A 69,943-nucleotide genomic window follows, 5' to 3' on the forward strand; every position below is an offset into this window, starting at 1 on the left:
TCCCCCACTCACTCTCTTGGCCCCCTTGCCTCTCCCCTACTCCCACTCTCTCGACCCCCTTGCCTCTCCTCCACTCACTCTCTCGGCCCCCTTGCCTCTCCCCCTCTCTCTGCCCCCTTCCCTCTCCCCCACTCTCACTCTCTTGACCCCCTTGCGTGTCCCCCACTCTCTCTCTCGATCCCCTTGCCTCTCCCCCACTCTCTCTCTCGACCCCCTTGCCTCTCCCCCACTCTCTCTCTCGACCCCCTTGCCTCTCCCCCACTCTCTCTCGACCCCCTTGCCTCTCCCCACACACTCTCTCTCGGCCCCCTTGCCTCTCCCCCACACTCTCTCGGCCGCCCCTTGCCTCCCCCTACTCTCTCTCTCTTGGTCCCCCCCTTGCCTCCCCCCACTCTCTCTCGGCCGCCCCTTGCCTCGCCCTACTCTCTCTCTTCCTTGCCCCCCCTTGCCTCTCCCCCCCTCCCTCTCTCTCGGCCCCCTTGCCTCTCCCCCTCTCTCTCTCTGTCTCTCGGCACACCCCTTGCCTCCCACCCACTCTCTCTTTCGGCCCCCCCTTGCCACTCCCCCACTCTCTCTCTCTCTCTCTCGACCCCCTTGCCTCTCCCCCACTCTCTCTCTCTCGACCCCATTGCCTCTCCTCCACTCTCTCTTGGCCCCCGTGCCTCTCTCTCTCTTCTCCCCCCCCCCACCCTGTGTCCCTCTTTCTCTCCACCTTCACTTATTGCATAGCTGTATGACCTCATCACTGCCAGCACTAGTGCAGTGAGGGACGTGCTGGGTGAGACACAACTGCAGATTCCTGCTGACAGTTGACTTTGCTCCTGTAACGTTCGGAGGAATCGGGTTTGCTGATGCTGCAGGAATTAAGCACCACATTAACCCTTCCAGCACCTTCGACAAATATCGCTCTATCAGTGTTTCCGATTGCAGCACCGACCCTCTGACAGCGTGGCACTCCCTCGGGGGTGAGAATGGCAGAGGAGGCTCATAGCAGCTGAATGGCCTCCTCCTGTTCCTGTGTAAATCTCGAGAGGGGCTGAATGGGCCTCCTCCTGTTCCTAACAGGTTCAAGAGGGGCTGAATGGCCTCCTCCTGTTCCTGAGTAACAGGCTCGAGAAGGGGCTTAATGGCCTCCTTCTGTTCCTGTGTAACAGGCTCAAGAGGGGCTGAATGGCCTCTTCCTGTTCCTGTGTAACAGGCTCGAGAGGGGCTGAATAACAATGACAACCAGACAGCTGACAAGGTGGGTGTTGCTTTCACATTAAGTTCCCACACCTCACCCACCCCCCTCACAATTCTCTTGCCAGGCCTGTGAGGTCAAGAAGCTGCGATCCCTCAAGTGTTCCTTAGCAACGGTCAGGATCCAGCGAAAAGCGCTAGGCCCCGTTGGCCAACAAAGCCCTGGATTTCGTAAAGCAAGGGCCGTTGCCGGGGAGAGACCCAGTCACCTTGCCAGGCATCCGGTCCGCTCTGAATAGGGGTCTTTCATTGTTTTCTCTGCCAATCTTTGGGTCCCTCGCTAGTCGGAGACAGCTGGTGAGCTCAGTTTGCGTTGTCCTGAATTATAACCATTTAACCGATTGTATTTTCAGAGAAAGGGCCTGTTTGCGTGGGGCCTGTACACTCAGGCCTCTATGGACTTGCCATTTCCTCCTCTCTCGCTCCCTCCCTGCCATTGAACCTGGCTGAGGTTATAGTGCCGTGCCAGCGCTCTCTTCCCAAGAGCAGACTTGATTCGTGACTTGCCGGCAGCGCGGTCCAGGCGGTTACCTCTCTCTGCGTGAAAACATCATCTTCCTCACAGGACTAGCCCCCATGCCCACAACCTTAAATCTCTGCCCTCATCCCTGCTTCTAGCACCACCAGCCAATGGGAGAAGCTTTTCTCGGTCTACCTCTCAGCCAAACCTATCCTAATCTTGTAACCCCTCGAGGGAATCTCCCCTTGCTCCAAGAGGGAACAACCCCAGCTTCTCCAACCCAACCTTGTAGCTAAAAACCCCATCGTCCAATTCAACAACTCACTGGAGGCGGCGGCTCCACAAATACCTCACCCTCGATGTTGAGGGAGCCCAGCACATCAGTGGCTCAAGATAAGGCTGAAGCGTTTGCTGCAATCTTCAGCCAGAAGGGCCAAGCGGATGATCCATCTTGGCCTCCTCTGGAGGTCCCCTGCATCACAGATGCCAGTCTTCAGCTGATTCGATTCACTCCACGCGATGTCAAGAAACGGCTGAAGGTAATGGATATTGCAAAGGCTGTGGGCCCTGACAATATTCCGGCAATAGTACTGGAGGCTTGTGCTCCAGAACTTGCCGTGCCCCTAGCCAAGCTGTTCCAGTACAGCTACAACACTGGCATCTACCCGGCAATGTGGAAAATTGCCCAGGTATGTTCTGTACACAAAAAGAACAAATCCAACCCGGCCAAATACCGCCCCATCAGTCTACTCTCCATCATCGGTAAAGCGATGGAAGGGGTCATCAACAGTGCTATCCAGCGGCAATTGCTTAGCAATAACCTGCTCACTGATGCCCAGTTTGGGTTCCGCCAGGGTCACTCAGCTCCTGACTTCATTACCGCCTTGGTTCAAACATGGAGGTGGTGAGAGTGACTGCCCTTGACATCAAGGCAGCATTTGACCGAGTGTGGCCATTGAGGAGTCCTAGCAATACTGGAGTCAATGGGAATCAGTGGGAAAACTCTCCACTGGTTGGAGTCATACCAAGCACAAAGTAAATGGTTGTGGTTGTTGGAGGTCAATCATCTCAGCTCCAGGATATCACTGCAGGAGCTCCTGAGGGTAACACCCTAAACCAACCATCTTCAGCTGCTTCATGAATGACCTTGCTCCCATCATAAGGTCAGAAGTGGGGATGTTCGCTGATGGTTGCACAATGTTCAGCACCATTTGCAACTCCTCAGATACTGAAGCAGCCCATGTCCAAATGCAGCAAGACCTGGACAATATCCAGGCTTGGGTTGACAAGTGGCAAGTAACATTCGTGCCACACAAGTGCCAGGGAAAGACCACTTCCAACAAGAGAGAATCTAACCATTGTCCCTTATGTTAAATGGCATTACCATCACTGAATCCCCCACAATCAACATCCTGGGGGGGTGGGGTTACCATTGACCAGAAACTGAACTGGGCCAGACATATAATTACTGTGGCTACAATAGTATGGGGAGAAATTTCTTCACCCAGAGAGTGGTGAGCCTGTGGAATTCGCTACCACAGGAAGTAGTTGAGGCTAAAACATATGTACGTTTTCAAGGAGTTAGATTATAGCTCTTGGGGTGAAAGGGATCAAAGGATGTGGGGAGAAAGCAGGAGGACGCTATTGAGTTGGACGATCAGCCATGATCATATTGAATGGCAGAGCAGACTCAAAGGGCTGAATGGCCTCCTCCTGCTCCTATTTTCTACGTAAGAGCAGGTCAAAGGGTGGGAATCCTGCAGCGTGTAACTCACCTCCTGACTCCCCCAAATCCTGTCCACCACCTACAAGGCACAAGTCAGGAGTGTGGTGGAATACTCTCCACTTGCCTGGATGAGTGCAGCTCCAACAGCTCAACACCATCCAGGACAAAGCAGCCCCGCTTGATGGGCACCCCATCCACAAACATTCACTCCCTCCACTGCTGACGCACAGGGGCAGCAGTGTGTGTACCATCTACAAGATGCACTGCAGCAACTCGCCAAGGCTCCTTCGACAACGCCACCCAAACCCACCACCTCTACCACATAGAAGGACAAGGGCAGCAGACACATGAGGAACACCACCGCCTGCAAGTTCCCCTCCGAGCCCCTCACCATCCCGACTTGGAAATATATTGGCCGTTCCTTCACTGTGGCTGGGTCACAATCCTGGGGACTCCCAAACAGCGCGGTGGGTGTACCTAACCTACACCACATGGGACTGCAGTGGCTCAAGGAGGCGGCTCAGCACCACCTTCTCAAGGGGGCAATTAGGGAAGGGGCCTAAGCCAGCAACGCCCACATCCTATGAACAAATAAATAAAAAATCCTTGGAACCGTTCTGGCAAATCTCCCTCCGCACCCTCACATCCTTCTTATAAAAAGGTGTGGTGGTCACAACAGGGCTCATGACTCCAGCTGGGGCCTAAGCAGAACTTTGCTGCTTTTTCACTCGAAGTCGATTAAGGGCTGAGGCAGAAACCAAGGCACATCGACAGGCGCAATCTCAGCACTCCTGCAACGTGGGCATCGACCGAAAGGTGGAACAGACTGGATTGTGGCCAAGGTCAGGAGATGTTGGAGTTGGAGACATGTTGCCCTGACGGAGAGAGTTCATCGTTGTAAGCATTCTATGTGTGGCCCCCCACCCCCACTCACACCAACCCCCACTTTAATCTTTACAGCATCGTAAACCACTTGGATGAGTCAACCCATAATCCAATTGAGGGCACCCATCATATCGTAAATCGCAACAAGGGTCGAGCCTCGATAGGCTTTCCAAGAAGTTATTATCGTAATCTCGCAGCAAAGTCCGTCAACATACCACTGCATCACAAGGACAGGTCTGAAAATGTGCCAAATTTTCAAATCCCTTTGTCTCTATCTAATCTCATCGCAATCTTGGCACTCCTCCAATTATAACCTCATGCGCACCTCCTGATTTCCAATTCTCTGCAACTTCCTCCAGCCCCCACCACCCTCCCTATCTGTAACCTCCTCCAGCCCCCTACAACCCTTCCTATCTCTGTAACTTCCTCCAGCCCCTACAAACCTCCCTATCTCTGTAACCTCCTACAACCCCTACAACCCTCCCTATCTCTGTAACCTCCTCCAGCCCCTACACCCCTCCCTATCTCTGTAACCTCCTCCAGCCCCTACACCCCTCCCTATCTCTGTAACCTCCTACAACCCCTACAACCCTCCCTATCTCTGTAACCTCCTACAACCCCTACACCCCTCCCTATCTCTGTAACCTCCTACAACCCCTACACCCCTCCCTATCTCTGTAACCTCCTACAACCCTCCGAGGTCTTTGCGCTCCTCCAATTCTGGCCTCTCGAGCATCCCCCGATTCCCATCGCTCCACCATTGGTGGCCGTGCCTTCAGCTGCCTGGGGGGGGGGGGGGAGCCCTGAGCTCTGGAATTCCCTCCCTAAACCTCTCCACCCCTTCCTCCCTCCCTCTCCTCCTTTAAGACCCTCCTTAAAAACCAACCCCTTGGACCGAGCTTTTTAGGCTGCCTGTCCCTTGATAATATCTCCGTGTGTGGCCTTTTTGTGGGCGGGGGGTGTCCAGAGTCAAACTTCTGTGGAGCCCCTTGGCCGCATCGGCAACGATACGAAATGGCAAGCGGCGGGCGGCTTTCGGTTAAGCGGCACGAAGGGGCTACGGACGAAAGGTCTGGGGCCACCATATCGGCAGAAAGGCCGGGTGGGCCCATATTCCCCAACCACCACCCCCCACCCCGACACCATCAACACCACAAACGACCGGTGACCCGAGTCATTGGCAGGTGGGCTGTCTGTGGGATCTTGCTGTGCGTACACCGCCAGATTGCCGTGGCTCCCCACCCCCCCCCCCCCCCCACCTACAGCAGTGAGCACGGGTCCAAAGCAGAGAAAGCCCTTTGTTGGCTGTGAGGCGTTTTGGGATGTCCTGGGGCGGTGAAAACGGCCACTGGCTTTGAGCAGATTCACGGAAACCCCCACATGAAAACTAGGGAGGAATCAGCAGCAGTGGCTGCGAGGGTCAGGATCTATTACTTTCCTTAAAAAAAAAAACATTCTGCAATTCAAACTGATTTTTTTTTTCCAATTGCACTTTTTTTGACTTTTAATTACAAATTGTAAATAAAGCTCCAAGCGCTCTCGGTCTCCACTGAGAGAGAGGGAATTAATCGAGAACCACTTTAATCTAAACCACAGGTCAGTCGCTAAATTGGCTGCGACGCCTGTTTTTTAGCACAACTGTACAAACGAGAACACGCGAGGACACCCACCTGCTCCACCCCGAGCCCCACCGAACGGGCGAGTTAGCCCTCTGCCCACCTCTCACTCACCGAGGCATCCCTGGGAGGGGTTAGCTGGGGGACGCAATGCAGCGGTTTGGCATGACAGCCAGACAGAGGCGGCGGAGAGAGGGGGCAGGCTGGGGGGGGGGTGGGGGGTGGTGGAGAGAGGTGGGGGGGAGAGGGCGAGCGAGAGGCGGGCAGAGGGGGAGAAAGAGGGAGAGCGAGAGGCAGAGGGGAAGAGAGAGGTTGAGCGAGAGGGGGGCAGAGGGGGACAGAGAGGTCGAGCGAGAGGGGGGGCAGAGGGGAAGAGAGAGGGCGAGCGAGAGGCAGAGGGGAAGAGAGAGGGCGAGCGAGAGGCAGAGGGGAAGAGAGAGGGCGAGCGAGAGGCAGAGGGGAAGAGAGAGGGCGAGCGAGAGGCAGAGGGGAAGAGAGAGGGCGAGCGAGAGGCAGAGGGGAAGAGAGAGGGCGAGCGAGAGGCAGAGGGGAAGAGAGAGGGCGAGCGAGAGGCAGAGGGGAAGAGAGAGGGCGAGCGAGAGGCAGAGGGGAAGAGAGAGGGCGAGCGAGAGGCAGGGGGGAAGAGATAGGGCGAGCGAGAGGCAGAGGGGAAGAGAGAGGGCGAGCGAGAGGCAGGGGGAAGAGAGAGGGCGAGCGAGAGGCAGAGGGGAAGGGAGAGGGCGAGCGAGAGGCAGAGAAGAGAGAGGGTGAGCGAGAGGCAGAGGAGAAGAGAGAGGGTGAGCGAGAGGCAGAGGAGAAGAGAGAGGGTGAGCGAGAGGCAGAGGGGAAGAGAGAGGGCGAGCGAGAGGCAGAGGGGAAGAGAGAGGGCGAGCGAGAGGCAGAGGGGAAGAGAGAGGGCGAGCGAGAGGCAGAGGGGAAGAGAGAGGGCAAGAGGTGGGCAGGGGGAAGGGGGCGGGGGGGAGAGAGAGGGCAAGCGAGAGGGGGGCAGACGGGGAGAGAGAGGGCAAACGAGAGCGAGACAGAGGGAAAGCACACAAGATGGAGAGAGAGCAAACCGGGAGAGATTAGACTGCTTACTGATAAACCAGCAGTTACAGGACAACGTCTGCACCTTTCCCCCCCCCCCCCACCGTCACAAATCAGTAACAGTGGCTGCTGGACGGCAGGTTACGCACCACCTCCCTCCCCCCCTGCAATCTGCGAAACACCCCACTCAGCAGTCTGCCCCAGGCGACAAGCGGCCCCGCCATTAACCCCAGTCCGAAGAGCGGAGGCTGCAACGACCGGGCGCGGGGAGGCAACTCGCTGGTCAAACAGGCGCATGGCCCCGATCTCCGAGGGACTAAAATAATACTAGATGTTGGGAATGGTGGGGGGCAGGGGGGGGGAATCGAACTGGGGCTGTGCGTTGATTGGGGAGGGGGTGATAGGCAGTGTAATGACCCCAGAAAGGGGGGGGGGGGTCACCCACTGCGCCCTCACCTACCACTGACCCCGCTCGAGAGGAGGCTGGCGGTGAACCTCCACCGAGCAGAAGAGCGTCAGTGTCGCTGAAGGTTGTGTGTGGGGCAGGGTGGGGTGGAAGGGGGTCTGTTACAGGCGGAAGGGAGCTGGAGGAAGGGAAGGGCAGAGACAGCACCCCAAGCGGTTCAGGAGGTCCCACCGACTCAACTCAAAGTCAGGCCTCGTCTCTCCTGTGACTGAACAGAGGAGCAAAGGAAAGTAATTCAACGAAAAAAACAACACACATACACAACACAAAACTGGTCGGTCCAATCGAACTTGATTCCTGGTTAAAGCTATGGTTGGGACGGAACGTAAAGGTGCGACACAGACACACACACCCGCCCACGTCCCCAAGGCTCAACAATCACCACCCCACCGCACCGGCCTTCCCGCCAAAATCCACCGTGTCGGCCGGGTGGTCTATTCCTCCTTCTTCAACTTCGGCCTGTCCACTTCAGACTGCGATGGGAGTGGGGCGGGGGTGGCAGGGGGGAAGAAGAGAACAACAGTTAAACTTCACGCACCCCGAGGTACACAGCCACCCCCCACCCACGCAGACAGCCAGAATATCACGACCATTGTAAACGTGCTTCAACTTGAGTGAACGAGGACTTTGAACTTTTGCAGGTGCCATACACACACAGAGACACACACACACACACAGAGACACACACACACAGAGACACACACACACAGAGACACACACACACAGAGACACACACACACAGACACACACACAGACAGACACACACACACAGACAGACACACACACACAGACAGACACACACACACAGACAGACACACACACACAGACAGACACACAGACACAGACAGACACACAGACAGACACACAGACACAGACAGACACACACACAGACAGACACACAGACAGACACACAGACAGACACACAGACACACAGACAGACACACAGACAGACACACAGACAGACACACAGACAGACACACAGACGCTACATCCGCTGCCGTCCAGCAAAGCTCAAGTATACCTACAGCCTTGCAATCAATCAACCCACACCACCCCACCCCCACCCCTACTCACAACTCTCGCACCCCCTCTCTCCCCCCTCACTGCCACCCCCAGGCTGCAGTCAAGCCTCAGCGCACTCTCCATTGGTGTCTGTCCGGACCCTCGGGTCCCCTCGCCAGCCCATAGACACAATGTGCACAATGTGCACGTCCTGGGTTCATGACCATTTGACCAGATGTATTTGTATGGGAAAAGGGTGTGGCCTTGTGGTGGGGCAGGGTGGGATCCTGCTGATTCAGGCCTTCCTGGAAGGATGAAGATGTCTCCCTCAGGATCCCTGGTTCCTGATTCACCCGCCCGTCAGGAATGCATTACGGCACAAAATGAGGCCATCTGGCCACTCCTGTCTGTGCTGGCTCCCAACAACAGCAACTCACCCAGTCCCCCACTCCTTCTCTTTCTCTTCAGATAATGATCCAATTCCCCCCCCCCCTTTGGAAAGCCTCGATTGACCCTGCCTCCCACCCCCCCCACACTCTCAGGCAGCACGTTCGAGATCCTAACCACTCGCTGCGTGAAAAAGTTTCTCCTCGCGTCTCCGCCGCTTTTACCGATCGTCTTAAATCCGCCTCCCTCTGGTTCTCGATCCTCCCGCCAATGGGAACCGTTTCTCCCCGTCCGCTCTGTCCCAGACCCCACCTCGTGATTTTGAACACCCTCCATCAAATCTCCTCTCGACACTCTCTTCTCCAAGGAGAAAAGTCCCAACTTCTCCAATCCATCCACAGAACCGAAGTTCCGATTCCTGCCACCATTTTAGAGGCGTTGGCAACCCCTCAGCATTGACCCTCCGACAGTGCGGCGCTCCCTCAGCACTGACCCTCCGACAGTGCGGCGCTCCCGCAGCACTGACCCTCCGACAGCGCGGCGCTCCCGCAGCACTGACCCTCCGACAGCGCGGCGCTCCCGCAGCACTGACCCTCCGACAGCGCGGCGCTCCCTCAGCACTGACCCTCCGACAGTGCGGCGCTCCCTCAGCACTGACCCTCCGACAGTGCGACGCTCCCTCAGCACTGACCCTCCCACAGTGCGGCGCTCCCTCAGCACCGACCCTCCCACAGTGCGGCGCTCCCTCAGCACTGACCCTCCCACAGTGCGGCGCTCCCTCAGCACTGAACCTCCGACAGTGCGGCGCCCCCTCAGCGCTGACCCTCCCACAGTGCGGCGCCCCCTCAGCGCTGACTCTCCGACAGTGCGGAGCTCCCTCAGCACTGACCCTCCGATATGGGGGTTGCACTGTTACATAGCTGGGGGGGAGGGCGTCACACAAACCTGCAGCCTGGCATGTTCTTCCAGCAGTCGGTCATACTCCTTGGTCAGGCCCTCCGCCTGTTTCTTTATGGCCAGCACCTCGTGCTCTGACTTCTGAAGGGCTGAGAGGAAGAGTGGGAAAAATGGAGAATCAGGCAGCAGATAAAAACAGTCAGTAAGTGAGGAGCAGAGCACATCCCAGGTAACCTACACACTGATCCAGAGAGAGAAAAGGAAGTAGCAGGGTGCAGGGGGAGGAGAGGTCACAAGAAATAGCACAGGCCATTCGGGCCCTCTAACCTGCTCCCCCATTCAATACGATCGCGTCTGATCGGATTGTGGCCTCAACTCCACATTCCTGTCCCCCACCTCCATAACCTTCATCGATCAGAAATCTGTCTCACTCGGCCTTGAATATATTCAGTGACCCGGCCCCCACTGCTCTCAGGGGGAGGGGGGGTGAGAATTCCACAGACTGACCACCCTCTGAGACAAGAAATTCCTCCTCATCTCCGTCTTCAATGGGAGAGCCCTTATTCTGAAACTGTGCCCCCTTCCCTCATTCTAGATTCCCCCCCTTGAGGGGGGGAAACATCCCCTCAGCATCCACCCTGTCAAACCCCCTCCCCTCAGAATCTGACATGTTTCAATAAGATCACCTCTCATTCTTCTAAACTCCAATGGGTAGAGGCCCCAACCTGCTCAACCTTTCCCCATCAGACAAACCCCCTTCGTCCCAGGAATCAGCCGAGTGAACCTTCTCGGAACGGCTTCCAATGCGAGTCTGTCCCTCCTTAAGTAAGGAGACCAGAACTGTCCGCAGAGCCCCAGGAGCGGCCTGACCAACACCCTGTCCGGTTGTAGCAAGACTTCCCCACTGTTATTCTCCATTCCCCCCCGCCTCGCAATAAAGGACAACTTTCCATGAACCTTCCTAATCACTCGCTGCATCTGCACACAAACGTTTGCCATTCATGTACCAGGACACCCAGATCCCTCTGCACCGCAGCGTCCTGCAGCCTCTCTTCATTTAAGAAACAGCCTGCTTCTCCATTCTTCACGCCAAAGGGCACAAGCTCACATTTTCCACATTACACTGCCTTTATTTATTTAAGATAAAAGCACAACCACCCCACCCCCACCCCGTCTCTCTGTACCTTGCTCGTCCTGCTCTCTACCCTTCATGAGCACACTCCTTTCGATAATATCACCACCTTCAACACCTCTTTGTCCTTTTCTCTGTGACGTCTTCTGGTTATCTCCACCCATCACTGGCCCTCCATCCAGCTCTACTTGTCCCACCCCCGCCCCCCCCCACCTCTTAAACCACCTTATATTTCACCCCTTTTCTATTTTTCCTTAGTTCTGTTGAAGAGTCATACGGGCTCGAAACGTCAACTGTGCTCCTCTCCGCAGATGCTGCCAGACCTGCTGAGTTTTTCCAGGTATTTTTATTTATTTATTTAACTTACACACACACACACACACACACACACACACACACACACACACACACACACACACACACACACACACACACACACACACACACACACACACACACACACACACACACACACACACATCGCCCAATTCCTTTTACAGGCTCTGTGTCCTGCTCACAACTTACTTTCCGACCTATCTTTGTGTCATTGGCAAATTTGGCTACAATGCAAGTCTGTCCCTTTGCCCCAAGTCATTCATGCAGATTGTGAATAGTCGAGGCCCCAGTCCCGATCCCTGCGGCACTCCGCTAGGCGCAGTTGGCCAAACCGAACGTGACCCACTTATCCCTACTCTGTTTCCTGTTCGCCAACCCTCTGTCTGCGCTAAAAGATAAGCCCCGACACCATCAGCTCTTATCGTCTGCAGCAAACTTTTATGTGGCACCTTATCGAATTCCTGGGGCCCTTCCAAAACCTAAGGGAGGTTTGCAAGCCGGCAACCAATGCACCTGCTCTCTCCGCAGCCACTTCTCTTAAGACACTAAAAGTGCATGTCATCGGGTCCAGGTGACTTGTCAGCTGTAAGGGAGGCTGAGGAGGGGGAAGCGGGTTTTCCAGGGAGAGGGTAGAGGAAGCGGAGCAGGGGAATGGTGGCTGTCCCAAGCACCCAGCCCGCTAACCCCCCTCAGTGCCCAGCCCGCCCCTCCCATAGCGCCCGCCCCTCCCCCTCCCTCACCCCCAGCATCCAGCCCGCCCCTCCCACTTCCCGCCCCTCCCCCTCCCCCAGCACCCAGCCCAACTCCCCTCTGCCAGCACCCAGCCCAGCCCACCCCGCCCACAGCGCCCGCCCCTCCCCCTCCCTCAGTGCCTGGCCCGCACCCCTCCACCACTCTCCAGCAACCGTCGCGCACCACCCCTCCCCCACCCCCCCCACTCTCCAGCACCCAGCCCGCCCCTCCCACCTCCCGCCCCTCCCCCTCCCCCAGCACCCAGCCCGCCCCTCCCACCTCCCGCCCCTCCCCCTCCCCCAGCACCCAGCCCGCCCCTCCCACTTCCCGCCCCTCCCCCAGCACCCAGCCCGCCCCTCCCACTTCCCGCCCCTCCCCCAGCACCCAGCCCGCACCCTCCCCGCTCCTCCAGCACCCAGCCCGCACCCTCCCCCCTCCTCCAGCACCCAGCCCGCACCCTCCCCCATCCCCCAGCACCCAGCCCGCACCCTCCCCCATCCCCCAGCACCCAGCCCGCACCCTCCCCCCTCCCCCAGCACCCAGCCCGCACCCTCCCCCATCCCCCATCCCCCATCCCCCAGCCCGCACCCTCCCCCATCCCCCATCCCCCAGCACCCAGCCCGCACCCTCCCCATCCCCCAGCACCCAGCCCGCACCCTCCCCCATCCCCCAGCACCCAGCCCGCACCCTCCCCCCTCCCCCAGCACCCAGCCCGCACCCTCCCCCATCCCCCAGCACCCAGCCCGCACCCTCCCCCCTCCCCCAGCACCCAGCCCGCACCCTCCCCCATCCCCCCTCCCCCAGCACCCAGCCCGCACCCTCCCCCATCCCCCATCCCCCAGCACCCAGCCCGCACCCTCCCCCATCCCCCAGCACCCAGCCCGCACCCTCCCCCATCCCCCATCCCCCAGCACCCAGCCCGCACCCTCCCCCATCCCCCAGCACCCAGCCCGCACTCTCCCCCCCCTCCCCCAGCACCCAGCCCGCACCCTCCCCCACCTCCTCCAGCACCCAGCCCGCACCCTCCCCCATCCCCCAGCACCCAGCCCGCACCCTCCCCCATCCCCCAGCACCCAGCCCGCACCCTCCCCCATCCCCCAGCACCCAGCCCGCACCCTCCCCCATCCCCCAGCACCCAGCCCGCACCCTCCCCCATCCCCCAGCACCCAGCCCGCACCCTCCCCCATCCCCCAGCACCCAGCCCGCACCCTCCCCCATCCCCCAGCACCCAGCCCGCACCCTCCCCCATCCCCCAGCACCCAGCCCGCACCCTCCCCCATCCCCCAACACCCAGCCCGCACCCTCCCCCATCCCCCAACACCCAGCCCGCACCCTCCCCCATCCCCCAGCACCCAGCCCGCACCCTCCCCCCTCCCCCAACACCCAGCCCGCACCCTCCCCCATCCCCCAGCACCCAGCCCGCACCCTCCCCCCACTCCCCCAGCACCCAGCCCGCACCCTCCCCCATCCCCCAGCACCCAGCCCGCACCCTCCCCCATCCCCCAGCACCCAGCCCGCACCCTCCCCCATCCCCCAGCACCCAGCCCGCACCCTCCCCATCCCCCAACACCCAGCCCGCACCCTCCCCCATCCCCCATCCCCCAGCACCCAGCCCGCACCCTCCCCCATCCCCCAGCACCCAGCCCGCACCCTCCCCCATCCCCCAGCACCCAGCCCGCACCCTCCCCCATCCCCAGCCCGCACCCTCCCCCATCCCCCAGCACCCAGCCCGCACCCTCCCCCATCCCCCAGCACCCAGCCCGCGCCCTCCCCCATCCCCCAGCCCGCACCCTCCCCCATCCCCCAGCACCCAGCCCGCACCCTCCCCCCTCCCCCAGCACCCAGCCCGCACCCTCCCCCATCCCCCAGCACCCAGCCCGCACCCTCCCCCATCCCCCAGCACCCAGCCCGCACCCTCCCCCCTCCTCCAGCACCCAGCCCGCACCCTCCCCCATCCCCCATCACCCAGCCCGCACCCTCCCCCATCCCCCAGCACCCAGCCCGCACCCTCCTCCATCACCCAGCACCCAGCCCGCACCCTCCCCCACCTCCTCCAGCACCCAGCCCGCACCCTCCCCCACCTCCTCCAGCACCCAGCCCGCACCCTCCCCCATCCCCCAGCACCCAGCCCGCACCCTCCCCCCTCCCCCAGCACCCAGCCCGCGCCCTCCCCCATCCCCCAGCACCCAGCCCGCACCCTCTCCCATCCCCCAGCACCCAGCCCGCACCCTCCCCCATCCCCCAGCACCCAGCCCGCACCCTCCCCCATCCCCAGCACCCAGCCCGCACCCTCCCCCATCCCCCAGCACCCAGCCCGCACCCTCCCCCATCCCCCAGCACCCAGCCCGCACCCTCCCCCATCCCCCAGCACCCAGCCCGCACCCTCCCCCATCCCCCAGCACCCAGCCCGCACCCTCCCCCATCCCCCAACACCCAGCCCGCACCCTCCCCCATCCCCCAACACCCAGCCCGCACCCTCCCCCATCCCCCAGCACCCAGCCCGCACCCTCCCCCCTCCCCCAACACCCAGCCCGCACCCTCCCCCATCCCCCAGCACCCAGCCCGCACCCTCCCCCCACTCCCCCAGCACCCAGCCCGCACCCTCCCCCATCCCCCAGCACCCAGCCCGCACCCTCCCCCATCCCCCAGCACCCAGCCCGCACCCTCCCCCATCCCCCAGCACCCAGCCCGCACCCTCCCCCATCCCCCAACACCCAGCCCGCACCCTCCCCCATCCCCCATCCCCCAGCACCCAGCCCGCACCCTCCCCCATCCCCCAGCACCCAGCCCGCACCCTCCCCCATCCCCCAGCACCCAGCCCGCACCCTCCCCCATCCCCCAGCCCGCACCCTCCCCCATCCCCCAGCACCCAGCCCGCACCCTCCCCCATCCCCCAGCACCCAGCCCGCGCCCTCCCCCATCCCCCAGCCCGCACCCTCCCCCATCCCCCAGCACCCAGCCCGCACCCTCCCCCCTCCCCCAGCACCCAGCCCGCACCCTCCCCCATCCCCCAGCACCCAGCCCGCACCCTCCCCCATCCCCCAGCACCCAGCCCGCACCCTCCCCCCTCCCCCAGCACCCAGCCCGCACCCTCCCCCATCCCCCAGCACCCAGCCCGCACCCTCCCCCCTCCTCCAGCACCCAGCCCGCACCCTCCCCCATCCCCCAGCACCCAGCCCGCACCCTCCCCCATCCCCCAGCACCCAGCCCGCACCCTCCCCCACCTCCTCCAGCACCCAGCCCGCACCCTCCCCCACCTCCTCCAGCACCCAGCCCGCACCCTCCCCCATCCCCCAGCACCCAGCCCGCACCCTCCCCCCTCCCCCAGCACCCAGCCCGCGCCCTCCCCCCTCCCCCAGCACCCAGCCCGCACCCTCCCCCCTCCCCAGCACCCAGCCCGCACCCTCCCCCATCCCCCAGCACCCAGCCTGCACCCTCCCCCATCCCCCAGCACCCAGCCCGCACCCTCCCCCATCCCCCAGCACCCAGCCCGCACCCTCCCCCATCCCCCAGCCCGCACCCTCCCCCATCCCCAGCACCCAGCCCGCACCCTCCCCCATCCCCCAGCACCCAGCCCGCACCCTCCCCCATCCCCCAGCACCCAGCCCGCACCCTCCCCCCCCCTCCCCCAGCACCCAGCCCGCACCCTCCTCCATCCCCCAGCACCCAGCCCGCACCCTCCCCCATCCCCCAGCACCCAGCCCGCACCCTCCCCCCTCCTCCAACACCCAGCCCGCACCCTCCCCCCCCTCCCCCAGCACCCAGCCCGCACCCTCCCCCATCCCCCAGCACTCAGCCCGCACCCTCCCCCCCCTCCCCCAGCACCCAGCCCGCACCCTCCTCCATCCCCCAGCACCCAGCCCGCACCCTCCCCCATCCCCCAGCACCCAGCCCGCACCCTCCCCCATCCCCCAGCACCCAGCCCGCACCCTCCCCCCTCCCCCAGCACCCAGCCCGCACCCTCCCCCGTCCTCCAGCACACAGCCCGCACCCTCCCCCCCCTCCCCCAGCACCCAGCCCGCACCCTCCCCCCTCCCCCAGCACCCAGCCCGCGCCCTCCCCCCTCCCCCAGCACCCAGCCTGCACCCTCCCCCATCCCCCAGCACCCAGCCCGCACCCTCCCCCATCCCCCAGCACCCAGCCCGCACCCTCCCCCATCCCCCAGCCCGCACCCTCCCCCATCCCCCAGCACCCAGCCCGCACCCTCCCCCATCCCCCAGCACCCAGCCCGCACCCTCCCCCGTCCTCCAGCACCCAGCCCGCACCCTCCCCCCTCCTCCAGCACTCAGCCCGCACCCTCCCCCATCCCCCAGCACCCAGCCCGCACCCTCCCCCATCCCCCAGCACCCAGCACCCAGCCTGCACCCTCCCCCATCCCCCAGCACCCAGCCCGCACCCTCCCCCATCCCCCAGCACCCAGCCCGCACCCTCCCCCCACTCCCCCAGCACCCAGCCCGCACCCTCCCCCATCCCCCATCCCCCAGCCCGCACCCTCCCCCCTCCCCCAGCACCCAGCCCGCACCCTCCCCCATCCCCCATCGCCCAGCACCCAGCCCGCACCCTCCCCCATCCCCCAGCACCCAGCCCGCACCCTCCCCCATCCCCCAGCACCCAGCCCGCACCCTCCCCCATCCCCCAGCACCCAGCCCGCACCCTCCCCCACCTCCTCCAGCACCCAGCCCGCACCCTCCCCCATCCCCCAGCCCGCACCCTCCCCCATCCCCCAGCACCCAGCCCGCACCCTCCCCCATCCCCCAGCACCCAGCCCGCACCCTCCCCCATCCCCCAGCACCCAGCCCGCACCCTCCCCCATCCCCCATCCCCCAGCACCCAGCCCGCACCCTCCCCCATCCCCCAGCACCCAGCCCGCACCCTCCCCCATCCCCCAGCACCCAGCCCGCACCCTCCCCCATCCCCCAGCACCCAGCCCGCACCCTCCCCCCCCATCCCCCAGCACCCAGCCCGCACCCTCCCCCATCCCCCAGCACCCAGCCCGCACCCTCCCCCATCCCCCAGCACCCAGCCCGCACCCTCCCCCTTCCCCCATACCCCAGCACCCAGCCCGCACCCTCCCCCATCACCCAGCCCGCACCCTCCCCCATCCCCCAGCCCGCACCCTCCCCCATCCCCCAGCACCCAGCCCGCACCCTCCCCCCCCATCCCCCATCCCCCAGCCCGCACCCTCCCCCATCCCCCAGCACCCAGCCCGCACCCTCCCCCATCCCCCAGCACCCAGCCCGCACCCTCCCCCCCCATCCCCCAGCACCCAGCCCGCACCCTCCCCCATCCCCCAGCACCCAGCCCGCACCCTCCCCCATCCCCCAGCACCCAGCCCGCACCCTCCCCCATCCCCCAACACCCAGCCCGCACCCTCCCCCATCCCCCAGCACCCAGCCCGCACCCTCCCCCATCCCCCAGCACCCAGCCCGCACCCTCCCCCATCCCCCAGCACCCAGCCCGCACCCTCCCCCACCTCCTCCAGCACCCAGCCCGCACCCTCCCCCATCCCCCAGCACCCAGCCCGCACCCTCCCCCATCCCCCAGCACCCAGCCCGCACCCTCCCCCCTCCCCCAGCACCCAGCCCGCGCCCTCCCCCCTCCCCCAGCACCCAGCCCGCGCCCTCCCCCCTCCCCCAGCACCCAGCCCGCACCCTCCCCCATCCCCCAGCACCCAGCCTGCACCCTCCCCCATCCCCCAGCACTCAGCCCGCACCCTCCCCCCCCATCCCCCATCCCCCAGCACCCAGCCCGCACCCTCCCCCATCCCCCAGCACTCAGCCCGCACCCTCCCCCCCCATCCCCCATCCCCCATCCCCCAGCCTGCACCCTCCCCCATCCCCCAGCACCCAGCCCGCACCCTCACCCCCCATCCCCCATCCCCCATCCCCCAGCCTGCACCCTCCCCCATCCCCCAGCACCCAGCCCGCACCCTCCCCCATCCCCCAGCACTCAGCCTGCACCCTCCCCCCCCATCCCCCATCCCCCAGCACCCAGCCCGCACCCTCCCCCATCCCCCATCCCCCAGCACCCAGCCCGCACCCTCCCCCATCCCCCATCCCCCAGCACCCAGCCTGCACCCCTCCCACCCCTCAGGGGAGAGCCCACTCACATTTCTTCGCTTCCTCCACTTCAGTCTTCAGCTCCTGCACGTCCGTTTTCAGTTTCTGGTTCTCTTTCTCCACGTCCACCTGCTCTCCCTTTTCCTTTAGCTCGATTCCAGCCTCCTTCAGGCTCTGGAGGGGTTCGGGACGGGGGCAGGGGCGGGATTTTGTTGGGGGGGGTGGGGGGGTTTGGGGGGAAAGGAAACAGAAAACCCTCAAGTCAAACGTGGAAGCAGATTCAACAACATTCAAACGATCAACTCCGACAAATACAGAGCAGGGGGCAGGGGGTGGGTGGGGTGCAGAGGGAGCACACGCGAAGAGCAGAGGGTGAAGGTGGGGGGGGGGGGGGGGAGAGCAGAGAGGAGGCTCGAGGGGGGGCCGAATGGCATCCCACCACCCCTCCACCGCCCCTGCGATTAAATACCAGAGTGTAACTCGGGGGGTGGGGGCCTAATCGACAGGAGGTCAGTAATCGGAGTGCTAACCTTCTGCAGAACCTCGTTCTCCTCCATGTATTTCTTCGCGGCATCTGTGGCACTTTCCGCCTGCTTCCGGAAGGCCTCGTTGGTGGCCAAGAGCGTGGCCTGCTGGGATAGCAGCGTCACCAAACGGCGCAGCACACTATTGGAGGAGGGGGAGCAATTCAGAAAACAGGATACGTTGCTTTTCCCTTCTCTCTCTCCCTCGCCCTCCCCACCTCTCCACATCCCCACCCCCCACCATCCCACCCCACAACTTGACCTCCGTCCCACCCCGTAAGCCCCCGGTCATGGTGGCTGGAATGCAAGCGGTCGTTTTCGCCGGCCACGATGGGGGCAGAGATATGCGACTGCAGAAGGCATCATCACCACCCCCACAGGCTGTTCGGTCCTTGCACACGAGTGGAAAGGGAGTGGTAGGAAGGGGGTGCGGGGGATGGGACAGAGGTTGGGGGCTGGTGGTGGTGGCGTTGGTGGGGGGGGGGGTGGTTTCAACTGCATAAGCTTCCCTAACCTCATGCCACTCTTTTCAGTCACGGAACCAGGCAACAGGTCCAGGAAGTGGTGGGGTGGGGTGGGGCACGCGCCCAAGAGAGGGTGAGCGCGAGTGAGAGAGAGCGAGATAGAAAGGGGGCACGCGCGCCAGAGACAGATGGAACGCGCGAGCGAGAGAGAGAGAGACAGACAGAGGGGGCGTGCGCACGAGAGAGAGAGCGCGAGAGAGCGCGCGCGCGAGAGCGCGAGAGAGCGCGCGCGCGAGAGCGCGAGAGAGCGCGCGCGCGAGAGCGCGAGAGAGCGCGCGCGCGAGAGCGCGAGAGAGCGCGCGCGCGAGAGCGCGAGAGAGCGCGCGCGCGAGAGCGCGAGAGAGCGCGAGAGAACGCGCGCGCGAGAGCGCGAGAGAGAGCGCGAGAGAGAGCGCGAGAGAGAGCGCGAGAGAGAGCGCGAGAGAGAGCGCGAGAGAGAGCGCGAGAGAGAGCGCGAGAGAGAGCGCGAGAGAGAGCGCGAGAGAGAGCGCGAGAGAGAGCGCGAAAGAGAGAGCGAGAGCGCGAGAGAGAGAGCGAGAGAGAGCGCGAGAGAGAGAGCGAGAGAGAGAGCGAGACAGCGAGAGAGAGAGCGAGACAGCGAGAGAGAGAGCGAGACAGCGAGAGAGAGAGCGAGACAGCGAGAGAGAGAGCGAGACAGCGAGAGAGAGAGCGAGACAGCGAGAGAGAGAGCGAGACAGCGAGAGAGAGAGCGAGACAGCGAGAGAGAGAGCGAGACAGAGAGAGAGAGAGAGCGAGACAGAGAGAGAGAGAGCGAGACAGAGAGAGAGAGCGAGACAAAGAGAGAGAGAGCGAGACAGCGAGAGAGAGAGAGCGAGAGAGAGAGAGAGCGAGAGAGAGAGCGAGAGAGAGAGAGCGAGAGAGAGAGAGCGAGAGAGAGAGAGCGAGAGAGAGAGCGCGCGAGAGAGAGCGCGCGAGAGAGAGCGAGAGAGAGAGAGCGAGAGAGAGAGAGCGAGAGAGAGAGAGCGAGAGAGAGCGAGAGAGAGAGCGCGCGCGAGAGAGAGCGCACGCGAGAGAGAGCGAGAGAGAAAGCGCGCGCGAGAGAGAGCGAGAGAGAAAGCGCGCGCGAGAGAGAGCGAGAGAGAGAGCGCGCGCGAGAGAGAGCGAGAGAGAGAGCGCGCGCGAGAGAGCGAGAGAGAGAGCGCGCGCGAGAGAGAGCGAGAGAGAGCGCGCGCGAGAGAGAGCGAGAGAGAGAGCGCGCGCGAGAGAGAGCGAGAGAGAGAGCGCGCGCGAGAGAGAGCGAGAGAGAGAGCGCGCGCGAGAGAGAGCGCGCGCGAGAGAGAGCGAGAGAGAGAGCGCGCGCGAGAGAGAGCGAGAGAGAGCGCGCGCGAGAGAGAGCGAGAGAGAGCGCGCGCGAGAGAGAGCGCGCGCGAGAGAGAGCGAGAGAGAGCGCGCGCGAGAGAGAGCGAGAGATAGAGCGCGCGCGAGAGAGAGCGAGAGAGAGAGCGCGCGCGAGAGAGAGCGAGAGAGAGAGCGCGCGCGAGAGAGAGCGAGAGAGAGAGCGCGCGCGAGAGAGAGCGAGAGAGAGAGCGCGCGCGAGAGAGAGCGAGAGAGAGAGCGCGCGCGAGAGAGAGCGAGAGAGAGAGCGCGCGCGAGAGAGAGCGAGAGAGAGAGCGCGCGCGAGAGAGAGCGAGAGAGAGAGCGCGCGCGAGAGAGAGCGAGAGAGAGAGCGCGCGAGAGAGAGCGAGAGAGAGAGCGCGCGCGCGAGAGAGAGCGCGCGCGAGAGAGAGCGAGAGAGAGAGCGCGCGCGAGAGAGAGCGAGAGAGAGAGCGCGCGCGAGAGAGAGCGAGAGAGAGAGCGCGCGCGAGAGAGAGCGAGAGAGAGAGCGCGCGCGAGAGAGAGCGAGAGAGAGAGCGCGCGCGAGAGAGAGCGAGAGAGAGAGCGCGCGCGAGAGCGAGAGCGCGCGCGAGAGCGAGAGATCGCACGCGAGAGCGAGAGAGAGAGCGCGCGCGAGAGCGCGAGAGAGAGCGCGCGCGAGAGCGCGAGAGCGAGAGAGCGGGAGAGCGGGAGCCCGAGAGAACGCGAGAGCGGGCGCCCGAGAGAACGCGAGAGCGGGCGCCCGAGAGAACGCGAGAGCGGGCGCCCGAGAGAACGCGAGAGCGGGCGCCCGAGAGAACGCGAGAGCGGGCGCCCGAGAGAACGCGAGAGCGGGCGCCCGAGAGAACGCGAGAGCGGGCGCCCGAGAGAACGCGAGAGCGGGCGCCCGAGAGAACGCGAGAGCGGGAGAGCGGGCGCGCCCGCGCGAGAGGGAGAGCGGGCGCGACCGCGCGAGAGGGAGAGGGCGCGCGCCCGCGCGAGAGGGAGAGGGCGCGCGCCCGCGCGAGAGGGAGAGGGCGCGCGCCCGCGCGAGAGGGAGAGGGCGCGCGCCCGCGCGAGAGAGAGAGGGCGCGCGCCCGCGCGAGAGGGAGAGGGCGCGCGCCCGCGCGAGAGAGAGAGGGCGCGCGCCCGCGCGAGAGGGAGAGGGCGCGCGCCCGCGCGAGAGGGAGAGGGCGCGCGCCCGCGCGAGAGGGAGAGGGCGCGCGACCGCGCGAGAGGGAGAGGGCGCGCGACCGCGCGAGAGGGAGAGGGCGCGCGCCCGCGCGAGAGGACGAGAGGGCGCGCGCCCGCGCGAGAGGACGAGAGGGCGCGCGCCCGCGCGAGAGGACGAGAGGGCGCGCGCCCGCGCGAGAGAGCGAGAGAGCGAGAACGAGAGAGCGAGAGAACGAGCGAGCGCGCGAGAGAACGAGCGAGCGCGCGAGAGAACGAGCGAGAGAACGAGCGAGCGCGCGAGAGAACGAGCGAGCGCGCGAGAGAACGAGCGAGCGCGCGAGAGAACGAGCGAGCGCGCGAGAGAACGAGCGAGCGCGCGAGAGCGGAGAGAGCGCGCGCGCGGGCGAGAGGGGAGAGAGCGCGCGCGCGGGCGAGAGGGGAGAGAGCGCGCGCGCGGGCGAGAGGGGAGAGAGCGCGCGCGCGGGCGAGAGGGGAGAGAGCGCGCGCGCGGGCGAGAGGGGAGAGAGCGCGCGCGCGGGGCGAGAGGGGAGAGAGCGCGCGCGCGGGCGAGAGGGGAGAGAGCGCGCGCGCGGGCGAGAGGGGAGAGAGCGCGCGCGCGGGCGAGAGGGGAGAGAGCGCGCGCGCGGGCGAGAGGGGAGAGAGCGCGCGCGCGGGCGAGAGGGGAGAGAGCGCGCGCGCGGGCGAGAGGAGAGAGAGCGCGCGCGTGGAGGGAGAGGGAGAGAGAGCGCGCGCGTGGAGGGAGAGGGAGAGAGAGCGCGCGCGCGGAGGGAGAGGGAGAGAGAGCGCGCGCGCGGAGGGAGAGGGAGAGAGAGCGCGCGCGCGGGCGAGAGGAGAGAGAGCGCGCGCGCGGGCGAGAGGGAGAGCGGGCGCGCCCGCGCGAGAGGGAGAGGGCGCGCGCCCGCGCGAGAGGGAGAGGGCGCGCGCCCGCGCGAGAGGGAGAGGGCGCGCGCCCGCGCGAGAGGGAGAGGGCGCGCGCGCGCGAGAACGAGCGCGCGAGAACGAGCGCGCGAGAACGAGAGCGCGAGAACGAGAGCGCGAGAACGAGAGCGCGAGAACGAGAGCGCGAGAACGAGCGCGCGAGAACGAGAGCGCGAGAACGAGCGCGCGAGCGCGCGAGAACGAGCGCGCGAGAACGAGAGCGCGAGCGCGCGAGAACGAGAGCGCGAGCGCGCGAGAACGAGAGCGCGAGCGCGCGAGAACGAGAGCGCGAGCGAGAACGAGAGCGCGAGCGAGAACGAGAGCGCGAGCGAGAACGAGAGCGCGAGCGAGAACGAGAGCGCGAGCGAGAACGAGAGAGCGAGCGAGAACGAGAGAGCGAGAACCAGCGAGCGAGAACCAGCGAGCGAGAACCAGCGAGCGAGAGAACGAGAGAGCGAGAGAACGAGCGAGCGCGCGCGAGAGGGGAGAGAGCGCGCGCGAGCGAGGGGAGAGAGCGCGCGCGAGCGAGGGGAGAGAGCGCGCGCGAGCGAGGGGAGAGAGCGCGCGCGAGCGAGGGGAGAGAGCGCGCGCGAGCGAGGGGAGAGAGCGCGCGCGAGCGAGGGGAGAGAGCGCGCGCGAGCGAGGGGAGAGAGCGCGCGCGAGCGAGGGGAGAGAGCGCGCGCGAGCGAGGGGAGAGAGCGCGCGCGAGCGAGGGGAGAGAGCGCGCGCGAGCGAGGGGAGACAGCGCGCGGGCGAGGGGAGAGAGCGCGCGGGCGAGGGGAGGGCGCGCGCGCGCGCGGGCGAGGGGAGGGCGCGCGCGCGCGCGGGCGAGGGGAGGGCGCGCGCGCGCGCGGGCGAGGGGAGGGCGCGCGCGCGCGCGGGCGAGGGGAGGGCGCGCGCGCGCGCGGGCGAGGGGAGGGCGCGCGCGCGCGCGGGCGAGGGGAGGGCGCGCGCAGCAGCGCGGGCGAGGGGAGAGCGCGCGCAGCGCGCGGGCGAGGGGAGAGCGCGCGCGCGCGCGGGCGAGGGGGAGAGCGCGCGCGGGCGAGGGGAGAGCGCGCGCGGGCGAGGGGAGAGCGCGCGCGGGCGAGGGGAGAGCGCGCGCGGGCGAGGGGAGAGCGCGCGCGGGCGAGGGAGAGCGCGCGCGGGCGAGGGGAGAGCGCGCGCGGGCGAGGGGAGAGCGCGCGCGGGCGAGGGGAGAGCGCGCGCGGGCGAGGGGAGAGCGCGCGCGGGGCGAGGGGAGAGCGCGCGCGGGCGAGGGGAGAGCGCGCGCGGGCGAGGGGAGAGCGCGCGCGGGCGAGGGGAGAGCGCGCGCGGGCGAGGGGAGAGCGCGCGCGGGCGAGGGAGAGCGCGCGCGGGCGAGGGGAGAGCGCGCGCGGGCGAGGGGAGAGCGCGCGCGGCGAGGGGGAGAGCGCGCGCGGGCGAGGGGAGAGCGCGCGCGGGCGAGGGGAGAGCGCGCGCGGGCGAGGGGAGAGCGCGCGCGCGGGCGAGGGGAGAGCGCGCGCTTGCGCGGGCGAGGGGAGAGCGCGCGCGCGCGCGGGCGAGGGGAGAGCGCGCGCGCGCGCGGGGGGCGAGGGGAGAGCGCGCGCGGGCGCGGGCGAGGGGAGAGAGCGCGAGCGGGCGCGGGCGAGGGGAGAGCGCGCGCGCGCGGGCGAGGGGAGAGCGCGCGCGCGCGGGCGAGGGGAGAGCGCGCGCGCGCGCGGGGCGAGGGGAGAGCGCGCGCGCGCGGGCGAGGGGAGAGCGCGCGCGCGCGGGCGAGGGGAGAGCGCGCGCGCGCGGGCGAGGGGAGAGCGCGCGCGCGGGCGCGGGCGAGGGGAGAGAGCGCGAGCGGGCGCGGGCGAGGGGAGAGAGCGCGAGAGGGCGCGGGGAGAGAGCGCGAGCGGGCGCGGGGAGAGAGCGCGAGCGGGCGCGGGGAGAGAGCGCGAGCGGGCGCGGGGAGAGAGCGCGAGCGGGCGCGGGGAGAGAGCGCGAGCGGGCGCGGGCGAGGGGAGAGAGCGAGCGGGCGCGGGCGAGGGGAGAGAGCGAGCGCGCGCGGGCGAGGGGAGAGAGCGAGCGCGCGCGGGCGAGGGGAGAGAGCGAGCGCGCGCGGGCGAGGGGAGAGAGCGCGCGCGCGCGGGCGAGGGGAGAGAGCGCGCGCGCGGGCGAGGGGAGAGAGCGCGCGCGCGGGCGAGGGGAGAGAGCGCGCGCGCGGGCGAGGGGAGAGAGCGCGCGCGCGGGCGAGGGGAGAGAGCGCGCGCGCGGGCGAGGGGAGAGAGCGCGCGCGCGGGCGAGGGGAGAGAGCGCGCGCGGGCGAGGAGAGAGAGCGCGCGCGAGAGGAGAGACAGAGCGCGCGAGAGGAGAGAGAGAGCGCGCGAGAGGAGAGAGAGAGCGCGCGCGCGAGAGGAGAGAGAGGGAGCACGCGCGGGCGAGCGAAAGAGAGAGCAACTTAAGACAATCACTAGAGAAAAAGAAAATCAGGTGCTTGAAATCAGAAATCAACTCAAAAAGCTGGAAAAGCTCAGCAGGTCTGGCAGCATCTGTGGTGAGGGAAACAGAGTTAACGTTCTGAGTTTGTATGTCTCTACTCGAGTCTACTGGCCCCTTCTTCAGAGCCTCGATGCCACTATTAGCACCTTCTTCAATCTTTAACACTACCCTTAACACTCAGTTTGTCTCGCGTCCATGACATTTTCGTCCATCTGTCCCGGGCTCCCACCCCTCCTCCGGACCTTCTATTCTGCTCCACCCGCTCTTCAACAGTATAAAATCCCATCGCATTTCTACCTCTCTTCAGCTCTGAAGAGGAGTTGGACGGACTCAAAATGTTAACTCTGTTTCTCTCTCTCCGCAGAGGCTGCCAGGCCTGAGATATTCCAGCATTCTCTGTCTGTCTTTCTTTACACGTGGGGGAAGGTACCAGGAAAACTAATGGAGCCAAGAGGGCTGGCGAGTAGCCCCCAGATCTGATGACTGGCAGCCTGGGGCCTGAACAGAAGCAGATGCAATTTTCCAAACATTCCCCAAAAAATTCCCTAGCTCCTGCGTAAGGCCCTGGCAGATCAGCGGCATCACATGTGTGATTTTTCATTCAAGATAGTGGGGGAACGACGCAGAAAGCTACAGGTCAGTTAGACTAATGCCTGCTGCTGGGAAAATGATGGAATGGATTATTAATGGTGAACCTGGGGCGGGGGAAGAGACTCAAAACCAGGAGGGAGGGGAGGGGAGTGGGGGAGGGCGGGGGAAGGAGGCACAGCAGCAATACACAGGGGTATGGGCGAGTGAGATATTCACAGCAACAAGAAGGTTAAGGGGTTGGAAAGGTTACGACGTAAATTAGAAACATTTCGAGGAAGGGAGTCTTTTCTTAGTGAGTCACAAGGGCTGGACTCATCTCTCATGAAGTGTTCGCAATCTGATCCAAACAAGCAAGAACCACGAGTGTGTGTGTGTATCTGTGTGTGTGTGTGTGTGTGTGTGTGTGTGTGTTTGGCTGGGGCATGACTCCAAGTTCCAGCCAATCTCACAGCCCAGGCACACGGGGCATTCGGCCCCTCTGCTGCGGGCTGGTATTTCTGCTGCAGGGGTCTATCCTCCCACGTGCACCCTCCCCACGTCCCGTGCTGGGCCAACAGCTCGGGGTTTTTTTTTATTTAAATAAAAATATTTAATCGACAAAGGACGTCGGTTTTGACATCCGACCCCACCCCCCCCCCCACCCCACCCCCGCAAAAAACTCCAGAGACCTTAGGCCCCGGTAATCTGTGTCACCCGGCCAGAGGGCCCGCGCCCAGGGAGTGCCACACTGTTGGGGGGGGGGGGGGCAGCTGTCTTTTCTGGACGAGTCGGCGAAGGCGATCCCGTGGCCACTGCTGGGGGAGCCGGGTCAGGGGGAAGCGGGGGCTTCGGTCCCACGTCCCTCGGTGGGGTGGGGGGGGTCCATGTTTATCCCCCACGCCCGACATCGATCATCTGAGAAAAAAAAAAATGACGATCTGGGCTCACTTCGCAGTTCGCAGGTTGTGGGATCTTGCTGTGCGCCAAATCGGCTACAGTCAGAACGGACCGTGTTCTCTCCTCCCTGACCTCCTCTGACCACCCACCCGCCACCCCCCCCCCACAACTCTCTCCTCTCCTGACACAGACTGCCTCCTCCGCCGAGCATTGGGACAACTGCACCCACTGCTCACTGTCCACGCCTCTGTCTGACTCAAGTGAACACTTCATGTTTGCACCTCAGCCACGCTCGGTGCAGCTTTCCAACGCGTGGCTTGACCCTTGAGCACCATTTGTGACAAGTGCTGGGAAAATTGCCAAAGAGCTTGGAGGGGTGGGCGGGGGAGAGAGCAGGCAAACTCATGTCATGCGTTGCAGTCCACACGTGTACACACTGACTGTCATCCCCCGCTGGGCCTGCTGTAACCCAAGAATGGGGCTTTGCTGCCCACTGGCGGGGAGATCCAGTATTGCAGGTGCTCAACAGAAGTGAAACTCTCGTCCAAAACACTCCCAGGACAGGTACAGCACAGGGTTAGATACAGAGTAAAGCTCCCTCTACGCCGTACCCATCAAACGCTCCCAGGACAGGTACAGCATGGGGTTAGATACAGTGTAAAGCTCCCTCTACACTGTCCCCATCAAACACTCCCAGGACAGGTACAGCACACGGTTAGATACAGAGTAATGCTCCCTCTACACTGTGCTCATCAAACACTCCCAGGACAGGTACAGCACAGGGTTAGATACAGAGTAAAGTTCCCTCTGCACCGTCCCCGTCAAACACTTCCAGGACAGGTACAGCACACGGTTAGATACAGAGTAAAGCTCCCTCTACACTGTGCCCATCAAACACTCCCAGGACAGGTACAGCACGGGGTTAGATACAGAGTAAAGCTCCTTCTACACCGTCCCTGTCAAACACTCCCAGGACAGGTAGAGCACGGGGTTAGATATAGAGTAAAGCTCCCTTTACACCGTCCCAATCAAACACTCACAACCAGAGCAGGAGCGCAAAGCCTGCGATGTAGAGGTTCCTCTGGGCACGGAAGAGCTTCATGTGCACATGATCCTCCGCAATGGGATTGTTCTTCAGGTCCACCTTGTCTGGAACACCGTACTTCTGTATCTCACGGACCGCATCTGGAAGAGGAAAGAGACCTAGTGTTTCTCGGGCACCAGCACAGGACACCCTGCAGCTTCTCACTGCCTGGGCACTGACCCCTGTATTGGGAGAAGCGGGGGGTTGTACCCCTGGGACGGACTTCACCTGAAGTGCGCCGGGGTCAAAGGGGGTCAAGGGTTTGTAGGGGACAGGGGACAGCCGAGGTCACAATCAGCTCAACCGTTATCGTACTGAAACGGCGGAGCAGGGTAGAGGGGCCGAATGGCCTCCGCCTGCCCCTAAACTTTACCTCTGCTTCGCTCTGCACAGAGGCTGCCAAGAACCAAGCAGTATTTCCAGCCTTTTCTGGTTTAATTTCATCTCTTTTAGTGAGGTTGGTTGAGATAAATATTAGATCCAAGATGCCACAAAAAGCCCCACCCAATGCTCAACCCGCTATGAATCAATAGTGGCCGTGGGATCTTCTACGTCCTCTCAGTACCGAGCTCCATCACCCAGCCGCGCCGCGCTGGCCCTCCGACAGCGCCGCGCTGGCCCTCCGACAGCGCCGCGCTGGCCCTCCGACAGCGCCGCGCTGGCCCTCCGACAGCGCCGCGCTGGCCCTCCGACAGCGCCGCGCTGGCCCTCCGACAGCGCCGCGCTGGCCCTCCGACAGCGCCGCGCTGGCCCTCCGACAGCGCCGCGCTGGCCCTCCGACAGCGCCGCGCTGGCCCTCCGACAGCGCCGCGCTGGCCCTCCGACAGCGCCGCGCTGGCCCTCCGACAGCGCCGCGCTGGCCCTCCGACAGCGCCGCGCTGGCCCTCCGACAGCGCCGCGCTGGCCCTCCGACAGCGCCGCGCTGGCCCTCCGACAGCGCCGCGCTGGCCCTCCGACAGCGCCGCGCTGGCCCTCCGACAGCGCCGCGCTGGCCCTCCGACAGCGCCGCGCTGGCCCTCCGACAGCGCCGCGCTGGCCCTCCGACAGCGCCGCGCTGGCCCTCCGACAGCGCCGCGCTGGCCCTCCGACAGCGCCGCGCTGGCCCTCCGACAGCGCCGCGCTGGCCCTCCGACAGCGCCGCGCTCCCTCAGCGCTGGCCCTCCGACAGCGCCGCGCTCCCTCAGCGCTGGCCCTCCGACAGCGCGGCGCTCCCTCAGCGCTGGCCCTCCGACAGCGCGGCGCTCCCTCAGCGCTGGCCCTCCGACAGCGCGGCGCTCCCTCAGCGCTGACCCTCCGACAGCGCGGCGCTCCCTCAGCGCTGACCCTCCGACAGCGCGGCGCTCCCTCAGCGCTGACCCTCCGACAGCGCGGCGCTCCCTCAGCGCTGACCCTCCGACAGCGCGGCGCTCCCTCAGCGCTGACCCTCCGACAGCGCGGCGCTCCCTCAGCGCTGACCCTCCGACAGCGCGGCGCTCCCTCAGCGCTGACCCTCCGACAGCGCGGCGCTCCCTCAGCGCTTACCCTCCGACAGCGCGGCGCTCCCTCAGCGCTGACCCTCCGACAGCGCGGCGCTCCCTCAGCGCTGACCCTCCGACAGCGCGGCGCTCCCTCAGCGCTGACCCTCCGACTGCGCGGCGCTCCCTCAGCGCTGACCCTCCGACAGCGCGGCGCTCCCTCAGCGCTGACCCTCCGACAGCGCGGCGCTCCCTCAGCGCTGACCCTCCGACAGCGCGGCGCTCCCTCAGCGCTGACCCTCCGACAGCGCGGCGCTCCCTCAGCGCTGACCCTCCGACAGCGCGGCGCTCCCTCAGCGCTGACCCTCCGACAGCGCGGCGCTCCCTTAGCGCTGGCCCTCCAAGAGTGCGGCGCTGCCTCAGCACTGACCCTCCGACAGGGGGGCACCCCCCTCAGCACTAACCCTTGGGCAGGGTGGGAGTGCTGGGTTGGCGTTACGAGAGTCGAATCCCTGACGTTGTAATCTTGTGGCCTGAGCCTCAGTGAACAGCGGCTGCTGCCTTAGTGAGGGACGCTAACCAGCTTCCCTCACTGCTCACGGCCAGACTGGTGTAACCAACCAACCCCGTCAGCCAGGAGGTCTGAACCCGGCCTCCTGGGCCCGACACCTACCGAACATCAGGAAGATGAGGAGGGCGATGAGGAAGAAAAAGAATTTATTGCCATACGTCACCACCAGATTGAACAGGCCCGATCTGAACAGCCTCTGCCACCTGCAAGCAGAGAGTAACACGACCGTTAGAAACCTGGCAGCTCCCAGTGCGCTCCCTGACCCCGTCAGCTAGCGAAGGTGACCAACTTTCTCAGGGTGATGCCGGGGTGGTGCTTGGCCCGCTTGTCTGGCTCTTGGCTGGTCGAGGGCTCCAACTCCGCAGCGGCCGGAGATCCCTAGCTCGGACGCCTGCTCCCCACCCCCGGTTAACCCACCGCAGCGGCTGTGGCAATGATTTCCAGCGTCCACGCGCTTGAGCTCCGCCGCATGACAGGTGACGGAAGTACGAAGCTGCCGTTCAGGGAGGGAATTCCAGAGCTCAGGCCCGCCCTCCCCAGGCAGCTGAAGGCACGGCCACCAATGGTGGAGCGATGGGAATCGGGGATGCTCAAGAGGCCGGAATTGGAGGAGCGCAGAGATCTCGGAGGGTTGTAGGAGGTTACAGAGATAGGGAGGGTTGTAGGGGCTGGAGGAGGTTACAGAGATAGGGAGGGGTGTAGGGGCTGGAGGAGGTTACAGAGATGGGGAGGGTTGTAGGGGGTTACAGAGATAGGGAGGGTTGTAGAGGTTGGAGGGGGTTACAGGAATAGGGAGGGTTGTAGGGGCTGGAGGAGGTTACAGATAGGGAGGGTTGTAGGGGCTGGAGGAGGTTACAGAGATAAGGAGGGTTGTAGGGGCTGGAGGAGGTTACAGAGATAGGGAGGGTTGTAGGGGCTGGAGGAGGTGACAGAGATAGGGAGGGTTGTAGGGGCTGGAGGAGGTTACAGAGATGGGGAGGGTTGTAGGGGCTGGAGACAGTTACAGAGATAGGGAGGGGTGTAAGGGGCTGGAGGAGATTTACTGAGATAGGGAGGGTGGTAGGGGCTGGAGGAGGTGACAGAGATAGGGAGGCTTGTAGGGGCTGGAGGAGGTTTCAGAAATAAGGAGGGTTGTAGGGGGCTGGAGGAGGTGACAGAGATAGGGAGGGGTGTGTGGGCTGGAGAAGGTGACAGATAGGGAGGTTTGTAGCTTTTGGAGGAGGTTACAGAGATAGGGAGGGTTGTAGGGGGCTGCAGGAGGTTACAGAGATAGGGAGAGTTGTAGCTTTTGGAGGAGGTTACAGAGATAGGGAGGGTTGTAGCTTCTGGAGGAGGTTACAGAGATAGGGAGGGTTGTAGCTTTTGGGGGAGGTTACAGAGATAGGGAGGGTTGTAGCTTTTGGGGGAGGTTACAGAGATATGGAGGGTTGTAGGGGCTGGAGGAGGTTACAGAGATAGGGAGGGTTGTAGCATTTCGAGGAGATTACAGAGATAGGGAGGGATGTAGGGGGCTGCAGGAGGTTACAGAGATAGGGATGGTTGTAGCTTTTGGAGGAGGTTACAGAGATAGGGAGGGTTGTAGCTTTTGGGGGAGGTGACAGAGATAGGAGGGGTGTAGGGGCTGGAGGAGGTGACAGAGATAGGAAGGGTTGTAGGGGCTGGAGAAGTTCACAGAGATAGGGAGGGTTGTAGGGGCTGGAGGAGATTTACAGAGATAGGGAGGGTGGTCAGGGCTAGAGGAGTTTACTGAGATAGGGGGGGTTGCAGGGGCTGGAGGAGATTACAGAGACAGGGAGGGTTGTAGGGGCTGGAGGAGGTTACAGACTTAGGGAGGGTTGTAGCTTCTGGATTAGGTTACAGAGATAGGGAGGGGTGTACGGGGCTGGAGGAGATTACAGAGATAGGGAGGGTTGTAGGGGGCTGGAGGAGGTGTCAGAGATAGGGAGGGTTGTAGGGGGCTGGAGGAGGTGAATGAGATAGGGAGGGTTGTAGGGTTTGGAGGAGATTTACAGAGATAGGGCGGGTGGTCAGGGCTGGAGGAGGTTACAGAGATAGGGAGGGTGGTAGGGGCTGGAGGAGGTGACAGAGATATGGAGGGTTGTAGGGGCTGGAGGAGGTTTCAGAAATAGGGAGGGCTGTCGGGGCTGGAGGAGGTGACAGAGATAGGGAGGGTTGTAGGGGCTGGAGGGGGTTACAGAGATAGGGAGGGTTGTAGGGGCCGGAGGAGGTTACAGAGATAGGGAGGGTTGAAGGGGCTGGAGGAGCTTACAGAGATAGGGAGGGTTGCAGGGGCTGGAGGAGATTACAGAGACAGGGAGGGTTGTAGGGGCTGGAGGAGGTTACAGACTTAGGGAGGGTTGTAGCTTCTGGAGGAGGTTACAGAGATAGGGAGGGGTGTACGGGGCTGGAGGAGATTACAGAGATAGGGAGGGTTGTAGGGGCTGGAGGAGCTTACATAGATAGGGAGGGTTGCAGGGGCTGGAGGAGATTACAGAGACAGGAAGGGTTGTAGGGGCTGGAGGAGGTTACAGAGATAGGGAGGGTTGCAGGGGCAGGAGGAGATTACAGAGACAGGGAGGGTTGTAGGGGCTGGAGGAGGTTACAGACTTAGGGAGGGTTGTAGCTTCTGGAGGAGGTTAGAGATAGGGAGGGGTGTACGGGGCTGGAGGAGATTACAGAGATAGGGAGGGTTGTAGGGGGCTGGAGGAGGTGTCAGAGATAGGGAGGGTTGTAGGGGGCTGGAGGAGGTGAATGAGATAGGGAGGGTTGTAGGGGTTGGAGGAGATTTACAGAGATAGGGCGGGTGGTCAGGGCTGGAGGAGGTTACAGAGATAGGGAGGGTGGTAGGGGCTGGAGGGGGTTTCAGAGATAGGGAGGGTTGCAGCGGCTGGAGGAGGTGACAGAGATATGGAGGGTTGCAGGGGCTGGAGGAGGTTTCAGAAATAGGGAGGGCTGTCGGGGCTGGAGGAGGTGACAGAGATAGGGAGGGTTGTAGGGGCTGGAGGGAGTTACAGAGATAGGGAGGGTTGTAGGGGCTGGAGGAGGTGACAGAGATAGGGAGGGTTGTAGGGGCTGGAGGAGGTTACAGAGATAGGGAGGGTTGTAGGGGCTGGAGGAGGTTACAGAGATAAGGAGGGTTGTAGGGGCTGGAGGAGGTTACAGAGATAGGGAGGGTTGTAGGGGCTGGAGGAGGTGACAGAGATAGGGAGGGTTGTAGGGGCTGGAGGAGGTTACAGAGATGGGGAGGGTTGTAGGGGCTGGAGACGGTTACAAGGATAGGGAGGGGTGTAAGGGGCTGGAGGAGATTTACTGAGATAGGGAGGGTGGTAGGGGCTGGAGGAGGTGACAGAGATAGGGAGGCTTGTAGGGGCTGGAGGAGGTTTCAGAAATAAGGAGGGTTGTAGGGGGCTGGAGGAGGTGACAGAGATAGGGAGGGGTGTGGGGGCTGGAGGAGGTGACAGATAGGGAGGGTTGTAGCTTTTGGAGGAGGTTACAGAGATAGGGAGGGTTGTAGGGGGCTGCAGGAGGTTACAGAGATAGGGGGAGTTGTAGCTTTTGGAGGAGGTTACAGAGATAGGGAGGGTTGTAGCTTCTGGAGGAGGTTAAAGAGATAGGGAGGGTTGTAGCTTTTGGGGGAGGTTACAGAGATAGGGAGGGTTGTAGCGTTTCGAGGAGATTACAGAGATAGGGAGGGATGTAGGGGGCTGCAGGAGGTTACAGAGATAGGGATGGTTGTAGCTTTTGGAGGAGGTTACAGAGATAGGGAGGGTTGTAGCTTTTGGGGGAGGTGACAGAGATAGGAGGGGTGTAGGGGCTGGAGGAGGTGACAGAGATAGGGAGGGTTGCAGGGGCTGGAGGAGATTACAGAGACAGGGAGGGTTGTAGGGGCTGGAGGAGGTTTCAGACTTAGGGAGGGTTGTAGGTTCTGGAGGAGGTTACAGAGATAGGGAGGGTTGTAGGGGGCTGGAGGAGGTGTCAGAGATAGGGAGGGTTGTAGGGGGCTGGAGGAGGTGAATGAGATAGGGAGGGTTGTAGGGGTTGGAGGAGATTTACAGAGATAGGGCGGGTGGTCAGGGCTGGAGGAGGTTACAGAGATAGGGAGGGTTGTAGGGGCTGGAGGAGGTGACAGAGATAGGGAGGCTTGTAGGGGCTGGAGGAGGTTTCAGAAATAAGGAGGGTTGTAGGGGGCTGGAGGAGGTGACAGAGATAGGGAGGGGTGTGGGGGCTGGAGGAGGTGACAGATAGGGAGGGTTGTAGCTTTTGGAGGAGGTTACAGAGATAGGGAGGGTTGTAGGGGGCTGCAGGAGGTTACAGAGATAGGGGGAGTTGTAGCTTTTGGAGGAGGTTACAGAGATAGGGAGGGTTGTAGCTTCTGGAGGAGGTTAAAGAGATAGGAGGGGTGTAGGGGCTGGAGGAGGTGACAGAGATAGGGAGGGTTGCAGGGGCTGGAGGAGATTACAGAGACAGGGAGGGTTGTAGGGGCTGGAGGAGGTTACAGACTTAGGGAGGGTTGTAGCTTCTGGAGGAGGTTACAGAGATAGGGAGGGTTGTAGGGGGCTGGAGGAGGTGTCAGAGATAGGGAGGGTTGTAGGGGGCTGGAGGAGGTGAATGAGATAGGGAGGGTTGTAGGGGTTGGAGGAGATTTACAGAGATAGGGCGGGTGGTCAGGGCTGGAGGAGGTTACAGAGATAGGGAGGGTTGTAGGGGCTGGAGGAGGTGACAGAGATAGGGAGGCTTGTAGGGGCTGGAGGAGGTTTCAGAAATAAGGAGGGTTGTAGGGGGCTGGAGGAGGTGACAGAGATAGGGAGGGGTGTGGGGGCTGGAGGAGGTGACAGATAGGGAGGGTTGTAGCTTTTGGAGGAGGTTACAGAGATAGGGAGGGTTGTAGGGGGCTGCAGGAGGTTACAGAGATAGGGGGAGTTGTAGCTTTTGGAGGAGGTTACAGAGATAGGGAGGGTTGTAGCTTTTGGGGGAGGTGACAGAGATAGGAAGGGTGTAGGGGCTGGAGGAGGTGACAGAGATAGGGAGGGTTGCAGGGGCTGGAGGAGATTACAGAGACAGGGAGGGTTGTAGGGGCTGGAGGAGGTTACAGACTTAGGGAGGGTTGTAGCTTCTGGAGGAGGTTACAGAGATAGGGAGGGTTGTGGGGGCTGGAGGAGGTGTCAGAGATAGGGAGGGTTGTAGGGGGCTGGAGGAGGTGAATGAGATAGGGAGGGTTGTAGGGGTTGGAGGAGATTTACAGAGATAGGGCGGGTGGTCAGGGCTGGAGGAGGTTACAGAGATAGGGAGGGTGGTAGGGGCTGGAGGGGGTTTCAGAGATAGGGAGGGTTGCAGCGGCTGGAGGAGTTTTCAGAAATAGGGAGGGCTGTCGGGGCTGGAGGGGGTTTCAAAGATAGGGAGGGTCGCAGGGGCTGAAGCAGGTGACAGAGATAGGGAGGGTTGTAGGAGCTGGAGGAGGTGACAGAGATAGGGAGGGTTGTAGCTTTTGGAGGAGATTACAGAGACAGGGAGAGTTGTAGGGGCTGGAGGAAGTTACAGAGATAGGGAGGGTTGTAGGGGGCTGGAGGAGGTGTCAGAGATAGGGAGGGTTGTAGCTTCTGGAGGAGGTAACAGAGATAGGGAGGGGTGTACGGGGCTGGAGGAGATTTACAGAGATAGGGCGGGTGGTCAGGGCTGGAGGAGGTTACAGAGATAGGGAGGGGTGTAGGGGCTGGAGGAGGTTTCAGAAATAGGGAGGGCTGTCGGGGCTGGAGGAGGTGACAGAGATAGGGAGGGCTGTAGGGGCTGGAGGGGGTGACAGAGATAGGGAGGGTGGTAGGGGCCGGAGGAGGTTTCAGAAATAGGGAGGGCTGTTGGGGCTGGAGGAGGTGACAGAGATAGGGAGGGTTGTAGGGGCTGGAGGAGGTTTCAGAAATAGGGAGGGCTGTTGGGGCTGGAGGAGGTGACAGAGATAGGGAGGGTTGTAGGGGTTGGAGGAGATTTACAGAGATAGGGCGGGTGGTCAGGGCTGGAGGAGGTTACAGAGATAGGGAGGGGTGTAGGGGCTGGAGGAGGTTACAGAGATAGGGAGGGTTGTAGGGGCTGGAGGAGGTGACAGAGATAGGGAGGGTTGTAGGGGCTGGAGGAGGTTACAGAGATGGGGAGGGTTGTAGGGGCTGGAGACGGTTACAAGGATAGGGAGGGTTGTAGGGGCTGGAGGAGGTTACAGAGATAGGGAGGGTTGTAGGGGCTGGAGGAGGTTACAGAGATAAGGAGGGTTGTAGGGGCTGGAGTAGGTTACAGAGATAGGGAGGGTTGTAGGGGCTGGAGGAGGTGACAGAGATAGGGAGGGTTGTAGGGGCTGGAGGAGGTTACAGAGATGGGGAGGGTTGTAGGGGCTGGAGACGGTTACAAGGATAGGGAGGGGTGTAAGGGGCTGGAGGAGATTTACTGAGATAGGGAGGGTGGTAGGGGCTGGAGGAGGTGACAGAGATAGGGAGGCTTGTAGGGGCTGGAGGAGGTTTCAGAAATAAGGAGGGTTGTAGGGGGCTGGAGGAGGTGACAGAGATAGGGAGGGGTGTGGGGGCTGGAGGAGGTGACAGATAGGGAGGGTTGTAGCTTTTGGAGGAGGTTACAGAGATAGGGAGGGTTGTAGGGGGCTGCAGGAGGTTACAGAGATAGGGGGAGTTGTAGCTTTTGGAGGAGGTTACAGAGATAGGGAGGGTTGTAGCTTCTGGAGGAGGTTAAAGAGATAGGGAGGGTTGTAGCTTTTGGGGGAGGTTACAGAGATAGGGAGGGTTGTAGCGTTTCGAGGAGATTACAGAGATAGGGAGGGATGTAGGGGGCTGCAGGAGGTTACAGAGATAGGGATGGTTGTAGCTTTTGGAGGAGGTTACAGAGATAGGGAGGGTTGTAGCTTTTGGGGGAGGTGACAGAGATAGGAGGGGTGTAGGGGCTGGAGGAGGTGACAGAGATAGGGAGGGTTGCAGGGGCTGGAGGAGATTACAGAGACAGGGAGGGTTGTAGGGGCTGGAGGAGGTTACAGACTTAGGGAGGGTTGTAGCTTCTGGAGGAGGTTACAGAGATAGGGAGGGTTGTAGGGGGCTGGAGGAGGTGTCAGAGATAGGGAGGGTTGTAGGGGCTGGAGGAGGTGACAGAGATAGGGAGGCTTGTAGGGGCTGGAGGAGGTTTCAGAAATAAGGAGGGTTGTAGGGGGCTGGAGGAGGTGACAGAGATAGGGAGGGGTGTGGGGGCTGGAGGAGGTGACAGATAGGGAGGGTTGTAGCTTTTGGAGGAGGTTACAGAGATAGGGAGGGTTGTAGGGGGCTGCAGGAGGTTACAGAGATAGGGGGAGTTGTAGCTTTTGGAGGAGGTTACAGAGATAGGGAGGGTTGTAGCTTCTGGAGGAGGTTAAAGAGATAGGGAGGGTTGTAGCTTTTGGGGGAGGTTACAGAGATAGGGAGGGTTGTAGCGTTTCGAGGAGATTACAGAGATAGGGAGGGATGTAGGGGGCTGCAGGAGGTTACAGAGATAGGGATGGTTGTAGCTTTTGGAGGAGGTTACAGAGATAGGGAGGGTTGTAGCTTTTGGGGGAGGTGACAGAGATAGGAGGGGTGTAGGGGCTGGAGGAGGTGACAGAGATAGGGAGGGTTGCAGGGGCTGGAGGAGATTACAGAGACAGGGAGGGTTGTAGGGGCTGGAGGAGGTTACAGACTTAGGGAGGGTTGTAGCTTCTGGAGGAGGTTACAGAGATAGGGAGGGTTGTGGGGGCTGGAGGAGGTGTCAGAGATAGGGAGGGTTGTAGGGGGCTGGAGGAGGTGAATGAGATAGGGAGGGTTGTAGGGGTTGGAGGAGATTTACAGAGATAGGGCGGGTGGTCAGGGCTGGAGGAGGTTACAGAGATAGGGAGGGTGGTAGGGGCTGAAGGGGGTTTCAGAGATAGGGAGGGTTGCAGCGGCTGGGGGAGGTTTCAGAAATAGGGAGGGCTGTCGGGGCTGGAGGGGGTTTCAAAGATAGGGAGGGTCGCAGGGGCTGAAGGAGGTGACAGAGATAGGGAGGGTTGTAGGAGCTGGAGGAGGTGACAGAGATAGGGAGGGTTGTAGCTTTTGGAGGAGATTACAGAGACAGGGAGAGTTGTAGGGGCTGGAGGAAGTTACAGAGATAGGGAGGGTTGTAGGGGGCTGGAGGAGGTGTCAGAGATAGGGAGGGTTGTAGCTTCTGGAGGAGGTAACAGAGATAGGGAGGGGTGTACGGGGCTGGAGGAGATTACAGAGATAGGGAGGGTTGTAGGTGGCTGGAGGAGGTGTCAGAGATAGGGAGGGTTGTAGGGGGCTGGAGGAGGTGTCAGAGATAGGGAGGGTTGTAGGGGGCTGGAGGAGGTGTCAGAGATAGGGAGGGTTGTAGGGGGCTGGAGGAGGTGTCAGAGATAGGGAGGGTTGTAGGGGGCTGGAGGAGGTGACAGAGATAGGGAGGGTTGTAGGGGGCTGGAGGAGGTGAATGAGATAGGGAGGGTTGTAGGAGATTTACAGAGATAGGGCGGGTGGTCAGGGCTGGAGGAGGTTACAGAGATAGGGAGGGTGGTAGGGGCTGGAGGGTGTTTCAGAGATAGGGAGGGTTGCAGCAGCTGGAGGAGGTGACAGAGATAGGGAGGGTTGTAGGGGCTGGAGGAGGTTTCAGAAATAGGGAGGGCTGTCGGGGCTGGAGGAGGTGACAGAGATAGGGAGGGTTGTAGGGGTTGGAGGAGATTTACAGAGATAGGGCGGGTGGTCAGGGCTGGAGGAGGTTACAGAGATAGGGAGGGGTGTAGGGGCTGGAGGAGGTTTCAGAAATAGGGAGGGCTGTCGGGGCTGGAGGAGGTGACAGAGATAGGGAGGGCTGTAGGGGCTGGAGGGGGTGACAGAGATAGGGAGGGTGGTAGGGGCCGGAGGAGGTTTCAGAAATAGGGAGGGCTGTTGGGGCTGGAGGAGGTGACAGAGATAGGGAGGGTTGTAGGGGCTGGAGGAGGTTTCAGAAATAGGGAGGGCTGTCGGGGCTGGAGGAGGTGACAGAGATAGGGAGGGTTGTAGGGGTTGGAGGAGATTTACAGAGATAGGGCGGGTGGTCAGGGCTGGAGGAGGTTACAGAGATAGGGAGGGGTGTAGGGGCTGGAGGAGGTTTCAGAAATAGGGAGGGCTGTCGGGGCTGGAGGAGGTGACAGAGATAGGGAGGGCGGTAGGGGCTGGAGGGGGTGACAGAGATAGGGAGGGTGGTAGGGGCCGGAGGAGGTTTCAGAAATAGGGAGGGCTGTTGGGGCTGGAGGAGGTGACAGAGATAGGGAGGGTTGTAGGGGCTGGAGGAGGTTTCAGAAATAGGGAGGGCTGTTGGGGCTGGAGGAGGTGACAGAGATAGGGAGGGTTGTAGGGGGCTGGAGGAGGTGAATGAGATAGGGAGGGTTGTAGGAGATTTACAGAGATAGGGCGGGTGGTCAGGGCTGGAGGAGGTTACAGAGATAGGGAGGGTGGTAGGGGCTGGAGGGGGTTTCAGAGATAGGGAGGGTTGCAGCAGCTGGAGGAGGTGACAGAGATAGGGAGGGTTGTAGGGGCTGGAGGAGGTTTCAGAAATAGGGAGGGCTGTCGGGGCTGGAGGAGGTGACAGAGATAGGGAGGGTTGTAGGGGTTGGAGGAGATTTACAGAGATAGGGCGGGTGGTCAGGGCTGGAGGAGGTTACAGAGATAGGGAGGGGTGTAGGGGCTGGAGGAGGTTTCAGAAATAGGGAGGGCTGTCGGGGCTGGAGGAGGTGACAGAGATAGGGAGGGCTGTAGGGGCTGGAGGGGGTGACAGAGATAGGGAGGGTGGTAGGGGCCGGAGGAGGTTTCAGAAATAGGGAGGGCTGTTGGGGCTGGAGGAGGTGACAGAGATAGGGAGGGTTGTAGGGGCTGGAGGAGGTTTCAGAAATAGGGAGGGCTGTCGGGGCTGGAGGAGGTGACAGAGATAGGGAGGGTTGTAGGGGTTGGAGGAGATTTACAGAGATAGGGCGGGTGGTCAGGGCTGGAGGAGGTTACAGAGATAGGGAGGGGTGTAGGGGCTGGAGGAGGTTTCAGAAATAGGGAGGGCTGTCGGGGCTGGAGGAGGTGACAGAGATAGGGAGGGCTGTAGGGGCTGGAGGGGGTGACAGAGATAGGGAGGGTGGTAGGGGCCGGAGGAGGTTTCAGAAATAGGGAGGGCTGTTGGGGCTGGAGGAGGTGACAGAGATAGGGAGGGTTGTAGGGGCTGGAGGAGGTTTCAGAAATAGGGAGGGCTGTTGGGGCTGGAGGAGGTGACAGAGATAGGGAGGGTTGTAGGGGTTGGAGGAGATTTACAGAGATAGGGCGGGTGGTCAGGGCTGGAGGAGGTTACAGAGATAGGGAGGGGTGTAGGGGCTGGAGGAGGTTACAGAGATAGGGAGGGTTGCAGGGGCTGGAGGAGGTGACAGAGATAGGGAGGGTTGTAGGGGCTGGAGGAGGTTACAGAGATAAGGAGGGTTGTAGGGGCTGGAGGAGGTTACAGAGATAGGGAGGGTTGTAGGGGCTGGAGGAGGTGACAGAGATAGGGAGGGTTGTAGGGGCTGGAGGAGGTTACAGAGATGGGGAGGGTTGTAGGGGCTGGAGACGGTTACAAGGATAGGGAGGGTTGTAGGGGCTGGAGGAGGTTACAGAGATAGGGAGGGTTGTAGGGGCTGGAGGAGGTTACAGAGATAAGGAGGGTTGTAGGGGCTGGAGGAGGTTACAGAGATAGGGAGGGTTGTAGGGGCTGGAGGAGGTGACAGAGATAGGGAGGGTTGTAGGGGCTGGAGGAGGTTACAGAGATGGGGAGGGTTGTAGGGGCTGGAGACGGTTACAAGGATAGGGAGGGGTGTAAGGGGCTGGAGGAGATTTACTGAGATAGGGAGGGTTGTAGGGGCTGGAGGAGGTGACAGAGATAGGGAGGCTTGTAGGGGCTGGAGGAGGTTTCAGAAATAAGGAGGGTTGTAGGGGGCTGGAGGAGGTGACAGAGATAGGGAGGGGTGTGGGGGCTGGAGGAGGTGACAGATAGGGAGGGTTGTAGCTTTTGGAGGAGGTTACAGAGATAGGGAGGGTTGTAGGGGGCTGCAGGAGGTTACAGAGATAGGGGGAGTTGTAGCTTTTGGAGGAGGTTACAGAGATAGGGAGGGTTGTAGCTTCTGGAGGAGGTTAAAGAGATAGGGAGGGTTGTAGCTTTTGGGGGAGGTTACAGAGATAGGGAGGGTTGTAGCGTTTCGAGGAGATTACAGAGATAGGGAGGGATGTAGGGGGCTGCAGGAGGTTACAGAGATAGGGATGGTTGTAGCTTTTGGAGGAGGTTACAGAGATAGGGAGGGTTGTAGCTTTTGGGGGAGGTGACAGAGATAGGAGGGGTGTAGGGGCTGGAGGAGGTGACAGAGATAGGGAGGGTTGCAGGGGCTGGAGGAGATTACAGAGACAGGGAGGGTTGTAGGGGCTGGAGGAGGTTACAGACTTAGGGAGGGTTGTAGCTTCTGGAGGAGGTTACAGAGATAGGGAGGGTTGTAGGGGGCTGGAGGAGGTGTCAGAGATAGGGAGGGTTGTAGGGGCTGGAGGAGGTGACAGAGATAGGGAGGCTTGTAGGGGCTGGAGGAGGTTTCAGAAATAAGGAGGGTTGTAGGGGGCTGGAGGAGGTGACAGAGATAGGGAGGGGTGTGGGGGCTGGAGGAGGTGACAGATAGGGAGGGTTGTAGCTTTTGGAGGAGGTTACAGAGATAGGGAGGGTTGTAGGGGGCTGCAGGAGGTTACAGAGATAGGGGGAGTTGTAGCTTTTGGAGGAGGTTACAGAGATAGGGAGGGTTGTAGCTTCTGGAGGAGGTTAAAGAGATAGGGAGGGTTGTAGCTTTTGGGGGAGGTTACAGAGATAGGGAGGGTTGTAGCGTTTCGAGGAGATTACAGAGATAGGGAGGGATGTAGGGGGCTGCAGGAGGTTACAGAGATAGGGATGGTTGTAGCTTTTGGAGGAGGTTACAGAGATAGGGAGGGTTGTAGCTTTTGGGGGAGGTGACAGAGATAGGAGGGGTGTAGGGGCTGGAGGAGGTGACAGAGATAGGGAGGGTTGCAGGGGCTGGAGGAGATTACAGAGACAGGGAGGGTTGTAGGGGCTGGAGGAGGTTACAGACTTAGGGAGGGTTGTAGCTTCTGGAGGAGGTTACAGAGATAGGGAGGGTTGTGGGGGCTGGAGGAGGTGTCAGAGATAGGGAGGGTTGTAGGGGGCTGGAGGAGGTGAATGAGATAGGGAGGGTTGTAGGGGTTGGAGGAGATTTACAGAGATAGGGCGGGTGGTCAGGGCTGGAGGAGGTTACAGAGATAGGGAGGGTGGTAGGGGCTGAAGGGGGTTTCAGAGATAGGGAGGGTTGCAGCGGCTGGAGGAGGTTTCAGAAATAGGGAGGGCTGTCGGGGCTGGAGGGGGTTTCAAAGATAGGGAGGGTCGCAGGGGCTGAAGGAGGTGACAGAGATAGGGAGGGTTGTAGGAGCTGGAGGAGGTGACAGAGATAGGGAGGGTTGTAGCTTTTGGAGGAGATTACAGAGACAGGGAGAGTTGTAGGGGCTGGAGGAAGTTACAGAGATAGGGAGGGTTGTAGGGGGCTGGAGGAGGTGTCAGAGATAGGGAGGGTTGTAGCTTCTGGAGGAGGTAACAGAGATAGGGAGGGGTGTACGGGGCTGGAGGAGATTACAGAGATAGGGAGGGTTGTAGGTGGCTGGAGGAGGTGTCAGAGATAGGGAGGGTTGTAGGGGGCTGGAGGAGGTGTCAGAGATAGGGAGGGTTGTAGGGGGCTGGAGGAGGTGTCAGAGATAGGGAGGGTTGTAGGGGGCTGGAGGAGGTGTCAGAGATAGGGAGGGTTGTAGGGGGCTGGAGGAGGTGACAGAGATAGGGAGGGTTGTAGGGGGCTGGAGGAGGTGAATGAGATAGGGAGGGTTGTAGGAGATTTACAGAGATAGGGCGGGTGGTCAGGGCTGGAGGAGGTTACAGAGATAGGGAGGGTGGTAGGGGCTGGAGGGGGTTTCAGAGATAGGGAGGGTTGCAGCAGCTGGAGGAGGTGACAGAGATAGGGAGGGTTGTAGGGGCTGGAGGAGGTTTCAGAAATAGGGAGGGCTGTCGGGGCTGGAGGAGGTGACAGAGATAGGGAGGGTTGTAGGGGTTGGAGGAGATTTACAGAGATAGGGCGGGTGGTCAGGGCTGGAGGAGGTTACAGAGATAGGGAGGGGTGTAGGGGCTGGAGGAGGTTTCAGAAATAGGGAGGGCTGTCGGGGCTGGAGGAGGTGACAGAGATAGGGAGGGCTGTAGGGGCTGGAGGGGGTGACAGAGATAGGGAGGGTGGTAGGGGCCGGAGGAGGTTTCAGAAATAGGGAGGGCTGTTGGGGCTGGAGGAGGTGACAGAGATAGGGAGGGTTGTAGGGGCTGGAGGAGGTTTCAGAAATAGGGAGGGCTGTCGGGGCTGGAGGAGGTGACAGAGATAGGGAGGGTTGTAGGGGTTGGAGGAGATTTACAGAGATAGGGCGGGTGGTCAGGGCTGGAGGAGGTTACAGAGATAGGGAGGGGTGTAGGGGCTGGAGGAGGTTTCAGAAATAGGGAGGGCTGTCGGGGCTGGAGGAGGTGACAGAGATAGGGAGGGCTGTAGGGGCTGGAGGGGGTGACAGAGATAGGGAGGGTGGTAGGGGCCGGAGGAGGTTTCAGAAATAGGGAGGGCTGTTGGGGCTGGAGGAGGTGACAGAGATAGGGAGGGTTGTAGGGGCTGGAGGAGGTTTCAGAAATAGGGAGGGCTGTTGGGGCTGGAGGAGGTGACAGAGATAGGGAGGGTTGTAGGGGTTGGAGGAGATTTACAGAGATAGGGCGGGTGGTCAGGGCTGGAGGAGGTTACAGAGATAGGGAGGGGTGTAGGGGCTGGAGGAGGTTACAGAGATAGGGAGGGTTGCAGGGGCTGGAGGAGGTGACAGAGATAGGGAGGGTTGTAGGGGCTGGAGGAGGTTTCAGAAATAGGGAGGGCTGTCGGGGCTGGAGGAAGTGACAGAGATAGGGAGGGCTGTAGGGGCTGGAGGGGGTGACAGAGATAGGGAGGGTGGTAGGGGCCGGAGGAGGTTTCAGAAATAGGGAGGGCTGTTGGGGCTGGAGGAGGTGACAGAGATAGGGAGGGTTGTAGGGGCTGGAGGAGGTTTCAGAAATAGGGAGGGCTGTCAGGGCTGGAGGAGGTGACAGAGATAGGGAGGGTTGTAGGGGTTGGAGGAGGTGACAGAGACAGGGAGGGGTGTAGGGGCTGGAGGAGGTTACAGAGATAGGGTGGGTTGTAGGGGCTGGAGGGTGTGACAGAGATAGGGAGGATTGTAGGGGCCGGAGGAGGTTTCAGAAATAGGGAGGGCTGTCGGGGCTGGAGGAGGTGACAGAGATAGGGAAGGTTGTAGAGGCTGGAGGGGGTTTCAGAGATAGGGAGGGTTGCAGGGGCTGGAGGAGGTGACAGAGATAGGGAGGGTTGTAGGGGCTGGAGGAGGTGACAGAGATAGGGAGGGTTGTAGGGGCTGGAGGAGGTGACAGAGATAGGGAGGGTTGTAGGGGGCTGGAGGAGGTGACAGAGACAGGGAGGGGTGTAGGGGCTGGAGGAGGTAAAGAGATAGGGTGGGTTGTAGGGGCTGGAGGAGGTTACAGAGATAGGGAGGGGTGTAGGGGGCTGGAGGAGGTTACAGAGATAGGGAGGGGTGTAGGGGGCTGGAGGAAGTTACAGAGATAGAGAGGGTTGTAGGGGGCTGGAGGAGGTTACAGAGATAGGGAGGGGTGTAGGGGGCTGGAGGAGGTTACAGAGATAGGGAGGGTTGTAGGGGGCTGGAAGAGGTTACAGAGATAGGGAGGGTTGTCGGGGGCTGGAGGAGGTGACAGAGATAGGGTGTTTAGGGTTACCGCAGGAAGGTGCTAGCATAATTGCCAGCAGAGATTGGATGGGCTGAATAGCCTGTCTGTGCGCTGCCGTCGGTGGAAAGAGGAGGAATCTTACACGAGCAAACCTTCCCTGGATGTGGAGAGTGTCCCATGAGGAGAGATTGAGTGGAGCGGGCCGATATTCCCTAGAATTCGAAGGAGAGGTGATCCCATTGAAACGTATAAAATTCTGAAGGAGTTTGACAGGGTCGATGCCGAGAGGCTGCTTCCCCCATTCCCCCCACCACCACCCCCGCAACCCTGGCCGGAGAGTCCGGAAGACGGGGAGGGGGCCGCAGTTTTGGGCTGAGACGAGGAGGAACTCTTTCGCTCCGAGGATGGTGGATCTTTGTAGTTCCCTTCCCCGGAGGAAGCTCAGTCGTCCAGTATATCAGAGGCGGAGGTCGAGGGGCTTTCGGACTCTGAGGGAGTCGAGGGGTGGGGGGGGAGGGGCGGGGAAAGTGGAGTCGAGGTAGATCAGCCCCGCTGGTATTGAACGGGGGAGCAGGTTTGAGGGGCCAAATGGTCTCCTCCTGCTCCGATTTCTTACTGGTAAAAAGGGAAAAATAAAAGGTGACTCACTGCTTTGCGGACACGAAGGGGATGCACATTAACAGCAATGCAAACACCTCGGCATATAGGAATCCAGCAACGGCCGTCCATTGTAGACTCATGACGAGGCAGAGCGCTCACAAAGCTGTGGGGAGGAGAAACAAAACGTCTTACACGGAGTGTAACTCTGTATCTAACCCCGTGTTGTACCTGTCCTGGGAGTGTTTGATGGGGACAGTGTAGAGAGAGCTTTACTCTGTATCTAACCCCATGCTCTACTGGAGTTTGGAGTGTTTGATGGGGACAGTGTAGAGGGAGCTTTACTCTGTATCTAACCCCGTGCTGTACCTGTCCTGGGAGTGTTTGATAGGGACGGTGTAGAGGGAGATTTACTCTGTATCTAACCCCGTGCTGTACCTGTCCTGGGAGTGTTTGATGGGGACAGTGTAGAGGGAGCTTTACTCTGTATCTAACCCCGTGCTGTACCTGTCCTGGGAGTGTTTGATGGGGACGGTGTAGAGGGAGCTTTACTCTGTATCTAACCCCTTGCTGCACCTGTCTTGGGAGTTTAGAGAGAAGAGGAGGGTGTACGTCATGGAAGGATTTGAACATGAGGATGAGAATTTTAAAATGGATGTACTGCTGGTCTGCGAGCACTGGGTCCGATTTGGGATGCAGGACGGTACAGCTTTCGATGAGCAGAGGTTTTTGGAGGATAGAACGTGGGAGACGGGATAGAGGCCCTTCGGGAAAGTTGAGGTTCCCAACTCACTGCCCCCCAGCTCGAGGAGGTTTGCACAGCAGGGCAGTAGTCAGAGCCGCACCCTGCACTTTCCCTCAACCCCCAACACGGTAAACCCCGCGCTCCCTGTGGCCTCCCTCTGGAAACCCCATGTTCCCCGCGCCCTCCTCCCTGAGGAAACCCCTCCCTCCCTCAGAAGACCCCTTCCTCCCTCCCTGCATGCTCCCCCAGGAAACCCCTACCTCCCTCCCTGCGCCCCACAGCTGAGGAAACCCCCTACCTCCCGCAACGCACACTCCCTCAGGAAACCCCTCGCTCCCAACCCCCCTCCATCAGGAAACGGCTCACTCCAACAAGAAACCACCCACTCCCCGCCCCCTCCCTCAGGAAACCCCTCAATGCCCGCCTGCTTCCTCAGAAAACCCCTTCCTCTGGAAACCCCTCACTCCTTGCCCCTCCGTCAGAATACTCCAAACTTCCCACACCATCCCTCAGAAAACCCTTCAGCCTTCGCATCCCTCCCTCAGGAAACCCCTCACTCACCTCTCCCTCACTCCCACAGGAAACCCCTCACTCCCCTCCCCCAGGGAACACCAATTTCCCCACCCCCTCTGTCAATAAATCCCTCCGTCACACAGGAATCCCCTCACTCCCATGCCCCCCCTCAGGAAACGCCTCACCCCTCGCATCCCCCTCTCAGGAAACCACTCGGTCCCTCCCTGCCCCTCCCTTCAGGAAACCCCTCACTCCCCGCCCTTCCCTCAGAAAACCCATCCACCCCTGCCACCTCCCTCAGGAAACCCCTCAGCCTCTGCATCCCTCCCTCAGAAAACCACTCACTCCCTGCCCCCCCTCAGGAAACCCCTTAGCCCGCCCTCTCCCTCACAAAACTCTTCAGCCACCCCCTCCCTCCCTCAGAAAACCCCTCAGCCCTCTCCTTCCCTCAGAAAACCCCTCATCCTCTCCCCCTCACTCAGAAAACCCCTCATCCTCGGCCCCTCACTCAGAAAACCCCTCACTCCCTCGACATGCCCTCTTGCAGGAAATCCCTCAGTTCCTGCCCCTTCACTCAGAAAACCCCTCGCTCCCCCTCCCTTCTCAGGAAACCACTCCTTCCACGCCCCCTCCCTCAGGGAAGCCATCGCTCCCCGCCCCCTCCCTCAGGGAAGCCCTCCCTCCCCGACCCCTCCGCCGGAAAACCCCTCGCTCCCCGCCCCCAGCCCCCTCCCTCGGAAAGCCCCTCGCTCCCCGCCCCCTCCCTCGGAAAGCCCCTCGCTCCCCGCCCCCTCCCTCGGAAAGCCCCTCGCTCCCCGCCCCCTCCCTCGGAAAGCCCCTCGCTCCCCGCCCCCTCCCTCGGAAAGCCCCTCGCTCCCCACCAACTCCCTCGGAAACCCCTCGCTCCCCGCCCCCTCCCTCAGGAAGCCCCTCGCTCCCCGCCCCCTCCCTCAGGAAGCCCCTCGCTCCCCGCCCCCTCCCTCAGGAAGCCCCTCGCTCCCCGCCCCCTCCCTCAGGAAGCCCCTCGCTCCCCGCCCCCTCCCTCAGGAAGCCCCTCGCTCCCCGCGACCGCCCTCAGGAAACCCCCCGCTCCCCGCGACCGCCCTCAGGAAACCCCCCGCTCCCCGCGACCGCCCTCAGGAAACCCCCCGCTCCCCGCGACCGCCCTCAGGAAACCCCCCGCTCCCCGCGACCGCCCTCAGGAAACCCCCCGCTCCCCGCGACCGCCCTCAGGAAACCCCCCGCTCCCCGCGACCGCCCTCAGGAAACCCCCCGCTCCCCGCGACCGCCCTCAGGAAACCCCCCGCTCCCCGCGACCGCCCTCAGGAAACCCCCCGCTCCCCGCGACCGCCCTCAGGAAACCCCCCGCTCCCCGCGACCGCCCTCAGGAAACCCCCCGCTCCCCGCGACCGCCCTCAGGAAACCCCCCGCTCCCCGCGACCGCCCTCAGGAAACCCCCCGCTCCCCGCGACCGCCCTCAGGAAACCCCCCGCTCCCCGCGACCGCCCTCAGGAAACCCCCCGCTCCCCGCGACCGCCCTCAGGAAACCCCCCGCTCCCCGCGACCGCCCTCAGGAAACCCCCCGCTCCCCGCGACCGCCCTCAGGAAACCCCCCGCTCCCCGCGACCGCCCTCAGGAAACCCCCCGCTCCCCGCGACCGCCCTCAGGAAACCCCCCGCTCCCCGCGACCGCCCTCAGGAAACCCCCCGCTCCCCGCGACCGCCCTCAGGAAACCCCCCGCTCCCCGCGACCGCCCTCAGGAAACCCCCCGCTCCCCGCGACCGCCCTCAGGAAACCCCCCGCTCCCCGCGACCGCCCTCAGGAAACCCCCCGCTCCCCGCGACCGCCCTCAGGAAACCCCCCGCTCCCCGCGACCGCCCTCAGGAAACCCCCCGCTCCCCGCGACCGCCCTCAGGAAACCCCCCGCTCCCCGCGACCGCCCTCAGGAAACCCCCCGCTCCCCGCGACCGCCCTCAGGAAACCCCCCGCTCCCCGCGACCGCCCTCAGGAAACCCCCCGCTCCCCGCGACCGCCCTCAGGAAACCCCCCGCTCCCCGCGACCGCCCTCAGGAAACCCCCCGCTCCCCGCGACCGCCCTCAGGAAACCCCCCGCTCCCCGCGACCGCCCTCAGGAAACCCCCCGCTCCCCGCGACCGCCCTCAGGAAACCCCCCGCTCCCCGCGACCGCCCTCAGGAAACCCCCCGCTCCCCGCGACCGCCCTCAGGAAACCCCCCGCTCCCCGCGACCGCCCTCAGGAAACCCCCCGCTCCCCGCGACCGCCCTCAGGAAACCCCCCGCTCCCCGCGACCGCCCTCAGGAAACCCCCCGCTCCCCGCGACCGCCCTCAGGAAACCCCCCGCTCCCCGCGACCGCCCTCAGGAAACCCCCCGCTCCCCGCGACCGCCCTCAGGAAACCCCCCGCTCCCCGCGACCGCCCTCAGGAAACCCCCCGCTCCCCGCGACCGCCCTCAGGAAACCCCCCGCTCCCCGCGACCGCCCTCAGGAAACCCCCCGCTCCCCGCGACCGCCCTCAGGAAACCCCCCGCTCCCCGCGACCGCCCTCAGGAAACCCCCCGCTCCCCGCGACCGCCCTCAGGAAACCCCCCGCTCCCCGCGACCGCCCTCAGGAAACCCCCCGCTCCCCGCGACCGCCCTCAGGAAACCCCCCGCTCCCCGCGACCGCCCTCAGGAAACCCCCCGCTCCCCGCGACCGCCCTCAGGAAACCCCCCGCTCCCCGCGACCGCCCTCAGGAAACCCCCCGCTCCCCGCGACCGCCCTCAGGAAACCCCCCGCTCCCCGCGACCGCCCTCAGGAAACCCCCCGCTCCCCGCGACCGCCCTCAGGAAACCCCCCGCTCCCCGCGACCGCCCTCAGGAAACCCCCCGCTCCCCGCGACCGCCCTCAGGAAACCCCTCAGCCCCCGCGACCGCCCTCAGGAAACCCCTCACTCCCTGCGACCGCCCTCAGGAAACCCCTCAGCCCCTGCGACCGCCCTCAGGAAACCCCTCAGCCCCTGCGACCGCCCTCAGGAAACCCCTCAGCATCTGCGACCGCCCTCAGGAAACCCCTCAGCCCCACCCCCTGCCTCAGGAAACCCCTCAGCCCCACCCCCTGCCTCAGGAAACCCCTCACTCCCCGTGACTGCCCTCAGGAAACCCCTCAGCCCCCGCGACCGCCCTCAGGAAACCCCTCACTCCCAGCGACCGCCCTCATGAAACCCCTCACTCCCTGCGACCGCCCTCATGAAACCCCTCACTCCCTGCGACCGCCCTCAGGAAACCCCTCAGCCCCGCCCCCTGCCTCAGGAAACCCCTCAGCCCCGCCCCCTCCCTCAGGAAACCCCTCAGCCCCACCCTCTCCCTCAGGAAACCCCTCAGCCCCGCCCTCTCCCTCAGAAAACCCCTCACTCCCTGCAGTCTCACTCAGGAAGCCCCTCACTCCCCTATCCACTCCATCAGGAAGCCCCTCACTCCCCATCCCCCTTCCTAAGGAAACCACTCCCTCCCTCCCCTCATCCTCCATCAGGGAACACCTCGCTCCCTGCCCCCTCCCTAAGGAAACCCCTCCCTCCCTCCCTCCCCGCCCCCCTCCCTCAGGGAACCCCTCCCTCCCACCCTCAGGAAGCCCTTCACTCCCCTATCCCCTCCATCAGGAAACCCCTTACTCCCCTATCCCCTTCCCTGAGGAAACCACTCCCTCCCCTCATCCTTCCTCAATAAGCCCCTCATTCCCCTGCCCCCTCCCTCAGGAAACCCCTCTTACCTGTCCCAGATTGTTCCAGTCTCGGGACGGTGACGATACTTCCTGGCGTGGCTGACCTTTCAACTTTACGTTCCGTCGCAGGAGGAAGTGATGTTGACGCGGCCTAAGCTGGGCTGGAGCCTGGGCCTCGATTTATCTCCAATCCCACCCCCTGAGGGGCTGAGTGAGGTGATCAGCTTTCCCATCAATAGTGTTGATAGAAATAGATTTATTCAACATTATTGTTAATTATTATTATCATTGTTGTAGAATTATATTAATGTGATAATCATTATTGTTAATTATTAATTCTTTTATTCATTATTGATATTTAATATTTTCATTGTTAATTATTAATGAATATTATTATGGTAATTCATTGTTAGCATTAATGTTAGTAACATTATTATTCATTATTAATGTTATCATTACTGCAATTTTCCATTACTATTAATGATTAAGTATTAAGTACTACATTTTCCCATTAGTAATTATTAATATTTGTTAATATTATGTCTAAAATATAATTAATAACGTGGAATTGTAGTGACATTAATAAATAATACTCCTTAATAAGAATGGAAAGCTGTTGAAATTATATTCTTTATAATTAAAAATAATTAATAATGGGCAATTCTAGTAACATTAATAATTAGTACTCAGTAAGAAGGCAGAGAAGTAGAAATGACATTAATTAATAATGGGGAATTAATATTAATAAGAATGGAAAATGGTAGAAATAATGTCATTAATCATTAATAATGGGGAATTGTAGTAACAATAATAATTAACAGCCATTAATAATAATGGAAAACAGTAGAAATAAATTTATTAATAATTAATAAAGGAAATTGCAGTGACATTAATAATATTGGAAATGGTGGAAATAATATTAATGATTTATAAAGGAGACAATATTACTAACAGCAATAATTGTAGAAATTTTAAATAAAAATAGTATTTAATAACAAAGCAACAATAATGAATAACAATATTACTATCATTAATAATGGCAATGTTAATAATTATGTATAATTATTTTATTAATAATAACAACTATACAACAAAAACAATAATTATTATTAATAATATTATTACTAACATTTTCCATTGTCAATTATTATTAATTATTAATATTATAATTCTCCATTAGTCATTAATATTATTAGTAACATTTCCCATTATTAATCATTAATATTCCCACAATTTGCCATTTGTAATTGTTAATTATTAATATTATTTCTAACATTTTCCATTATTATTAAGCATTAATAGCATTACTGCCATTTCCCATTAATATTAATAGTCATGAATTATTAATAATATTACTCCCACTGTTTTCCATTATTATTGATGATTATTAATCATTAATTTTCTATTGTTATTCATGATTAATAGTAAAATTTTTCATTGTTATAATGATTAAAATTACCATTATTGTTATAAATAATATTGCTATTAATAATGAGCTACCATTATGGACTATTATTATTGTTGCTATTAATATCATCATTATTATTATTTTTAAAACATTATTACTACAATTTTCTATTATTATTAATTATTATCACCATCAGTTGTTATTAATATGATCATTATTATCGTTAATATTATTGTTATTAATAAAAGTATGAATGTCATTCATTATTATTGCTTTGTTATTAATTATTGTGATTTAATGTTGCTTTTTACAATTATTTTTATTAATATTATTCTTATCCATATTAATTATTATTACCTATGTTCATGATGATTATTGTCATGATAATTATTAATTATTATCATCATTCTTGTGATCAATACCATTCCATTGCAATGTTATATTTTATTTGGTAATTTTCTTTCTCATTTTAACACAATAACCACTCAGGAAATGTCACTTTTCCTCTGGTCCCCGCATTATAGGAAGGATGTGGTCGCACTGGAGGGGGTGCAGAGGAGGTTCACCAGGATGTTGCCTGGGATGAAACATTTAAGTTATGAAGAGAGGTTGGATAGACTTGGGTTGCTTTCGTTGGAGCAGAGAAGACTGAGGGACGACCTGATCGAGGTGTACAAGATTATGAGGGGCATGGACAGGGTGGATAGGGAGCAGCTGTTCCCTTTAGTTGAAGGGTCAGTCACGAGGGGACATAAGTTCAAGGTGAGGGGCAGGAGGTTTAGGGGGGATGTGAGGAAAAACTTTTTAACCCAAAGGGTGGTGAGGGTCTGGAATGCGCTGCCTGGGAGGGTGGTGGAGGTGGGTTGCCTCACATCCTTTAAAAAGTACCTGGATGAGCACTTGGCATCGTCATAACATTCAAGGCTATGGGCCAAGTGCTGGTAAATGGGATTAGGGTAGGTAGGTCAGGTGTTTCTCACGTGTTGGTGCAGACTTGATGGGCCGAAGGACCTCTTCTGCACTGTGATTCTGTTTGGCCAACTTTAGGAGTTGCCCGGGCAGGCGACAGTGTCTGGTCAGGGGTGGTGGAGGGGGAGGGGAAGGTGGTGGGAGGGAACTTCCTCACTTCCCGATGGACTGGTGGTGTGCTGGGTGCCGGGATGGGGAACTGAGTGATGCCGGGTCACCCGATTCCCTTGGTCGTGGAGGGGTCATGGGCCAAAGGTCGGGCCCAGATTTTGGGGTGGTGGGGTCGTGGCGGAGGGAGGGGGAATTCCCAGTGCCAGACCCTGAGAGCCGGCACGGGTTCTGTCCCAGAGTCATTACGGTACAGGAGCAGGCCATTCGGCCCATCGAGAACATGCTGGTCCTCCGTAGAGCAATGCATTTGGCCCGTTAACCCCTCGCCCCTCTCTCTTCCCTGTAGCCCCTGCAAGTTTATTCCCCTCGAGTATCCGTCCAATTCCCCTTTTCAAATCGTTCACCGTCTCCCCTTCCACCGCCCTCGTAGGCAGTGGGTACCAGGCCGTTATATTAAAATAAAGTCCTTCCTCACATTGCCCCCCATCACCATTGCCCAGAGCCTTAAATCCGTGTCCCCCCTCCCCTCCCCCAGTCTTTGTACCACCAGCCAATGGGAGCAGCTTTTCTTCGTCTACCATATCCAAACCTGTCCTAATCTTGTCCACCTCGATCGAACCTCCCCTCAATCTCCCTTCACTCCGTGGAGAACAGCCCCAGCTTCTCCAACCCAGCCTCGTTGCTAAAAAAATTCCCCTCGTCCCTCGACCCATTCTGGTGAATCTCCCTCCGCGCCCTCTCGAGGACCCTCGCATCCTTCCGAAAAGTGCAATGACATTTCCTCTTTCTGCCTACCTCCCTGCAGAACAAGTTTCTCTCTCTAAAATAAAAGCAAAATACTGCGGATGCTGGAAGACTGAAAATACAACAAAAAAAATTGCTGGGAAAACTCAGCCGGCCTGACAGCATCTGTGGAGAGGAAGAGAGAGTTAACAAGCAGGCTCGTCCTGTTTTCTGCCCTTAATATCCCCATTAGCACATTTCTTAGCTAATGTCACCACCGTCAACACCTCTTTATCCTTTTGTCTATGACGTCTTTGGCAACCGCTTCTTTGCCTCCACCTATCACTGGCCCTCTATCCAGCTCCACCTGTCCCACCATCCTCCAACCCCAGCCTTTAAACAGCTCATTTCACAATATTTCTATTTCTCTTTAGTTCTAATGAAGTCATATAGACTCGAAATGTTAATTGTCTTCCTCTCCACGGATGCTGTCAGACCTGATGAGTTTTTCCAGCAATTTTTGTTCTTGTTTTTCTCTCTCTCTCTTGATATATAGCTCTCTCTCACTCACTCACTCACTCTTTCTCTCTCTCTCCCTATCTCTCTCTCTCTCACTCTTTCTCTCTCTCTCTCCCTATCTCTCTCTCACTCACTCACTCTTTCTCTCCCTATCTCTCTCACTCGCTCACTCACTCTTTCTCTTTCTCCCTATCTCTCACTCGCTCACTCACTCTTTCTCTCCCATCTCTCTCTCTCACTCACTCACTCTTTCTCTCCCTATCTCTCCCCCTCATTCACTCACTCTTTCTCTCTCTCCCTATCTCCCACTCACTCGCTTTCTCTTTCCCTATCTCTCTCTCTTTCTCTCTCTCCCTACCTCTCACTCATTCACTCTTTCTCTCTACCTATCTCCCTCTCACTCGCTCACTCACTCATTCACTCTTTCTCTCTCTCCCTATCTCTCACTCAATCACTCTTTCTCTCTCCCTATCTCCTTCTCACTCGCTCACTCACTCTTTCTCTCTCTCTGTATCTCTTTCTCTCACTCACTCACTCTTTCTCTCTCTCCCATCTCTCTCACTCACTCTCTCTCTCTCTCACTCACTCTTTCTCTCTCTCTCTCACTCAATCACTCTTTCTCTCTCTCCCTATCTCTCACTCACTCACTTTCTCTCTCCCTATTTCTCTCTCTTTCTCTCACTCACTCACTTTCTCTCTCTCTCCCATCTCTCTCTCACTCACTCTTTCTATCCCTATCTCTCCCTCTTATTCACTCACTCTCTCTCTCCACTATCTCTCACTCACTCACTCTTTCTACCTATCTCCCTCTCACTCGCTCACTCACTCACTCTTTCTCTCTCTCCCTATCTCTCTCTCACTCACTCTTTCTCTCTCTCCCATCTCTCTCTCTCACTCACTCTTTCTCTCTCTCTCACTCACTTTCTCTATCTCTCTCTCTCACTCAATCACTCTTTCTCTCTCTCCCTATCTCTCACTCACTCACTTTCTCTCTATTTCTCTCTCACTCACTCACTCACTCTTTCTCTCTCCCCATCTCTCTGTTACTCACTCACTCTGTCTGTCTGTCTCTCTCTCTCTGTCTGTCTGTCTCTCTCTCTGTCTCTCTCCCTGTCTCTCTCCTATCTACTCCTCAATCAAATCACCCCTTAACTTCCGATATCCTGAGGAGGGGTATCTCATGCCATCATTCCTCATATAACCTAGTAACCCTGGCAGACATTGGTGGGCTGGGGAAAGGTGGCAGGCTAGGGGGGGGGGGGGGGGGGCGGAGGGCAGGGGGGGGTGGTGCTCGAGGGAAGAGGAAAAGTTCTGGGATTGACCCTGGGCGAGTCTGTTCTGGGCAGCGAGTGGTTGCAGCCGTGTAAAGCAACGGACAATGTAACGTAAAATAATTTATTCATATCGAGTTATAAAGTTGGAGAATGAAAAATAAAGCTTTACATCACTTCAAAAATGGCCGGGTGGTGGTGGAGGGTTTCCTACAGAGTCGCTCCCCGATTGGAGGGCACAGAGCAGCCCCCTCCGCCTTCCCCACCCCCCTACAGCCCCAAGCTGGGCCAGCTCAAACTCCGTGAGGCCCGTGCTGGTCTTAGGGCTTCTCCTCGCTGTGTTTGTTGCTTGTTTTGCACTGGAAACGCCCCTGCCTCATGAACTTGTTGAAGAGGAAAGCCTTGGCGAACATGTCCTCGTGGATCTCGGTGTAGACGTCCTGTATGTCCTCCGCCCTCCCCCTGGCCTTCCCCTTGCCCTGCGCCCAAGCGTAGGACGAGCCTGAGGCCTGGCCCCCCTCCTCCTCCTCCTCCTCCTCTCCCCCCCACTCCGTGCCCTCGTCAGGCCCGCCCGGGATGGCTTTGACGGTGCCCAGCGGCTCGAAGCCCAGGAGGATGCCGCCGCCCGCAGGCTCCTCCTCCTCCTCCTCTCCCTCCTCCCCAAGCCGGGCCATCTGAGCCTCCGTGTCCGCATCCCCCTCAAAGTCGGATGGGCTCTCCTCCGACGCGTAGAACCCCTCGTGGCTGAAGTCCTCGCTCAGGCGAGGGGAGGAGGCACAGAGTGCGTGGCAGGAGCCGCCATCTTGGGAGTCAGCCAGCAGGTCACTGGAGCCGCCATCTTGGGAGTCAGCCAGCAGGTCACTACAGCTGCCATTTTGTGTGTGCGCCATCTTGTGAATAGAGCCACCATCTTGGCTGCACACCAACAGGTCACTACAGCCTGCATCTTGTGCGCCTGCCATCATGTCAATCGAGCCACCATCTTGGTTGTTTGCCATTACATCGCTCAAGGCGCCATCTTGGTTGGCCGCCAGTACGTCATTCAAGCTGGCATCTAGGGTGTCCGCCTTTATGTCACTGGAACGGCCATCATGGGTTCCTGCCTTGGAATTACTCAAGCAGCCATCTTGGTTGTCCGCCATTACGTCACTCAAGCCGCCATCTCGGCTGTCCGCCATTACATCACTCCAGCTGCCATCTTGGTGGTCTGCCATTATAATACTCAAGCCATCATCGTAGGTATCCGTCTTTGCATCACTCAAGCTGCCATCTTGGGTGACCGCCATTACGTTGCTCCAGCTGCCATCTTGGTGGTCCGCCAGTATGTTACTCAAACTGCCATCTTGGGCGTCCACCATTACATCACTCAAGCTGCCATCTTGGACGTCTACCATTACATCACTCAAGCTGCCATCTTGGACGTCTACCATTACATCACTCAAGCCGCCATCTTGGACGTCCAGCATTACATCACTCAAGCCGCCATCTTGGACGTCCACCATTACATCACTCAAGCCGCCATCTTGGACGTCCAGCATTACATCACTCAAGCCGCCATCTTGGACGTCCAGCATTACATCACTCAAGCTGCCATCTTGGACGTCCACCATTATGTCACTGGAGCAGCCATCATGGGTGTCTGCCATTACGTTGCTCAAGATGTCATTGTGGGCCTTTGCCATTATGTCACTGGTGCCGCTAGCCTGCTCCTCGCTGTCCACCGTTGCCAGGTGCGGGGAGACCAGACGGACTGGCAGCGGGTTGTCGCTAAAGCCTGGACTGGAAGCGGGATTGGGGAAGACGGAGGAGTTGTTGCCGCGGGCGACGGTCCGGCCCTCGGAGCGGCGAGATGCGCCGGCGCCGGGGAGTAGCGAGTCGGCGGGGGCCTGGCGCTTGCTGAAGGACGACGGGGGAGAGGAGGGGAAGGAGGACCCCCCGCCGAGGGGCCCGCCCCCAGCGGGCGAGCTCCACCTGACCCTCGGGCCCGGCGGTGGGGCTCGGGCCGGCGAGGGGTCGACCTCGCAGGCCGCTTTCTTCAGGCACGAGGTCCGGCGCTTGAAGGCCGACGGGCGGGCCCGCTGCTCCTCGGCGCGAGCGGGCCGGGCCCCCGGGCCCTGGGCGAAGGAGACCCGGCCCGAGGCGGCCTTGGCCACCTTGCGGCGCTCGCCGGCGGTCCCCACGGCGACCGGAGGCCCCCTCGTCCCCGGCGGCGATCCCGAGCCTCCCGCCGGCCCCTCGTCCTGGGCGCCCGGCGGCCGAGGGAGGGTCCCCGGGGGGCCCAGCACGGTGGGCATTCCCGAGGCCAGCATGGCCAGCGTGAGGACGCTGATCCTCCCCCCTCCTCCCTCTTGCTCGGGCTCAGCCGGAGATTGGCTAAAGAAGCCTGGCGATGGGGTCATCGGCAACCCGGTTTCCTGAGGCGTCGGAGCTGCTGGTGGCCGAGAGAGAGAGAGAGAGAGCGACAATAACATTCTCCGTGAATAAACCCTGGGCACATTTACCATGCAGGAGGCCATTCAGCCCACTGCCTTAGTGTTTACATAGCATAGATGGCACAGAAAGAGTCCATTCAGCCCAACCGGTCCCTGCTAGCGTTCGTGCTCCACTTGACCCTCCTCCCACCTTCCCTCATCTGAGTCTACCATCGTAATCCTTCTGTTCCTCTCTCCCCTCGTGTGTTTACCCAGCTCCTTAAACACATCGACACGATTCACCTCCACCCCCCCCTCCCTGTGGGAGCGAGTTCCACCTTCTCCCTGCGCTCTGGGTAAAGACCTTTCTCCTGAACTCCCCCTCTTGGGGACCGTCTCCTATTGACGGCCTCTAGTTACGCTCTCCCCCCCACCACGAGAGGAAGCACTCTCTCCGTCTCCACTCGGTCCAAACCTCGATTAGGGTCACCCCCACCCCCGCGGCCCCTTTTTACAGGAGAAAAGAGCCCCGGCCTGTCGATCCTTCTCCGATACGGACACCCTGACCTGTCGGGGATCATCCTTGTAAATCTCCGCACCCTCTCCGGTGTCTCGATATCCTTTGTTTAACATGGTGAGCAGAACCTGCCCTCAGTGCGGTCTGACCCAGAGTTACACACAGGTTCAGTAAAACCCCCCTACTGTTCAATTCTGTCCCTCCAGAAATAAAGCCCAGTTTGTTCTCTCACACTCAGTCCTGTTTCTCTCTCTCTCTCTCTCTCCCTCGCCTGTTTGGCCCAATTGCCACCACCCCCCCACCCCCCACCACCTTCTCCCCTCCGTGCCTGATCTCCATCACCATGTTCCCCTGTATTCCCATCCCTCTAACCTGACCCCATTCACCCCACTTAGCAGTGATGACCAGTGACGTTTGACGACGGTTGTGCGTGGGGTGGGGTTGGGTGGGGGTAAGGAGACCTGCCCCACCCACTCCTCGGACACACACACACTCACACTCTCACACACACACTCACATACTCACACTCACACACACACTCATATACTCACACACACACTCTCACACACACACTCACACTCACACTCTCACACACACACACACACTCTCACACACACACTCACATACTCACACTCACACACACTCATATACTCACACACACACTCTCACACACACACACTCACACACATACTCTCACACACACACACTCATATTCACACTCTCACACACACACTCACACACACACTCACACACACACACTCTCACACACATACTCACACTCACACACACTCATATACTCACACACACACTCTCACACACACTCACACTCACACACACACTCTCACACACACACTCACACACACACTCACACACACACTCTCTCACACACACTCTCTCACACACTCACACACACACTCATACTCACACTATCTCACACACACACTCTAATACACACGCTCACACACACACACTCTCACATACACACTCACATACTCACACTCTCTCACACACACACTCTCACACACACTCTCACAAACACTCACACACACACTCACATACTCACACACTCTCACATACACTCACACACACACACTCTCACACACACACTCTCACACACGCACACACACACACACACTCACATACTCACACTCTCACACACACACAAACTCACATACACACACTCACATACACGCTCTCACACACACATACTCACACTCACACACACACACATACTCACACTCACACACACACTCACATACTCACACACACACAAACTCACATACACACGCTCTCACACACATTCTGTCACATACACACCCACACACTCACACACACTCTTTCACTCACACACTCTCACTCACATACACAGACTCTCACACACACTCTCACTCACTCAAACACACACACAAACATACACACTCACAGAGTCACCCACACACACTCACACACACACTCTCACACACACACTCTCACACACACACACACACTCACACACACACTCACATACTCACACTCTCACACACACACTCATATACTCACACACACACTCACACACACACACTCACACTCACACACACTCACACACACACTCACATACACACTCACATATTCACACTCTCTCACACACACACTCTCACACACACACACACACACACACTCTCACACACACACACATTCTCACACACACACTCATATACTCACACACACACTCTCACACACACACTCACACACACACTCTCACACACACACACTCACACACACACTCTCTCACACACACACTCACACACACACACTCTCACACACACACTCTCACACACACACTCACATACTCACACTCTCACACACACACTCTCACACACACTCTCACACACACACACACACACACTCTCACACACACTCACATACTCACACTCTCTCACACACACACTCTCACACACACTCTCACACACACACTCACATACTCACATACTGTCACACACACTCACACACACTCACACACACACACTCTCACACACGCACACACACACACACACACTTACATACTCACACTCACACACACACAAACTCACATACACACACTCACACACACACACACACATACTCACACTCACACACACACTCACATACTCACACTCACACACAAACTCACATACACATGCTCTCACACACATGCTGTCACATACACACACACACACACACACACACACGCACACGCTCTCACACACACACACAATCTCACACACACACACCCACACTCACTCACACACACTCTTTCACTCACACACAGTCTCACTCACATACACAGACTCTCACACACACTCTCACTCACTCAAACACACACACAAACATACACACTCACAGAGTCACCCACACACACTCACACACACTCATACATATGCATGCACACACACTCACTCACATACACACACACACTTTCAGGCACACACACACAAACACTCTCAGACACACACACAAACACACTCAGACAGACACATACACACACATACATATATATACAGACACACACACACTCACACACATACTCAAACACAAATGCTCACACACATACATACTCTCACACACACACACAATCTTCCTCACGCACACTCATGTACAAGCACAGACACACACACTCACACACACACACAATCACGCACATGCACGCACACATGTACACGCGCACACACTCAAACACTTTCACACAGACTCACATATACACTTTTTTACACACACACATTCTCTCACACACTCTCACAAACACACTCAAAAAGACTCATACATACATATACACACAGACACATACAAACACACTTATATACACACACACACACACTCACACACCCTTACATTCACACACATTCACTCACACGCATGCACAAAGACATGCACACTCACGCTCTCTCACACACTCAGACACACTCACACAGACTCATACACACACACACACTCTTATATACACTCATACACATACATACACACACATAAACATTCCCTCTCACACACACACTCACTCTCTTATACTCACACACACACTCACACACACACATACACCTTCAAACACACTCTCACACACATTCAAACACACACTCACCCCCCCACACACACACACACACACACACACAAACACACGAACAGCATGATCTTAAGTCCTGTCCACAGTCACAGTCACACTCAGTGGGGTGACCCCCGATGTGGGAGTGCCATTGTCCGAGTGGTTGGGGGGGGGGGGGAGGAGACACACCATCGTGGTGCTCCTAAAATCGTTCAGCACTGAAGTGGGCTGGGAGCAGTCTGTCTTGTCCCTTAGGCCTGTGCAGGCCTGGGGAGCCGCCCAGTTTGGACCCCCACCCCACCCCACCTGTCCCGGGCTTTGCCCTTTGACCCCGCAAAATGGCCCCCTCTAAATACACGTCCTGGCCACAAGGCCCCAGAGGGGTTGGGAGCGGGGAGGCGGTCGGGTTGTGTGCCGGTCCCCCCAGTCGACTAGCTGACTTACCGACGGCGGCTGCCCAGGGCCCCGGGGGCCCTTCGTCCAGCAGGAGCCTCCTCAGCCGGCCGCCCGCCTCCCTGGGGCCCGTCAGCTCGCGGATCTCCCGCAGCGCCCGCCTGCCCTTGTCGTAGAGCAGGCGGGCGGGCGGGGTGCCGGCGGCGGGGTTCTGCCCGGCCCCCGGCGGCTGCCGGAAGAGCCCCCCGAAGCTGCCGCGGGCGACCGCCGGGCGGAGAGAGCCCTCCGCCAGCGAGGTGGGGAAGAGCTGCGTCGTCGGGAAGAGAGCCGGCGCTCCGTCACGGTTCCGGGAATCATCCGCCCTCTTGCTTTCCTGCCCAGCCTCTGGGCGCTCATCTTCGGAGAAGCACAGAAATGGGTTAGTGACGGGCACAAAAAAAATCTTATCTTCAGCCGGCGCTTTGGTCGTAACAGAGCCCGAACCTTTGCTGAAAAGGAGTGGGGGGTGGGGGGGGTGGAAAGACGTCGCTGAACCTATCGGTCCCGCGCCCATCAGGACAAACACAAGAATGCCAAATTTCAGAGGGTCGCAAACATCTACCCGACAGGAGAAACGGGGTTGGCGTGTCGGCTGATCGGCCAAGGTGTTGCCACGCGGCTACACCTTGGGCCACGGCGAGCAGCGTTTTCCACTAACAAAGACGTTCCCGCCCACCACGCGATTGCGCAACGTTGCATATGGATCCCGGCGCTGGCGCGATGCCAGGCACGGACACTGTACGATTGGCCGATTGAATCAACCAACCCGTTCCTTCGGTTGCCCATAGTTAGGCAGAGTGCAGGCAACACCCCCCCCCCCCACACCCGCCTTAACCAGCCCGCGTCTGCGAAACCCGAAACAAAACGTCCCGCTCGTTAGGTGCGATTCCGCGATCGGGCAGCACTTGCCGCCCAATCCTGAGTGCGCCGACTCAGCGACCCCGACAACCAGCTTGATATAAAAGCGAGATACCGCGGGCGCCGGAGAGCTGAAACTAAAACAGAAATTGCTGGAAAAACTCAGCAGGCCTGACAGCATCTGCAGAGAGAAAGACGAGAGTTAACGTTTCGAGTCAGTTCTGATGAAGAGTTGCGCGGACACGAAATGTTAACTCTGGCGTTCGTACCCGTCCTCTGCAAACGAAAGGGATATGTTCAAGCCTCGTGCCTTTTTTGAATTGGGGGGGCCCCTGTAGTTCCCCGTTGCTTTCCCCATGGCAACGCCTCAGCCAACCAGGGTCGACTCGGCAACCAGTCAATGCCCTTACCCCCTCCTGCAGTATAAACTGTGGGGGTTTCTTTGAAACTTGGCATTCTTGCATTTGTCCAGACGGGTGTAAGGTGAAAAGCTTCGGCAACGAGCCTGCCTTTTCCAGAGGAATAAAAATCTAGTTTTTTTGCCTGCCTGGGTTTGTGATTGGATCAGTTTTTTTTCTATTCGCTCACAGGATGTGGGCATTGCTGGCTGGGTCCAGCATTTGTTTCCCGTCCCTAATTGCCTCCTTGAGAAGCTGGCGCTGCGCTTGTTTCAGGGGGAACCATCTGTTGGTGGGTTTATTTGTTGGCAGTTCCTGGTTTGGAGGGCGGGGGGGGTGGAATGTTGTGTGGAACATGTGGCATTAAGGAGGACTGGAGCGCCTGACGCACGCGCGGATTCCCAATAGACCTGGACGGCGCAGGTGGAGAACAGAAGTAATGTAAGTTGGCCTGGCTGGAGAGACTGCTTCTGTGGTGGAATGGGATTAAAAGGGGTGGCAGGGTGGGTGGGGTAGGTGGTGTTGGAGGGGTTGATAAGTCGATGGTTGAGTGGGGCAACCTCCACCTTAAACATTCACTCCCCCCACCACCGACGCACAGGGGCAGCAGTGTGTGTGCCATCTACAAGATGCACTGCAGCAACTCGCCAAGGCTCCTTCGACAGCGCCGCCCAAACCCACCACCTCTACCACCTAGAAGGACAAGGGCAGCAGACACATGGGGAACCCCACCACCTGCAAGTTCCCCTCCGAACCACTCGCCATCCCGAATTGGAAATATATTGGCCGTTCCTGCACTGGCGCTGGGTCGAAATCCTGGAACTCCCTCCCTAACAGCACTGTGGGTGTACCTACACCACACGGGACAAAATCCTGGAACTTCCTCCCTAACAGCACGGTGGGTGTACCTACACCACACGGACAAAATCCTGGAACTCCCTAACAGCACGGTGGGTGTACCTACACCACACGGACAAAATCCTGGAACTCCCTCCCTAACAGCACTGTGGGTGTACCTACACCACATGGACAAAATCCTGGAACTTGCTCCCTAACAGCACGGTGGGTGTACCTACACCACATGGACAAAATCCTGGAACTCCCTCCCTAACAGCGCTGTGGATGTACCTACACCACACGGGGACTGCAGCGGTTCAAGGAGGCAGCTCACCCACCACCTTCTCAAGGGGCAATTAGAGATGGGCAATAAATGCGGAGCCAGCCATTCGACGCTCACCTCCCACGAACGAATAATGGAAAAACTAATTGGTGGGTACAATTATATGATGCAGCTGATTATTCAAAAACTACTTTGTGCTAAAAATGAAAATCCACGCGATTTAAGTGAACAAAAGCGTCGGAAAATCTGCTGTGTGAGTCAAAAGGATACATCGGCGTTGATTCTAGGGATGAATCCCTTAATCAGGACTTCATGTCACGGAACAAGACTGGAGTTTTGGAAACTGTTTCCTTCAATGGTAGATGCTGAAATTGTAACTGGCGGATTCAAGGGGGTAAAAATGAATATTGCTGAAAAGAGAGACATGTTATCAAAACCTTTTGTGCTGTACTCCGCAGAACAGCTCCTAAGAAGCTACCAACATATACCATCAGCAGATTTAGCAACCATACATTCAGCCCCTTCATCCAAGCCATCGATGTAAATTGTAAATGGTTGAGGACCCGGCACTGATCCCTGTGGCACTCCACTCATCACATCTTGCCAACCTGAAAGTGACTTATTTATGCCTACTCTCTGTTTTCCTGTTCGTAAGCAATCCTCTCTCCATGCTGATGCGTCACCCGGGACATCGCGAGCTCTCGATTTGTTTCGACACCTAAGTACAGCACATCCACGGGTTCCCCTTTATCCACGTTGCTTGTCCCTCCCTCCAGTGAGTCGGTCCCACCTGATTTCCCCTTTCACGAAACCATGTTGACTCTGCCTGGTTGCGTCGAGGCTTTCCCAGTGCTCCGCTCGTTGACCTCCTCGATAAGTTACGCCAGATGTTGCCGCCGCAACTCGGCACTCCTTGGGTGGCCAGTTGACCGGACGGCCGGTGCGGACCGCACTGGTGCCAACGGGATTCGATTTGACCCCCCCACGCCCTGCTGCGGTGGACTCAGGAGCCACCTCCTCGCCCCGCCCAGTGGTGGAGCTTGCGGCATGGTGTGGGTGAGACCCCCCCCACCCAGCAGCGATCTGCAAAAAGAAATGAAGGACCCGCGTTTCGCAACATGTGGTGATTATCTGTACGCTCGGGCGTTCGTACTTGTGCAATGTTTTTATCGTTTTATACTTTATTTTTATTTTGAAGATTGCCTTTGTTCGTATCGTCATCACAATTCGACACTTGCCTCCATTTTCGCGAAACGCAACGACGCGAGAATTTGGAGCAGGAGGAGACCATTCGGCCCATCGAGCCTGCTCCCCCACTCACTCCGATCACGGCTGACCTCGGGCTTCAGCTCTTACTTCCCCGCCCGCCCCCCATATCCCTCGATTCCTTGTCCGTCCCGGCCTCAAACGTCTTCAACGATGGAGCACCCGCAATCCTCTTGGGGGCGGGGGGGGGGGTAGAATCCCAAAGATTCACAACCCTCCGAGTGAAGAAATTTCTCCTCATCTCAGCCCGAAATGATCGGCCCCCTTATCCTGAGACTGTGCCTCCCTCCCCACTCCGTGTTTTAGATTCCCCCCACTCCCGAGCAGGGGAAACAATCTCTCCGCGCCCACCCTGTCAAACCCCTTCAGAATCTTGTCCGTCTCAACGCGATCGCCTCTCGTTCTGCTAAACTCCAGAGAACATCGGCCCAATTCACTCAGCCTCTCATCGTAGGACAAACCACCCCCCCCTCATCCCAGTATCCAATTGAGTGAACCTTCGCTGTACCCACCTCCAACACGAGTCTATCCTTCCTTAAATGTGGAGACGGAAACTCAGCACGGTATTCCAGAGGTCATCTCGCCAAAACCCTGTACGATTGTAGCAAGACTTCTTTATTCCTGTACTCCAATCTCCTTACCATTAAAGGCCGACATACCATTTGCCTTCCTAATCGCTTGCTGTACCTGCATGCTAACTTTTTGAATTCCTTGCGCCAGCACACCCAAGTCTCTTTGAACACCAACATTTTCAAGTTTCCCGCCTTTTAAAAGATATTCTGCTTTTCTATCCTTACAACCAAAGTGAGTAGCTTCTGAAGTAATCAGGCGGACTCGAAACCTTAACTCTACTTCTCTCTCCACAGTTGCGGTCAGACCTGCTGAGTTTTTCCAGCACCATCTCCGGCCTCTGCAGTATTTTGCTTTTATTTGAATAACTTGCACACTTCCTGATGTTGTACTCCACCTGCCACCTTATTGCTCGTTCGCTGAACATAGGGAATAGGAGCAGGAGGAGGCCATTCGGCCCCTCGAGCCTGCTCCCCCATTCAATAAGATTATGATGATCTGTTTGTGTTTCGACTTCCACATTCCCTTCTAACCCCGATATCCTTCGGTTCCCTTGCCTAACAAGAATCTATCTACCTCTGCCTTAAAAATATTCAATAACCCCTCCTCCACCGCCTTCTGAGGCAGAGAGTTCCAAACTCGCACAACCCTCCGAGAGAAAAAAATTTCTCCTCATCTCTGTCCTAAAAGGGCGACCCCTAATTTTAAAACATTGCCCCCCCCCCCCCCCCCCCACCCCAGTTCTGGACTCACCCACAAGAGGAAGCATCCTTTCCATGTCCACCTTGTCCAGGCCGTTCAGGAGCTTGTAATACTTCAATCAAGACACCCCTCACTCTTCTAAACTCCAGTGGAAACAAGCCCAGTCTGTCCAACTTTTCCTCATGAGACAACCCGCTCATTCCAGGTGTCGATCTCCTCTGAACTGCCTACAATTCATTTATATCCTTCCATACCTCTTTGTGTCCCCCCCACAGCTTAACTTTGCACCTAGTCTTGCATCATCCGCAAACTTAGATTCATTAGAAACCAATTATCTTTCTATTGACCCAGATTTCTGCTCATCCAGTACCCCATTCTCAGCCTCTTTCCATCAATGTGAGATGATGTAGGCGCAGCGAATCCACAGGGAGTGGGCTCATTTCGTGGCGTGCACTTTTACTGATGCCACAAGTGCCGCAAGTGAAGTGGCACAGCTCCGAGATGCATAGGGATCTGGGTGTCCTAGTGCATGAACTGCAAAAGGCTCGTGTGCCGGTACAGCGAGTAATGAGGAAAGCTAGTAGAAAGTTATTGTTTATTGGGAGGGGTGTTGAATACAAAAGTGGGGAGGTTATGCTTCAGTTGTACAGGGCGCTGGTGAGACCACATCTGGAGGGCTCTGTACAGTGTTGGTCTCCTTATACAAGGAAGGATGTCAATGCGTTGGAAGCCGTTCAGAGAAGGTTGACCAGACTAATACCAGGAATGGGCGGGTTGTCTTATGAGGACAGGTTGGACAGGTTAGGCTTGTATCCGCTGGAGTTTAGAAGAGTGAGAGGCGAGAAGATCCTGAGGGGTCTTGGACAGGGTGGATGTGGGGAGGACGTTTCCTCTTATGGGAGAATCTAGAACGAGGGGGGGTCACTGTTTAAAAATAAGGGGTCACCCATTGAAGACGGAGATGAGGAGAAATTTTTTCTCTCAGGGGGTCGAGAATCTTTGGAACTCTCTCCCTCAAAAGGTGGTGGGAGCAGAGCCTCTGAATGTTTTTAAGGCCGAGGTGGATAGATTCTTGATTAACAAGGGGGTGAAAGGTTATCTGGGGGGGTTGGGGAGGTGGGAGGTTACAATTGGATCAGCCACGATCTCGTTGAATGGTGGAGCAGGCTCGAAGGACCGAGTGGCCTCCTCCTGCTCCTAATTCGCGTCGCTGCGGGGTTGGTGTTTTGGGTGCCGGTGCCTGTGACCCGATCGGGTGTGGCCGCCTATGGTGCCCCACAGGCGGTGTCGCCATTCACTGCTGCCATCTTTAGTGGCGACAATTGCTGTTTGAGGCCTTCGCCCACAAGCACCAGCTTACCTCGCCGGACAGAAATCCCCCTCCCACACCCCCCCCCTCCCCCCCCACCATTGGGGTTGCCACCCACGGGTGTGCCCCCACCCCTGCCGGTCTGCCGAGCGAGTGCCGGAGCGCTCGGGGAGATTTCCCTTCCCAGGGGACTTGCCGCAGTCCGGAGTCGATTCTCCCACGAGCTGCCCCCGAAACGCGTCACAAACAGGGCCGGGCACAACCCCGCTTGGCAAAGTCGGCAGGCGCCACGGGTGGCCAGATTTGTCGGGGTGGGGGTGGGGGGTGGGGATGGTGGGGGGTGGGGGTGGGGGGTGCATGGATGGGAGGAGGCGGCAAAAGAAAAGGAAGGAGCCGTTCCTGAAACAACGTAAGGGAAGAAACTAGGCTTCAGCGTTGGGAACGAAAGGTTCCCACATGTGCTGATATACATCCACGTACACTGACATACACATAGATTTCCATGTATTAACCGCAGCCTTTCTCTGAAAGGTCATACTGCATTCCCCATTCTGTTTATCACAGAATCGCACAGCGCAGAAGAGGCCCTTCGGCCCATCGAGTCTGCACTGACATGTGAGAGACAACCTGACCTACCTACCCTAACCCCGTTTACCAGCACTTGGCCCCATAGCCTTGAATGTTATGACGATGCCAAGCGCTCACTTTTTAAAGGATGTGAGGCAACCCGCCTCTACCACCCTCCCAGACTGTCACCACCCTCTGGGTAAAAACGTTTTTCCTCACATTTCCCCCCCCCACCAAACCTCCTGCCCCTCACCTTGAACGTATGTCCCCTCGTGACAGTTTTATAAATTTCTACATTGACATAATTGTTTAATAGAAAAACGGCCAACCAGTAAATAATATCAAGGAACGTGATTTGATCTAGCCCAGTCTATTGCGATGATGATTGTTTGCGTAACGGTGGGCAGACGGTGGCTGGGCCAGTGATCCAGAGGCCCCAGGCTAATGCCCTGGGGACCCAGGTTCAAATCCCACCAAGGCCGCCGGGTGGAATTTAAATTCAGTTAATAAAACTGGAATCGGAAGCCAGTTTCAGTCACGGGGACCGTGAAACTATCACCGATTGTCGTAAAAAAAAAACACCCCCTCTGGTTCATTAATGCCCCTTTAGGGAAGGGAAGTCTGCTGTCTGGGAACAGGCAACTACAGAGGAGCTGCCTCAGGGAGATTAAGTACCGAATGAAAGTTCACAAATAATAAAGTTCAAAACTACTTAAACATGTCCCAGTGTCACACGAGCCTGGGACATGTTTATGAATTATTGAATGAAACCTTTGGGAAACCCCATCCCGCCTGTGGATGAAGTTACCCCGATAAATGGGAAGGCCGCTTGGGGCTCTTCGCCAGCCCGCCAACCTTAAGACTGCCCAGGCAGCCTTGATAAGGACTTTAATTGGTTTTTTTGTTAATGGCCTCAACAGGCCAAGTTGACAGTTCGACGCCTGCCCGCCAAACGTAGTATCTAAGTGACACACGCCCAACGTCACCGCGCGTCATTTTACCCCGCGCATCGGCGTGCCACCCCCCCCCCCCCCCCCAACCGTTGCCCTGCCGCAGGCCAACGTCAAAGTTCCGGCAGGTCGGGAACGAGGGGAACAGGGTGCCAAGCAACGTAGGGGCAAGGACAGAGCCCCGTTTGGCTCCGTTCTCCATCTTACAACTGTTGGAAGCAGAGCTGTCCAATTGTACCACCCGCAGCCCAGGTTAGTCTGCAGGTGCAGCAAGTCATGAGGAGAGCTAATGGAACGTCATCATTTATTGGCAGGGGGATTGAATGCAAGAGTAGGGAGGTTGTGCTCCCAGTTGTACAGGGCAGTGGCAAGGGCACACCTAGAGTACTGTGTAGAGTATTGGTCTCCTTATTTAAGGGAGCGATGTAAATGCGTTGGAAGGCGTTCAGAGAAGGTTTGCCAGTGAACAGGTTGTCTTATGAGGAAAGGTTGGACAGACCAGGCTTGTATCTGCTGGAGTTTAGAAGAGTGAGAGGCAACTTGATTGAAACCTTTAAGATCCTGAGGGGTCTCGACAGGATGGATGTGGAGAGGATGTTTCCTCTTGTGGGAGAATCTAGATCGAGGGGGGTCGCTGTTTAAAAATAAGGGGTCGCCCATTGAAGACAGGGGTGAGGATGTTTTTCTCTCTCAGAGGGTTGAGAGACTTTAGGATTCTCTTCCTCAACAGGTAGTTGAGCCTTTGAACATCTTTGAGGCAGAGGTAGATAGGTTCTTGATAAGCAAGGGGTGAAAGGTTATCGGGGTGGGGGGGTGGTGGGGAGGGTAGGTGGGAATGTGGAATTGAGGTTACAATTAGATCAGCC

At 59.4% G+C, this 69,943-nt stretch overlaps 2 protein-coding genes across 2 annotated transcripts; one reads left to right on the top strand and one right to left on the bottom strand.

Moving 5' to 3' along the window:
- Positions 1–6,878: 6,878 nt before the first annotated feature.
- bcap31 (B cell receptor associated protein 31) lies at positions 6,879–50,126 on the bottom strand. Its single transcript, XM_041179532.1, has 8 exons — positions 49,973–50,126; positions 45,002–45,116; positions 29,600–29,700; positions 27,429–27,573; positions 18,515–18,650; positions 18,035–18,158; positions 9,774–9,874; positions 6,879–7,912 (listed from the first exon to the last, which is right to left on the bottom strand). Exons 2-8 carry the CDS (start codon positions 45,091–45,093, stop codon positions 7,874–7,876), a joined length of 738 nt encoding a protein of 245 aa, XP_041035466.1. The 5' UTR covers positions 45,094–45,116; positions 49,973–50,126; the 3' UTR covers positions 6,879–7,873.
- On the top strand, positions 45,566–49,425 carry LOC121272764 (basic proline-rich protein-like). Its single transcript, XM_041179544.1, has 2 exons — positions 45,566–45,653; positions 47,318–49,425. Exons 1-2 carry the CDS (start codon positions 45,566–45,568, stop codon positions 49,423–49,425), a joined length of 2,196 nt encoding a protein of 731 aa, XP_041035478.1.
- Positions 50,127–69,943: the final 19,817 nt, after the last annotated feature.

The sequence above is a fragment of the Carcharodon carcharias genome, chromosome 35 (genome assembly GCF_017639515.1).
Source record: "Carcharodon carcharias isolate sCarCar2 chromosome 35, sCarCar2.pri, whole genome shotgun sequence".
Classification (NCBI taxonomy): Eukaryota; Metazoa; Chordata; class Chondrichthyes; order Lamniformes; family Lamnidae; genus Carcharodon; species Carcharodon carcharias.

What these genes read in the sequence shown, in the direction of transcription:
- bcap31 (XM_041179532.1), bottom strand. Translation starts at nt 45,093, where the DNA reads ATGAGTCTACAATGGACGGCCGTTGCTGGATTCCTATATGCCGAGGTG. An exon ending in CCTCATCTTCCTGATGTTCG is followed by an intron (nt 27,574 to 29,599) that starts GTAGGTGTCGGG and finishes TTCCTCTTCCAG; the next exon opens with ATGCGGTCCGTGAGATACAG. An exon ending in AGAACGAGGTTCTGCAGAAG is followed by an intron (nt 18,159 to 18,514) that starts GTTAGCACTCCG and finishes GAACCCCTCCAG; the next exon opens with AGCCTGAAGGAGGCTGGAAT.
- LOC121272764 (XM_041179544.1), top strand. Translation starts at nt 45,566, where the DNA reads ATGGAAGGATTTGAACATGAGGATGAGAATTTTAAAATGGATGTACTG. An exon ending in CCGATTTGGGATGCAGGACG is followed by an intron (nt 45,654 to 47,317) that starts GTACAGCTTTCG and finishes GACCGCCCTCAG; the next exon opens with GAAACCCCCCGCTCCCCGCG.